Raw genomic sequence first — 71,544 nt, forward strand, 5'->3', positions numbered from 1 at the left:
GGATCTTCCTGGACCAGGGCTCGAACCCGTGTCCCCTACGTTGGCAGGCAGATTCTTAACCACTGAGCCACCAGGGAAGCCCCTACAAGATGTATTTTTGAAAAGTTTCTCAGGGACACTGGAGCACTGAATCTCCTGCCCTCTCTCCCTCCCTTTCTCCCAAAACTCTTCAGTTATAGGAGAAACTATAAAGTAGGTGGCTGCTTTTCCCTTGCTGAGTGATGCTTTACAAGAGGCATTTCTGGGAACTTGAAACCCATGGCAAGAATTGGAAGGGTCCGCCAGCTCCCCTATACACAGCCTTGTCTTGAGAGGAACTTCAGGGACCTCCCTGGTGGTGCAGCGGTTAAGACTCTGAGATCCCAATGCAGGGGTCTGGGTTCGATCCCTGGTCAGGGAACTAGATCTCACATGCATGCCGCAACTAAGAGTTTGCACGCCACAACTAAGGAGCCCACCTGCTGCAACCAAGGAGCCAGTGAGCTGCAATTAAGGGGCCCGCCTGCCGCAACTCAGACCCAGCGCAACCAAATAAATAAAATATTTTTTAAAAAAGGAACTTACTCTCCCTTGTCCTTTATTTGTGTTGTCAATGCTTGTTCACGATGCAGGTATTTACTCTTACCTTAGTACTGACTCTATGAGTATTAGGGGGTCATTTCTAAGGCTTTTGCTTCATGCTCATCCACATCAATACTGAATGTTCTAGAGTAGTTTTTTTTAAAAAACCATGATACAGAGTAAGAATATACCTAATGTATGTGTCATTTCACATAACAATTCTTACTTTTACTATGTGTAAAATATGTTGTTTGACCTCTGAAACCAGTTCATTGATTCCCTAGGTCACCTGCAGTGAGGAGGCACCTACCTTGCACACATACAAGCGAGCCTGTGTGCTGAGTGCCTCTGACCTTGGTGCTGATAATGACCAGGCAAGCCGGCTGGAGGTGCCTTCTGAGAATGCTTCACTCATCGCTAACAGGAGACCACCCTCTCTCCCACAACACACCAAGGACAGCTTGGGGCCCAGATGCTCTCCCAGCAGTGGGGGCAGTGAGGGTGTGTCTGGGATTCACACACTGCAAGTGATACACACATAATCCACCTTACCAATTCCTCTTGCCATCATGGAAATGGCAGTGAGGGAAGGCAGTGAGGGAAGGAATCTGTTTTAGTAGGAGAATCTGGGTGAAGGGTTAGTGTTATGGAGCCACACTTTTGTCCCACTTCACGTGTGGGTCCAAGATGGCTCTTGTCTTCTCACCTGCTTTTCCCAAGTTGACACACTTGACTTGCATGGATGACTGAATTGGGGAAGGCTCCTGCCCTTTGAGGGGCAGTGTCACAGATTCCAGGCCTAGAGATGCAAACCAAAAGGAAGGCTGTGCGGGCTTGCCTGGAAGCGGCTGAACTGAGAGCATGTGACACACTGAGTGTTTGCTTCCTCAGTGGTTAATTTATCAGTAAATTCAGAAATGCTGTCTCAAGGGGAAACCTCTCCAACCCATTATCGTGAATGCTCGTGTACCCTGGGAAGTGATTCCTCTGCTATTTTCTACAAGCTGAGAAATGTGCATTTTATGCAAGCAGAGAAACACAGAAAATTGCAGTATGGTTCTTGGAGAAATCCCTATTTATCTGAGCCTTGTTCGATCAAAAGCCACCTAGGTTCTGTTGATATTTGTGTTAAAAACAGTGCTATTTAGGCTCATATTTAAAGCTGTAGTGAAATTTCAATTGTATAAACACCAAGTGTGTGTGTACACTTCCTGAGAAGATGGCAAACCTTAAAGGCAGACACTGTCTCTCATTCCTACTTTCTACCTCCTGCAAAACCAAGTGCCGTGCTGTACCATTTCTTGCCGTTCAACAAATATTTGTTAAATGAATGATGCAATTTGTGGCTTAACTCCTACAAATTTTAATCTCAAACCAGCTTTTCTCAACACTCAGCCCACTCCCTGCACCCCTCCCTGACTTCCCCATCAATGTGTGCTGAGGAAATGCAAATAAGACATAATTAGGAAGGTAAATGTACTTCGAAATGCACACATACAAACAAATGTAGGCCAAAGGCAAATTTAAATAGTTTTTCAGAATTGTCTGTGGTTATTATCCCTTACCCTCTGCTGGCCCAATTTTAACAGATAATCAGGTTAGAGCTGATATTGGTTCTGTATTTCCACTTTAGAACAGAGGGGAAAGGTAGAAGGATGCTGTGAGGATGGTTCAGGAGAAAATAAAGTTAGAAAAACCCCAGAGTTGTGTTGAGTCGAAGACTCAAAAACAAAAGGGATAGTATATTTATTTTATTTTATTTTTTAAATTAATTAATTTTTTTAACATCTTTATTAGAGTATAATTGCTTTACAATGGTGTGTTAGTTTCCACTTTATAACAAAGTGAATCAACTATACATATACATATACATATATCCCCATATCTCTTCCCTCTTGTGTCTCCCTCCCACCCTCCCTATCCCACCCTTCTAGGTGGTCACAAAGCACCGAGCTGATCTAAAAGGGATAGTATTTTTCTTAGCTGAAGCCTATGTTAATTTATATTCAGTCTACCCCTCTGTAAGCTCTAATTCTATTTGTTCTCTCATCTATTGTTCATCTCATCTCTCAGGGCTGAGGCTGGGAATGGGTGGCAGGTAGGGTTTGTGAGACCAGAGCAGTTTGTTACCCAGACTAGTGTCATCTCCTCTGGGGATGATAAAACTTTGCCAGCCGCCCCAGGGAGCAGTTCTGCTTTATGCTTTTGCTACCACCCAAGCAACCCTCCCAGATATTTGGGTTGCAGGCGAAAATGCTCCTTCCCCTTCAGAGGGCAATTTGTAGAGGCTGAAGCCTGGAGGGCCAGGGATTTTTGCAAAATTTAGGTCAGGGCTCTGGCTGGAAATTGCGTACTCAGTCTGGACCATTCGGAATCCCTCTATCTTGTCCAGCATTGCAGGGTGCACGGCACATAACAGATACTGAAAATGAATGAATGAATGGGTGAGTGCACGAATGAACTTGCTGAAAACAAAGTGGTCCTGCCTTTTTGTCATTGGCCTACACATTCCAATGACCCAGTGTACTCCCATTTAGTAGAGGTGACTGGCCATGTACTTGCAGTTCGTGGACTGTGATATATGTTAGGTGGATATGTGGTGTAAATCAAGGGACAGAAGTTTTTAATCTCCTTCAAAATATTGGGTCATCTCCCAATGATCCATTCCTTCGACCTGGTCTGAAATTCCCATCATAATTATCACTTAGGGGTTCGATAACAAAGCTGAAGAATTGAATTTGTTTAGGAAGTCACTGGAAAAGTGTAACATTGATTTATTTAAGAAGTCACAGATAATATAAATACTTTACTTAGGATTGGACTTTTAACCCTCTCTCAGGTTAGCTGGTTGACCCCTTTGTTAACAAGTATATGAGAGGGACTTCCCTAGTGGTCCAGTGGTAAAGAATCCGCCTTCCAGTGCAGGGGATGTAGGTTCGATCCCTGGTCAGGGAACTAAGATCCCACATGCTGCGGGGCAACTGAGCCTGCGCACCACAATTATTGAGCTCTCGCGCTTCAACAAGAGAGCCTGTGTGCTGCAAACTGTGGAGCCCATGTGTCCCGGAGCCCAGGCGCTACAACTAGAGAAGAGAAAACCCACATGCTGCAACTAGAGAGAAAACCCAAGCGCTGCAACAAAGAGCCTGCATGCTGTAATGAAAAGATCCTGCATGCCTCAACAAAGATCCCGTGTGCCAAAAAAGTAAGGAAAATAAATAAATAAAATAAATAAATATTTAAAAAAACAAGTATATGAGTTATAAGGCAAGAGCTTTAAAAGCAGAGAATCCAGCAGTGATGAGGAAAGATCTAAGGGTGGACGACAGCTCAAGGTTTCAGCTCAAAGGTTGACTGGACTCCGACTCCGAAGGGGAGACCTTTGCCTCTGCCTCTTTAGATAGAGGGTTCTACTTTCCAATTTTATCCAGACCTTGCCCCATCCCCAGCTGGAAGTCAAGATCCTTTTTTTTTTTTTTTTGCGGTACGCGGGCCTCTCACTGTTGTGGCCTCTCCCTTTGCGGAGCACAGGCTCTGGACGCGCAGGCTCAGCGGCCATGGCTCACGGGCCCAGCCGCTCCGCGGCATGTGGGATCTTCCCGGACCGGGGCACAAACCCGTGTCCCCTGCATCGGCAGGCGGACTCTCAACCACTGCGCCACCAGGGAAGCCCTGCAGGAACCTTCTTTATGGTACACTTGGAGAGGCAAAAAGTTGCATTTGTCCCAAGGGAAGATTGGAATATGGCACGAGAGAAATGGTAACTGGTAACTCGGATCTGCTTTTTCTTCTGAGTCTGACACCTTGCTGCTGGATGAAATTTCCTAAAATGCAGCTGTTATGATGTCATAATTCTGCTCAAAGACATCCAGTGGTTGTTTTTTGTCCATCAACTCAAACTCCTACTGTTCTACTCCATGACTCCAACTTCACTTTTTTGCCTTATTTGGGACAGAGCAACAGGTAGGGAAAGAAGAGGCCTAAATGTCATGTTGGACATACTTAACAGGGTTTCAAGAAAACATGACAGTATAACCGAATCACTTTGCTGTACACCTGAAAATAGCACAATGTTGTTAATCAACTGTGCTCCAATAGAAAATTAAAAATTAAAAAAAAGAAAACATGACAACCACATTGAGTACATTTATATGACAAATTTCTTACAATGATTCACAATACATGTGATTTATTTATTAGAATTGGGAAGCTTGGAAAGAATATTTGACTGGGATTGGGAAAACTTGAATATGAATCCCAGCTCTACTATATTACTCACAATAAATCCTTAAATAATTTAGTTTCCTTCTGGTGTCCCAGTTTCCTCAAAGATACTTAGTCCGCTGGGTCGTTGTGGTGATCAGAGCAGATAGCTGCAAAAGAGTCCTTTCAAATGCTAAATTTTCAATTCAAAGTTCTTTCAAACACAAAATTTCATCAATTAACAAAAATTAGAGATTTCATTAATTTTTAAGTGAAGTGTTATTCAGGGTTTTTTTGTACTTAATAAAATGAGAAAGCTAGTAAAAAGAATTTGGTCTTCCCGAGACACCTCTGAATCCAGGAACTCTGTTTCATGGAGGCTATGGAAATTAGAGGGTGGAAGATGCATCCTGCATCAACTGCAGGCAGAGTCCACCTGAGGTGGGACCTGGGGTCTTGGCTAGAATACCACCCTGGACTGGCACCTCTTTCTCTCGAAAGGGAAGCCAAGAAGAATGATGCTCTTGGTTATATTTTAGGGCAGGAATGCTAAGGGGTCAGAGATTGGTGTGCTTATTAAAACACACAGGGACATGGGCTTCCCTGGTGGCGCAGTGGTTGAGAGTCCACCTGCCGATGCAGGGGACACGGGTTCGTGCCCCGGTCCGGGAAGATCCCATATGCCGCGGAGCGGCTGGGCCCGTGAGCCATGGCCGCTGAGCCTGTGCGTCCGGAGCCTGTGCTCCACAACGGGAGAGGCCACAGCAGTGAGAGGCCTGCGTACCACAAAAACAACAACAACAAAAAACACACAAGGGACAGAGTAACCTGATGATTTGTAGAGTGTATGTAGGGGCGCTGTTTGGGGGGTCAGGTTGGGGTGAGCGGTTACACCTGCTTCCTTCCATTTTCCAGGGCAAATGGCTTCAGCTGCTGCCCAGCAACAGCCAGCTCATCAAAGCCTTTGAGAACAGCTTTGAAAATGTGTTAGCCAATAGCTGGGCAGGATTGGCCTGGCAGCTGAGGTACCCCCCTCGCTGGAGCAGAGACTTCCGAAGGAACAGATGGAGGCCTTTCTCCCCCTGGCTGGCTCTCAGGGCTTGTAGGCACGCAGGACTCAGACGCTCAGACCAAAGCAGCTTCTTACCACGTTTTTGCCCTTGGCCCACGGCTCCGGAAGGAGCCTTATACACCACTCTGCTGTTTTCCTTTGTGAGGTGTGAGGTGCCGGATCTTATCCAGGGCAGTCACCCTGCAAAGGTTTGCTCTCCCATTAAATTTGCCTTGAGTCTTCTCATGTGTCATTAATCAAGCAGCTGAACCGAGCGGGCACTGCTGGAGCACAACATTCATTATAGTCCCCAAGGGGATTCCTTTCACTAGATTCCAGATCTTTTGGTTCTTGGAATAGAGATATCCATGCTGCCAGGAAGGCCCAAGCCTGCAGCACGTTGCAGGCCACTCCAGGGACTTTCCCTGTGTCCTTGTCGCAATCCCCAGGGTTCTGTGAATCCCCATGGATTCTCAAGGTCCCTGCAGCAAGCAAGCTGACTTTGGGAAGCAGCAGCCCAGGGAGAAGAGCCTCCAGCAGGGCTCTATATGGGAGTTTCTGAGGACACAGCCATATGGCACGTATCTAGCCTGTTTTGTAAAATATTTTCCACTTTCCCTGTGGCAAGTGCTGGGGTGATTCTGCCCTTTTCTTCTTCAGGACTGGTGCAGTTTTGAACACTGGAAAAGGAGTTTGCTCAGTTAGCAAATTCACCCTCACCTAAGTAACATTGCTGATACTTTTTCATCTTCAAAAAGGAGAAATCTTGGGGAAAGGTAGATGTGGCTTTAATCTTAGAGGGAAAATAATTATGCATCAGGGAAGTACTTAGGTTTCTCCTAGGACTTTATGGAAATGTTTTTTGGCTTTCCAGAGAGAAGGGATCATTTGTTCTTCAAGGAAATTTCAAGGAGATAATAATAATAATTAATAAATAACTTTATTGAGCATTTCTGTCTGGCAGGCATTACCGTAAGTATACTTAGTTATGATAACTTTTATGGGTATAAAAACTGAGGCACAGCAGGGTTAAGTCACCTGCCTAAAGTCACACAGCTTTTAAGTGGTAGAGCTGGGATTCAAACAAAAGCAATCTGGCTCCAGAGTCTGCCCTGTAATGGACACAGTAAAACAAATAAACAAACAAAAACCAGACAAAGAAACCATGTAATGATTAGATGGTGCCAGCTCCTTATTCAAAGGTTATCCACTCATTTGTAGATTTTCATGGCTTTGGCTTCTTGATTTTGTATTTTTCTCCATTCTGTTGTCCAGCAGCCCCTGTGCCAGAGGGAAGCAGGGGAAAGGAGAGACAGGGAACTCAAATCCATCACTTTCAATCATCATGAGCCATTCTAGTAAATGTCAAGCGAGGAAAACAATCGGTTAATTTGTGTCATCCTTTCCAGTAGTACCTCTAATTCCCTGAATTAGAGACGATGACACGTTGAAGTTTTTGGAAACCCTATCATTTCTGAGGCCTTACTTTTCTCTGACTTCATTTGTATCATTTTCATAAGCAATGAGGGGTGGTGACCCAAAACAACGTTTTCTCAGTTGTAAGATTCCATCCCTCGATTGAAAGAGGAATTATGTTTTTAATATAGCTTTATTTTTTGAGGGGCATCGATGGGAGTGGCGGGGGGATTACCAGTCTTACCACATTATATGTACCTGCTGATTGTAAGACAACTGAGCTACAGAAATGTTAAAATGTGAGAAAAAATGTATTTTAGAATTGAGAAAATATATTCTATTCCTATCATTCAACAAGGAATAAGCCTTGTTAAGGTAGCATGTTGTAAAGATTCTTCTTAAGTGATCTGCCCTCTCTGGGTATCAGAATTTTGATTACAGTTGTCAGCTGGAGTTCAGCCTTGTTCAGATATCTATTTTTAGCAATAGCTGAAGGTTTTTTTTTTCATGACAAGAGGAGGATTACTTAAGAATAAGAGAACTGACTCGTGGAAGGGGTCTGAGTTTCTTTCTTGTTAGGAAGGGGCTGGCTTCAGGGGTTGCCCCCCTAATGGGATAGGAATTGAGTGGAGATTCTTTTCTGAGGCAGAAGAGTTGGAAAAGTCGGAAAGGTGAGCCAGGTTTGAGATCAGGGAAAGCAGAGAGATTCAAACTCCAGAAATAAATTCAAGCACCAAGGCTGCAGTAGATTTGTCATAAAAATGACCCCATTCTTCTATCTTTCCCTATATTCGTGCCTTTATAATGTGACTTTGCAGCTCTTCTCATCAAGTGTGGCGTCTGTTTATCTAGCTCTTGAATCTCTGCTGGCCTTGTGACTTGGTTTGGCCAGTAAAGTATGACAGAGTAAGGTTGTGGCAGTACTAAGCCTGGGCTTCAAGAGGTCTTTGCACTTCTGGTCTTTTTTGGGGGGACCTTACCTCTGCCATAAAAAAGCTTGGCTAGCCAGATGGTTGATAAGGGACATGTGCCCTGTCACCCTAGCCAACAGACATTCAAGTGCCAGGCATGCTGGTAAGACCATCCTAGACCAGCCAGGCCCTGCTGACCCACCAGTTGACTTTGGATTCATGAGCCAGCCTAGTGGAGATCAGCCAAGCCTGGCTCAAATCAGCAGAACCAGCCACATGACTCAGAGATACATAATCAATAACAAATGGGGGTTATTTTAAGTCACTAAGATATTGAGTGGCTTGTTTCACAGCAATAACTAACTGACATAAAGACCAAATACCAGATTGAAATTAGGGCACCAGACCTAAGGGTTTAGAATAAGACAGAGACTAGGTTTGGAGCAACAGCTGTTCAAAAACAAAAGATGGGCTTAGAGGATCATTGTTGAGAATGGCCTTGGGATGTCTGTGACTTACCTTCTTGAGTAGCCGGTCGATTCTTAAATTAGATGTTTTTTTAAAAAAAATTTATTGTATTTATTTTTATTTTTGGCTGCACGCAGGCCTTCTCTAGTTGCGGCGAGCGGGGTCTACTTTTCGTTGCGGTGCGCGGGCTTCTCACTGCGGTAGCTTCTCTTGTTGCAGAGCACGGGCTCTAGGCGTGTGGGCTTCAGTAGTTGTGGCACGCAGGCTCAGTAGTTGTGGCTCGCGGGCTCTAGAGCACAGGCTCAATAGCTGTGGTGCACCGGCTTAGTTGCTCTGTGGCATGTGGAATCTTCCCAGACCAGGGCTCGAACCCGTGTCGCCTGCATTGGCAGGCGGATTCTTAACCACTGCGCCACCAGGGCAACCCTAATTAGATGGGTTTTGACACAGGGCAGAGGCAGAGTAGGGAGAATGAAAACTAGACAATAAATCAAGATTGTTTTGTTTATAGAAATATCCCAAGCATTGGTATCCTTAGCACAATGCCTGGCCCTAGGAGGTGATAAATAAATACAAGTTGATTAGATTAATAAGTAAATCTTCTCTCTCCTAGAAATTTCATTTGTTCATTCATTCATCCTTTCAACAGATTTTATACTGAGCACTATATATGGGTGTAGATGCTCATAAGTGGGCAGACATATGGGCATGATTCTGCACAGGTTTTGAAATTCCATATCTACCAGACACGGAGTGTATGTAAACAATGTACTAAACATTCATCTTAAGCATGTACATATGTACATCAAACTGCAGTGTATTCTGCTATTTACCTACAAATCTCTCATATCTAAGGACTGGGTGTGGACTAGGAAATGTCTCTTCTCTTCAGGCTAGAACTCTCTTATTCTTTCTTCGACTTCTGTAAAGTCTATTGACCACATCTGGGTCTCAGGACATTCATGTCAGATATTAGTCTGGGATGTAGGGAATGCTTTCTTAAATAGCTATTTAAGAGTGATTGTAGGTAGTTCTGCAGTTGCACAAAATTCAAATAGGATTCCTGAGCTCCAAAAGCTGCACAGTTCTGAGTGTGCTGAAATGTAGGAAAGTTTGTTTGCCTTCAAAGTGCTCCGTAAAATGTGAGTTGTAGCTAGTTATTGCACGTCTATTTTTGTGGTGCTGCAAATGTGTCTCACTTGGATCTACTGCCAGTGATGGGAGGGGTCAGGACCTGCTCCAGGAAAGGTTTCCAGAGTCAATATGAAAAAGGGCTAATCCCTTTAGCAGAAGTAATGAATGCTGAGTTATCTCCTAGGTGTTCTTATCAAACACCTTCTCTGATCATGGTCTTTTATTATCCTACCGAGTATTTGTTTCATGTGTGCAATGATGCAGGCCAGTGGTTCCCAAATCCAGTCCAACCACAGATCCCAGTCAAAGATAAAGTTATCTCTAACCACAAAAAATGAAAGAAAAAGCTAACATGATCCAGTGTGTATGTGTGCATGCGTACCTGTGCATATGCATGTGTATGTGTGTATATATTTCTTTATATCAATTTCTAAGTACCTAAATGTGGATGCAAAGTTTCCAACTGGGCTTGTACGGGAAGAATTATCCTTCATTCTCAGATTATGTCCTTCATACTCTTCTTGGTATTAAGATTATTTTATAAAATAATGGCAACAGTAGATAACCATTTTTAATGTTCTTATTTGAAAACATAAAGATTGATGATCCTGTGGTTGCTGCCTGGGAATTTTATAAATTTACCAGGGCCATGATTTACAGGCCTGGAAATCACTGAAAGGCTGCACTAGGCACTGTGAAAGACAAAGAAGGATGACTTCTTGCTCTCCAAGAGTAAGCAATTCCTGTGGGACAATTAGACATTAGGACAAAACAGCTGGCAAAAAGTTATCTTACAAAGCTGTGTTCAATAAATGGACTGTGTCATGATGGGTGAGTAAATTAACATACCTATTATATTCAAGAAAAAAATGAACCAATCTGAGGCAAAGAAGGGTTGACGAAGGTTTCAGAAGAAACAAACACAAATCAGCTTTCTCATAAAGCCTGGATTTTATTAGTTGCCAATGTCAATTTTACTCATTGATTTTAGAAATGAAGTTGGGGTGGTGGATACATTAAAAATGGCTAGTGTGCAAGGAAAGGAGCTGGAAGTACCCAGAATGGGTTTGAAATCTGGGCTGTATGGGTTTGAAATCCAGGATGTATGAGTGAGCTTTTGCTGTGTAACAAAATATCCTAAAACCGAATGGCTTAAAACAACAACCATTTATTAGGTCATAATTATGTGAGTCAGTTGGGCAGTCCTTCTGATTTGTACTGGTTTAGCTAATCTTGTTTGGCCTTGCTCATGTGTCAGTAGACAGCTGGTGGGTTGGCTGGTGGCTGGATCATCCACTATGACCTCACTCACATGTCTGGCATTAACTGGCTATTGGCTGGTTGGCTGGTACAGTAGTAGTGACTGGGTCACATGTTGCTATTCATCCAGTAAGCTGGTTCATGCTTCTTCACATGGAGAATGTAGGACTCCAAGAGCAACAAGATAGAACAAGCCCCAATTTACAAGTGCTTTCCAAGCCTCTACTTGCACCCTATTTATTTCTGTATCTCTATATTGTTTCATTCCTTAAGCCAAAGCTTCCCAACTTGTTTGCCTAGTGTATACTGCCATGTACTCAGATAGTCCTTCCCTCAGCATTTGGGCAGAGTGGCAGAGCCATGGACCTCACTTACTCCAGTGCTCCATAAAAATTTTTATTATTTTTATTTTTTAAAACAAAAACAAATATATGATTTATTTCAAATAACCTAGAGAAATTTACCAGTGTAACATAATCAAACCAGAAATAATCGCTTGCAGGTTGGAGATAGTATTGAAACTTTTCAGAAAGGAAATCCAAGAGAAAAGGGTTGTATTTTGAATGCAGATGTGATTCATTGTTCTCATAAATTGCTACTTAATCATGCAAAATCTGAGATTCAGAAGGAAAAAAGTCTTGGGAAGGTTATGAACTCTTTTAGTGATCTTTTTGTTAAATAGATCCATCTTTAAACATTTTTATTGCAGTATATCTGACATATAACATTAGTTTCAGGTGTACAAATAATGGTTCAACATTTGTATGTATTGTGAAGTGATCACAACAATAATAGTTTAAATCCATTACCACAAATAGTTACAGTTTTTTTTTCTTGTGAAGAGAGAACTTTTAAGACTTCCCCTCTTAGCAACTTTCAAATATACAATATAGTATCATTAACTATAGTCACCATGCTGTACATTACATCACGTGACTCATTTATTTTACAACTAGAAGTTTGTGCCTTTTGACCCCTTTCACCCATTTCACTCAACCCCTACCTCCCACCTCTGGTAACCACCAATCTGTTCTCTGTATCTATGAGACTTTGTTTGTTTAGATTCCACATACAAGTAAGATCATATGGTATTTATCTTTCTCTGTCTGATTTATTTCACGTAGCATAATGCCCTCAAGGTCCATCCATGTTGTTGCAAATGGCAAGGTTTCATTCTTTTTAATGGCTGAATAGTATTCCATTGTGTGTGTGTATACACATTTCCATTCTATTATGTGTATATATGTATATATATACCACATTTTCTTTGTCCATCATCCATTGATGAACATTTGTTTCCATATCTTGGCTACTGGTTTTTTTTTTAAGTTTTTATTTTTTTTAAATTTTATTGAAGTATAGTTGATTTACAATGTTGTGTTAATTTCTGCTGTACAGCAAAGTGACTCAGTTATAGATATATATTCTTTTTAATATTCTTTCTATTATGGTTTATCACAGGATATTTAATATAATTCCCTATGCTATACAGTAGGACCTTGTTGTTTATCCAACCTGTATATACTAGTTTGCATCTGCTAATCCCAAACTCCCAGTCCTTCCCTCCCCCATCCCCCATCCACCTTGGCAACCACAAGTCTGTTCTCTATGTCTGTGCACATCTTAGCTATTATAAATAGTGCTGCAATGAACATGGAGGTTCAGATATCTTTTCAAGTTATTGTTTTATTTCTTTCAGATAAATATCCAGAAGTTGAATTGCTGGATCTCATGGTAGTTCTATTTTGAATTTTTTTACGAACCTCCATAAATGTTTCCCATAGCAGCTGCACCAAGTTACATTCCTACCAACAATGCAAAGGTTCCCTTTTCTCCTCATCCTCACCAACACTTGGTATTTCTTATCTTTTTGATAATAGCCATTCTAACAAGCATGAGGTGATATCTCACTGTGGTTTTGATTTGCATTTCCCTGATGATTAGTGATGTTGAGCACTTTCATGTACCTGTTGGGCATCTGTACATCTTCTTTGGAAAAATGTCTATTCAGATCCTCTGCCCATTTTCAAATTGGACTGTTTGGTTTTCTGATACTGAGCTATATGAGTTCTTTGTATAGTTTGGATATTAACCCCTTATATGATTTGCAACTATTTTCTCCCATTTGGTAGGTTGCCTTTTCACTCTGTTGATGGTTTCCTTTGCTGTCAAAAACTGTTTTCTGTGTTTGCCATGATGTGAAAATCTGGGCAGTAATACTCTAAGCCAGTAGTTGTCAGGTGTGGTCCTAGACATGCAACATCAGCATTGCTGGGAATTTGTTAGAAATGCAAATTCTCAGGACCCACCCTAGACCTACTGAATGGGAAAATCTGGGGGTGGAGCCCGTAGTTTATTTTTTCAAACCACTTTCTCAATGGTCACCAATTCAGCCTGAAATTCAAAGTCTGCCACCATCTTCATTTCAGTTATCACTCACATTGACTTCCCCAAGGTATTTGACACCTGCTTCTCAAAAGCTCATCTTTCCTGTCTTCTATTACATTTCATTCCTCTGGTTTCCTTATCACTCACTCTGATAATACCTGATTGACTCCTCTTTCTCTCCTCCTCTTTTAAATATAGTCACTTCTCAAGGTTCTGCCCTCAGCCCCTCTCTTGAGTGATTTCATCTACTCCCATCTCTTATCTTCAAGGAGAGAACTCCCAGCTTTCCACGCTTTTGCTAAGATCCAGCACTATATTTCCATCTCCTCTTCGTCTTCTTCCCTGGAATAGTAACAGGGCTCAAACAATCCCAAACCAAACACATTAGTTTTCCTGTTACCAGCCTACATCTGCTCTTTCTCTTGGGTCCCCTAGCTTTCAAAGCCTGTTTTCAAATGTAAGATTATAGATCCCATCTCCCTCCCATCCTTCCCCATTCTGAACTCTTCCATCCCTCACTTCAAATCAAGACCTGCTGATTCAGCCTTCACAGATCTCTGTACTTTGTTCATCCTCTCTCACCCAGGGATTTACAATAACTTTGATTGGCTTCATTTTCCTCCAATCTCTCTCTACTCAGTATCTCCTTAAAACTCAGATCTGGAGATTGGTTCAAGATGATGGAGTAGAAGGACGTGCACCCATCCCTCTTGCAACAGCACTGGAATCACAGCTAACTGCTGAACAATCGTTGACAGGAAGACACTGGAACTCACCAAAAAAGATACCCCACGTCCAAAGACAAAGGAGAAGCCGCAATGAGACGGTAGGAGGGGTGCAATCACAATAAAATCAAATCCCATAGCCGCTGGGTGGGTAACTCACAAACTGTGGTAAACACTTATACCACAGAGGTCTGCCCACTGGAGTGAAGGTTCTGAGCCTCACATCAGGCTTCCCAACCTGGGAGTCCGGCAACGGGAGGAGGAATTCCCAGAGAGTCAGACTTTGAAGCCTAGTGGGATTTGATTGCAGGCCTTCGACAGGACTGGAGGAAACAGAGACTCCACTCTTGAAGGACACACACACGGTTGTGTGTGCATTGGGACCCAGGGGGAAGGAGCAGTGACCATATAGGAGAATAAGCCAGGCCTGCCTGCTGGTGTTGGAGGGTCTCCTGCAGAGGTGGGGGGCAGCTGTGGCTCACTGCAGGGACAAGGACACTGGCAGCAGAAGTTCTGGGAAGTACTCCTTGGTGTGAGCCCTCCCGGAGTCCACGATTACCCCCACCAAAGAGCCTGCAGGCTCCAGTGCTGGGTCACCTCAGGCCAAACAACCAACAGGGAGGAAACTCAGCCCCACCCATCAGCAGACAAGTGGATTAAAGTTTTACTGAGCTCTGCCCACCAGAGCAACACCCACCTTTACCCACCACCAGTCCCTCCCATCAGGAAGCTTGCACAAGCCTCTTAGATAGCCTCATCCACCAGAAGGCAGACAGTAGAAGCAAGAAGAACTAAAGTCCTGCAGCCTGTGGAATGAAAACCACATTTCACAGATAGACAAAATGAAAAGGCAGAGGACTATGTACCGGATGAAGGAACAAGATAAAACCCCAGAAAAACAACTAAATGAAGTGGAGATAGGCAACCTTCCAAAAAAAGAATTCAGAATAATGATAGTGAAGATGATCCAGAACCTCAGAAAAAGAGTAGAGACAAATATTGAGAAGATGCAAGAAATATTTAACAAAGACCTAGAAGAATTAAAGAACAAACACCTAGAAAAATTAAAGAACAAACAGAGGTGAACAATACAATAACTGAAATTAAAAATACACTAAAAGGAATCAATAGCAGAATAACTGAGGCAGAAGAATGCATAAGAGACCTGGAAGACAGAATGGTGTAATTCATTGCTGCAGAACAGAATAAAGAATAAAGAATGAAAAGAAATGAAGACAGCCTAAGAGACCTCTGGGACAACATTAAACACACCAACATTTTCATTACAGGGATCCCAGAAGGAGAAGAGAAAAAGGACCTGAGAAAATATTTGAAGAGATTATAGTTGAAAACTTCCCTAACACGGGAAAGGAAATAGCCACCCAAGTCCAGGAAGCACAGAGAGTCCCAGGCAGGATAAACCCAAGGAGAAACACACTGAGACACATAGTAATCAAATGGATAAAAATTAAAGACAAAGAAAACTTATTAAAAGCAACAAGGGAAAAATGACAAATAACATACAAGGGAACTCCCATAAAGTTAAAAGCTGATTTCTCAGCAGAAACTCTACAGGCCAGAAGGGAGGGCACGATATATTTAAAGTGATGTAAGGGAAGAACCTACAACCAAGATTACTCTACCTGGCAATGATCTCATTCAGATTTGACAGAGAAATCAAAAGTTTACAGACAAGCAAAACCTAAGAGAATTCAGCACCACCAAACCAGCTCTAAAACAAATGCTAAAGGAATTTCTCTAAGTGGGAAACACAAGAGAAGAAAAAGACCTACAAAAACAAACCCAAGACAATTAAGAAAATGGTAATAGGAACATACATATCGATAATTACCTTAAGTGTGAATGGATTAAATGCTCCAACCAAAAGACACAGGCTTGCTGAATGGATACAAAAACAAGACCCATCTATATGCTGTCTACAAGAGACCCACTTCAGACCTACAGACTGAACGTGAGGGGATGGAAAAAGATATTCCATGCAAATGGAAATCAAAAGAAAGCTGGAGTAGCAATACTCATATCAGATAAAATAGACTTTAAAATAAAGAATGTTACAAGAGACAAGGAAGGACACTACATAATGATCAAGGGATCAATCCAAGAAGAAGATATAACAATTATAAATATATATGCACACAACACAGGAGCACCTCAATAAATAAGGCAAATGCTAACAGTTATAAAAAAGGAAATCAAAAGTAACACAATAATAGTGAGGAACTTTAGTCAGACTCCCTGACTTCAGACTATACTACAAAGCTACAGGAATCAAGACAATATGGTACTGGCACAAAAACAGAAATATAGATCAATGGAACAGGATAGAAAGTCCAGAGATAAACCCATGCACCTATGGTCAACTAATTTATGACAAAGGAGGCAAGGATATACAATGGAGAAAAGACAGCCTCTTCAATAAGTGGTGCTGGGAAAACTGGACAGCTACATGTAAAAGAATGAAATTAGAACACTCCCTAACACCATACACAAAAATAAACTCAAAATGGATTAAAGACCTAAATGTAAGACCAGACGCTATAAAAATCTTAGAGGAAAACATAGGAAGAACACTTTTTGACATAAATCACAGCAAGATCTTTTTTGACCCACCTCCTAGAGAAATGGAAATAAAAACAAAAATAAACAAATGGGACCTAATGAAACTTAAAAGCTTTTTTTGCACAGCAAAGGAAACTACAAACAAGACAAAAAGACAACCCTCAGAATGGGAGAAAATATTTGCAAACGAATCAACAGACAAAGGATTAATCTCCAAAATATATAAACAGCTCATGCAGCTCAATATTAAAAAAACAAACAACCCAATCCAAAAATGGGCAGAAGACCTAAATAGACATTTCTCTAAAGAAGAAATACAGATGGCCAAGAGGAACATGAATAGCTGCTCAACATCACTAATTATTAGAGAAATGAAAATCAAAACTACAATGAGGTATCACCTCACACCGGTTAGAATGGGCATCATCAGAAAATCTACAAACTACAAATGCTGGAGCAGGTGTGGAGAAAAGGGAACCCTCTTGCACTGTTGGTGGGAATGTAAATTGATACAGCCACTGTGGAGAACAGTATAGAGGTTGCTTAAAAAACTAAAAATAAAATTACCATATGACCCAGCAATCCTACTGCTGGGCATATACCCTGAGAAAACCGTAATTCAAAAAGACACATGCACCCTAATGTTCATTGCAGCACTATTTACAATAGCCAGGTCATGGAAGCAACCTAAATGCCCATCGACAGACGAATGGATAAAGATGTGGTACATATATACAATGGAATATTACTCAGCCATAAAAGGGAACGAAATTGGGTCATTTGTAGAGATGTGGATGGACCTAGATACAGACTGTCATACAGAGTGACGTAAGTTAGAAAGAGAAAAACAAATATCGCATATTAACGCATATATGTGGACTCTAGAAAAATGGTACAGATGAACCCATTTGCAAGGCGGAAGTAGAGACACAGATGCAGAGAACAAAAGTATGGACACCAAGGGGGGAAAGCAGGGTGGGGGGGTGGGATGAACTGGGAGATTGGGATTGACATATATATACTGATATGTATAAAATAGATAACTAATAAGAGCCTGCTGTATAAAAGATAAATAAAATAAAATTCAAAAAACCCCCAAAACTCAGATCTGATAATGCAAATGATTTGACCAACACTCCTTTATTTAAAATTTTTTTTTTTTACCATCTGGCTGCAATGTACCCATTAATGTACATCCTCCACTGTGGCCTCCTATCACACTTTACTTTCTTCTCCAGCCTCCCTAGGAAGAGCACTCACTGTTCCCCAAACACCTGGGGCACCTCTAGACTCTGTGCCTTTGCCCAGGCTGTTCCTCAGCCTTGAATTCTCCTCTCACTAAACTCTGCTGGTCAAAATCCACAGGTAACCTTCACCGTGCGGGTCAGATGAGGCTTCCTGTGAGAGGACAGCTCTGCTTTCTCACGTGAACCTGGTCTCTCCTCCCCCCAGTGTTTCTGTGTCACTCTTTGTGTCCTTAGTTCACTTATCTATACACTAGCATCACTTATTTAAATCTCTCTCTCCTTGGATCACCCGAGCCATGACAAGGATGTCTCAGTCATCTTTGCAACCCCACAGCACACAGTAGGCTCCAACGATTGTTTGAATTGCCCTGATTTTGTTGAATTGGGGCAGTGTTTGATGCTACAGTGAAATGGTGATCGTGACCCTTTTCAGAGGCACTGTCCTAACTGGAGCAACCATCCCCTGAGGGTCATCCGGGGCAGCGCTCATCAGGGCATCTGAAGGCAGACCTAAAGGAAAAGAACTAGCTTGTAGCGGGGAGGACGATTCTCTGGAAGTCTGTCGCAGTTCTTGGCCCCTGCATCCCGCCCCTCCCTCCGGAGAAGGCCCTCATTTGTGAGCTGTTTCCCTTCATTAGCTGTGCTTGTTGAGTCTCCGCAGCTGCACTTCCTTTGGTCTTCTCTGGCTTCACTGTTTGCTTGTTTCCCAGTCAGCCTCTTTCTCTGGCTGTGGTTGTAAATAGAGCCGATGACTGTCAGTTCAGGGACCTGTGCAGTGAACCGGCCGCATGTGGGCGGCAGGTAGAGTAAACTGGAGAATCCAATGCGAAGGGTTATCCCTGACGCTCAGAAGCTGCTGCAGGTGCTGGCCCGAGCTGTCCAAAAGGTTTTGCTCTTCACCATCCACATGGAACTTTACAGACAGAAGCATCCCGTGACACGCTCTCCATCCCCTCCTGGGCCTCCCTCTCGCTCCTGTTTTTGCCACCTCACACCCGTCACAGGTTGGGCCATGGTAAGAGGGGACACTCAGGCTTGCCTGTGGCGTGGAGTGAAAAATAACACGAAACACTTCATGCACTGTACTCTTCTAGGCCTGATTTTTGTCTCCTCGTCGAGAAGTTTGGAATTGTGCTTGGTCTACGTTGCCCAGCCATTCTGAATTCCTAAGCCAGAGTGGCCTGGCTTGTTGGCTGTGGCAGGAGAGGGACCACCTTGAAGCCAGAGCAGGAGCAGGGCCTTTGTCTCTCGTGTCCAACCTGGTCTGTTTTTGAGCCAAAGGAGGTTCTTCTGTCTCCCTGATGCCAGTTACCCTGCTTCACCCCCTTCCTCGGTGTGCGACCCAGGGGACCTCCTCCCTCCCCAACCTCCACCCTCAGACCCCTCTGGGCTCTGCCTCTCTCTGAATTGTGCAGAGTGTTGGCCCCTCGGAGGCAGCTGCCAGTGAACAAACTGTCAGCAGGAGAGCCACATAGGCAGTGCCACCCTGCTCGAGTCTGCGGTCCTCCCCCGACTCTGCGTGGCAGTGCGCATCATCTGTCAGAGTGCCCCCTCCCCTCCCGCCTCTTCCCCACCCCCTTCCCCTGGCGCTAGCTGCATTCCGGTTCATGAGCTGCAAAGCCAGGCAGGAGAGGAGCTGAGCTAGTGGGAGCCGCGTGTTGCAGCCGCTCTGCTAGGGGCCGAGGTGAGGTGAGCTGCCCCTCGGCCACCCTCTCCCATGTACCAGGAGGTGGCCGACTCTGTCACCCAGGGCTTCACCGAGCCATGCCCAGCTGGGGCTCGCGCCAGCCACACCTTCCCAGCTGCACTGCCCACCGCCAGACAGGTAAGAGAGAGCGACTCTTCCAGCAGGGCCTGAGTGGGGCCCTGAACACGTCATCCTGAGCCACGAGTCTTGCTGGGAAGTGCAGAACAACCCAAGGCAGAGAAGGCGCTGTCCGCCAGTCATAATCCTCCTTCTTTCTCTAATAGAGCTCCTCAGAATGGGTTAAGTCAGTCACCCTTGCCAGGAACAAGGGTGCAGGAATATGCCCATTCTTCACAGTTAGTGGGCGCTAAGCTGTAAACGTCCTTTTTTTGTTCTTCCTCCTCCTCGATCCCAACTCCCCAGGTCCCCTGAAACCTGCCTTCTGATCCAAAGGGATGCAGTATCTTCCCTCAGATCCCTTCGGGAACTCTGCGAACATGGTAGGTTGCTGTCTGGACCATGACGCTGTCTCTGTTAGTCTCATTCATGTCTTTTTCTGCTGTTGTTTTAAGCGGATCACCTGCACAGCAGTCTGGCTGCCCACAGGATCTCTTCTGTTTCCAGACAGCATGCAGGTCTCCCGTGTTGCTGGTGACTAACACTGGTGACACATTCCGACGCAGGAGGACTCACAATCACAATGAGTTTGAGGGAGATCAAAATACACTGGAGGTCACCAATTTCTTTTTTTTTCAGCTTTATTGAGATGTAATAACAAATAAAATTATAATAGGTTTAAAGTGCACAATGGGATGGTTTGATGCGTGTATACACGGTGAAAGAATTCCCACCGTCGAGTTAATTAACACATCCACTGGCAGGTCACCAATTTCTAGTTTAAAAATATTATTCCACCTTTTTATTATTATACATAATGCTGAAATAACATCATAGTTAAAATTTTGTTCACATTCTGGATTGTTTTCTTAGACATATCGTTGGAATGAGACTTGCTTGGACGATGTTTTTTTAAAATTGATACAAGTGGCATATAACATTATTTTGGTTTTCAGGTATACAACATAACGATTTGATATATGTTATATTGTGAAAAGATCACCACAATTAAGTCCAGTTAACATCATCACCACACATAGCTGCAGTTTTTTTTTCTTTTTTTTGGCAGGTCACCAATTTCTAAGCAGTGAGTCGAGGACACAGTTACCACCTACAGGAGGTGATGAATCTTTGGCATCAGCTAACTGGGTCTTTCTCAGAGCTGTCTAGGGGGGCCATGGAGGAGGAAGGTGGCTTTTCTCTGTGTTAGAGTCACTCGGTATCAGTCTATTGTTTCACTCCATACTCAAAACCTGCTTTTCAGGTCCTCATAGTCATTATCTTGGAAAGCATTCAATCTAATGAAATAGGAAGGAAAGCCTACCCCATCCTGCAACTTGGGTCATTTTTTTTTTGCGGTACGCGGGCCTTTCACTGTTGTGGCCTCTCCCGTTGCAGACGGAGCATAGGCTCTGGACGCGCAGGCTCAGCGGCCATGGCTCACGGGCCCAGCCGCTCCACGGTATGCGGGATCTTCCCAGACCAGGGCACGAACCCGCGTCCCCTGCATCGGCAGGCGGACTCTCAACCACTGCGCCACCAGGGAAGCCCCACTTGGGTCATTTTTGAATTATTTGTTCCTACAGTTTTGGAATACTCCAGGGTTGTCTTGGAAGATGCAAGAGGTGCTGGAATGTGGGGGAGTGAGGTAACTGTTATCATGAGCACATCTAAGTGCTTGGGGAAAGTTCAAAGCTCTAAACATGCAATGTGGTATTATGCTGATGACGGCTATTATTTTTAGTTTGGCACAATAGCTCTATGAACACTCAATCAATCTGGCAAACTAGTTTTTATTAGCCATTTGCTCTCTGCTCAATCCTTAGAGGAGGTGTCCTAGAGGAAAGTTGATGGGAGTGGGGTGAGTGGGGATTGGAGTGTGTTGGGTGGCTCCTAGCCCACCATGGCCGGGCAGAGGTAAGCTGCTCCTGGGGACCAGGTCCTTCTGGCATTTTTTTTTTTTTTTTGCGGTACGCAGGTCTCTCACTGCCGTGGCCTCTCCCGCCGCGGAGCACAGGCTCTGGACGCGCAGGCTCAGAGGTCATGGCTCACGGGCCCAGCCGCTCCGCGGCATGTGGGATCCTCCCAGACCGGGGCACGAACCCGCGTCCCCTGCATCGGCAGGTGGACTCTCAACCACTGCGCCACCAGGGAAGCCCTGGCATTTTTTTAAAAAGTTTCACACAGTGCCTTACACACGAAGGAATCTGAAAACTTCCTCATATTCTTTGTCCTGTTGAATTAGACCTGCTAATGAAGCCAAGGTGTTTCCCCTATGGGTCAGTGAGCTCTGGCCTGGAGAGCATGGTTCTTCAGCCACAAGAGCCATTTCACAAATGCCAGAGACTCCCGGGGGATTGAACAAGAGTGTGGATGGACGGCACAAATCCATTGTATTTCCATTTAAAAAACCGCCCAAATGTGGGTCTCAGGGAGAGGTCAGCAGCAGCAGCATTGAAAATGATGTGACGTTGTATAGAGTGGAAGAAGCCCTGGCTGTCCTGGGTTCGAGTCTCCCTAGGGTCATTAATTGAATTACCCTGTGCCCTTCACTCAGGGCTCCTGAATAGTTTTCGTTTTGTAATTTGTAAAATGGGCACAAAAACAAGTGCCCAACTTACCTCGAAAGGTTTTTGTGAGGATCAACTGAAAAAAATAATGATAACTCCCAATTATCAAGACGTGCCGGGAAACTTTGCTAGGTACTTTCCTTACATGCTGCTGTTTAATCCTCCCGAATTCCCCAAACTGAGTCTCAAGGAGCTTAAGAAACCTGATCAGCTAAAGAAGTGAAAGCAGTCTGTAGGCTGTGACAGTGCCATACAAATGTAAGTTTTGTTGTGTATCATGATTTCATGGCTTAGAATACTTGTCCTGTTAATCCTATCCCAGGCTGTCTGTTTTGTGCTTTCTCATTTCCCCTTTGTCCAAATACCTACAGCTCCAGAGTCACTAGAAATGCTCCTTGTGTCTCCTCTGTGCCTGGAGGATTAGAATATTTTTTGCTGTCCAAGAAGCATCAGAACATTTATCAGTGTTCTCTGTATGGAATTTCCACAAAGCTTTTGAATCCTTCAATAAAAGGTCCTAGAAAGAAGAGGGTCTCAGAGAAGCTGAATGGCTTAAGGTAGATTCCCACCAGGGCCTTGTCTCTCAAGGAGAAGTGTCAGAATTTGCTCAGCATCTTTGTGCATCAGAACACACCCACACAACCCTGGTCCCTCCTCCCGCCCCCAGTGCAGACATTAATGTGCACCCAGCACAGGCTCGAAAGCGAGGCATCTCATTTCCCAGAGAGCTCTGTGAAGGTAGTAGCAGATCCCAGCGGGAGAACTGTCCCCAGTCTCCACACCACTATTTCCTGCCGCTGTTGCGACCAGCCCCCATCCCTAGGTCTGATGGCTCGTGGAGTTTCCTTTTTGCACGACTCTAGGTGGCTGGCTGGAATGTAGCTGGCAGGGAGGACATAAAAGCCATTGGCTGAAGTCATTAAAAATGGAGGATTAGAAAGAGCTTATTTTATATTCAGAGGAGGGGGAGAGTGCTGAAGCTGCTTTCTGCCCACAGCTGTAGACCCTGATGGCAAATGGTAAAGCATTTGTTACTGCCTATGAAGGTGAAGAGATTGATAACCAGCACCCTGGCACTGCGAGAAAGGAGGAGAGCCACATTTCAGTTGTGGCAGTGCCTCGTGCGCTGACATCTCAGCCCCAGGCCTTTGAAAGCTAGGTCCTGCTGCCCTTTCCTCCGCAGCCTCCCCTCCACCCCTACTTGGTGCTGGGCCTCTGTCTTCTATGACTCGGATGCTCTCCATGTTTCCATAAGGCTGAAGAAGTTACAATCCATGTTTGCTTATATATCTATTGAATTCTTGCAGTAACACAGGAAGTTGGCGTTGCCTTAGTATTCTGATTTCAGAGATGGGAAAGCAAGGTCTTAAGCCAAGATGACCCAGCCATGAAGGGGTGGAGTTGGAGTTTGAGCCCTTGTTACCGGACCCGGGAGCCCATGCTGTTTCTGTGACTCCATGATGCCTCTTCCAGCCAGCATCATGCTCCAAACATAGTTTCACTCACCCACCTGATGGCTGGTTCAGTTAAGTTCAACAAACATTTACTGAGCATCTTCTTGGTGCCAAGCTCTGGGCTAGGTGTTGGTGATGTAGAGATGATGTGTAGTGTACATAGGTCATGTGATGGACCTATGCTGCCTGGTACATTGTGTGACACACAGGAGACACCTAAATGTTAGTTGAATGAATGAATGAAAGAACGAATGAGAGGATATACTTTCCTATCCTTGGTGAACTTGAGAGAGTCTGTTAGGAGAAGAGAGTTGCAGGCACTTAATCGTGCCAGGTGCTGAGGTTAGGGAAGAATGTCTGGGAGCACAGAGTAGGGCACTTGCGGAACCTGGCTGTACAGGGGAAGCTGCCTGGAGGAAGTGGTCCCGAAGTGCAGCTTGAAGGGTGAGTAGGCAGAGCGAATGGTAGAAACGAGGCCTAGAAACTTGGAGCTGTGGTGTGTGCTCAAGATTGTGAACAGCGTGGAGTCACTGGAGCATGAAGCACAAGCCACGGGGCTGGTGGGTGACTCTCCAGGTAGGCAGGACCCAGCACTTGGGGAGTTTATGTGTCAGAATCTTTTCTTTTTTTCTTTTTTCTTTTGGCTGCGTTGGGTCTTCGTTGCTGTGCGCAGGCTTTCTCTAGTTGCAGCGAGTGGGGGCTACTCTTAGTGGCGGTGCGCGGGCTTCTCCTTGCAGTAGCTTCTCTTGTTGTGGAGCACAGGCTCTAGAGCGCAGGCTCAGTAGTTGTGGCACGCGGGCTTAGCTGCTCCGCGGCATGTGGGATCTTCCCGAACCAGGGCTCGAACCCATGTCGCCTGCATTGGCAGGCGGATTCTTAACCACTGCGCCACCAGGGAAGTCCTATGTGTCAGAATCTTTATTCAAGCTCAAACTTTATCCTTAGGCTAGTGGGGCTTATAGGTTGTAAGGGGAAGGGAACATAATCACATTTGCGATTTAAACAGGAGATTATGGCTGCAGAATGGAGTTGAATTTAAGGAGGAATCCTGGATCACAGATCACGAGGACAAGAACTAGGGACCACGAGCCAGGACGCGAACCAGAGCAGTGGTAGTAAGGATGGAGTGGAGGCAGGTGTAAAAACTATGAAGGAGATTTAATCAGTATGATTTGGTAACTGGTTGACTATGAGAGATGACAGAAAAGGTGTCATCTCTAATTACTTCCCTATTTTTGGCTTGAGTTACTCCGTGGATGGTGGTGCCAGAAACTGAAACCAGGGCTTCCAGAGGAAGCCAAGATTTGTATGTGTGTGGCAGGTAGGGTGGGGCATAAAATGGGTCAGGAAAAGAAAGGGATATGGTGTGCTCGATTTTTAGATACATTTGCATTTGTCGTACCTGGGGAATATCTGAGGGGTATGTTCAGCAACCCATGGGCTATAAGAATGTTTACACCTGGCAGGGGGCCCAGAATTAGAGGAAAGTATTTAGAGATGGTCAGTATAGCCGTGTAGTTAGGACTGTGGACAAGAATGAGATTGCCGAAGAAGCATGTAAGGAGAGAAGGGCAGGGAGCCAAGGTTAGAGGGCAGGAGAGTATCAACATTTATGGGGGAGGAGGAGGCAGCAAAGGAGACCAAGGGACAGGGCAGTTAGGAGAGTGTAAGGTCAGGGAGGTGAAGAGAGTAGAGATGCTAGAAGTGAACGGTCACCGTGGTGAATGCAGTGAAGAGGTCCTTAAGGACAAGGGTCATTTGACCTCACAGGATGGGAGTCGCTCTTTCAAGGTAGTGGTAGGGATGGATGCCAATTGTGAAGGATTGAGGACGGGATAGGAAGCAGGGAAACGGGAAATTCTCTCAGACAGCTTTGCTGGCAAAGAGAGGAATACCCAAGAGAGAATGTTTTTTAAATGAAAGAGTATTTTTATTTGTAAGTATAATGGGAGAGAGAGAGAGAATAAAGATAGAGGCGAGAGTTGATAAAGCAAGGTAAGTGGGGAAGGAGGGGCTCGAAGCTAAGGAGGAAGAATTTGCCCTGAATAGACACATCTGAGAGGGGTGGATGTGTGTAAATGTGGACAGACTTGTAGGGGAGGAGATGGGGAAAGAGGCTGAGGTATTTCGTTCCTGAGGCCTGGATTATCTTGATGAAACAGGAGATGAGGCTGTGGGCGTGTGAAGGATTGTGTTACATGAGCCCTCTCTCTCTGTACTGTGGCTTCCTGCCCTTCAGCTGCCTTCACAGAAGTCAGCTGGCCACTAGGAAGCTGATTTGTAAAAACTGAGTTCGCTGTTTAAGGCTGAGGTCACAATAAGGACAGAGAAGTGTTGGGGAGGTGAGCGAACAGACCATCCTTTGCATCCTCATCCGAGACTGACTTACTGCCCTCCTGGATTCTGGGTGTGTAGGTGGGCAGGTCAACAGCAGGAAGAAAGGAGGTAGCTGGATTCTGCCCCAGCAGCTCTGGGCTTGAGTCCTGGCTATGACTCTAAGAAACGTGACTTTGGGCAAAGTCTTTAAAATTTAGTTTCTGCAGGTGATATCTAAGAGTTATACCCACTCTAACCTCTATGAATTTCGGCACCTACTTCCTAGGAGTCAAATAATAGTTGTTTTTGAAAATTGATTTATTTATGGGGAAGAAAGTTTACAGTGGAAAATATACAGGGAATCAATTCCCATTCAAATTGCACTTTTCTTCCGTATTTTGATTTCCTTGCACTAATAGTTTACACATGGTATGCTCATTTTACTACAGCACATATTGTTACTGGTCACACTACTTAAAAACTTTTTTATGCATAATATCAAATATACACGAGTCAAGAAAATAGGACAATGATCCCCTCTGTACCTACCACTCAGCTTCGACCCCCTTGCAGTCCCCACCCTAGATGATTTTGAAGCAGTGCCCAGATAGCATATCATTTCAATGCTAAATATTTCCAAGTGTATTTCTAAAGAAGAAGGTTGCTTAAGGAAAAAAAGTCTCAATATCAATATCACACTAATGACAATATCTAATCAGTGCTCACATTTCCATACTTGTCTCATAATATTTTTATGGTTTTAATATGAATCAGAATGCAAATTAAATTCCATATACTACATTAGGTTGATGTGCTTCTTAAGATTTTTTTTTTTTACCACCGATGACCATTGTCTGAGAGATAGCCCTGTTATCCTACAACATCTCCTGATTTCATGTAATTTCCCCCAGTGTTGGTCTGCCATTTCATTTTAGATCCAAGGCACAATTGCAGTTTAGACACCAAAGCCTCCAAAGTTTCATTGTAAAATTCCTCTAGACACACTTAGAAGGAGAAGTATAAAAATAATCAATAAAGAAAAGAGGCTAGAAAGAAGAAAAGGTGCAGGGAGTGGTAAAAAGACACATGAAGGCTCAAGAGGAACAAAAGAAAAGGAAAAAAGTAATAGAGACTTATGTAACCCGCTATCCACCAAGGTTGAAAATCCTTACAGATGTGTCTCATACACTTTTTGCTGTCACCTAGATTAGCGGGTGGCAAACGTTAATCTTTAAATAATAACATCTATTTATTTAGTGTGTTTTCCCAAACAGCTTATCAAATAGCTGAGCAGGTATCGTCGAAGTAATCCTCTATGTAAAGTAGGGAAGCAGTAGGAATTCTAATTCCCATTTTACAGGTGATGAGACAGTTGATACGGCTAATAATAGTGGCTCACAGTCATTTGCCATTTGTCAAACATTGTGCTAAACTCGATGACATTATCTAATTTAATACTTATAACAAGCTGATGACATTGGTATAAGGATCATTATAATCCTTATAACAAGCCGATGACATTGGTATAAGGATCGTTACAATCCTTATAACAAGCCGATGACATGATGAAAATAACATTCAAGAGAGGGAGAGTAACTTGCCCACAGTTACAGATCTGGAAAATCAAGGAGTGGGGATGGAAACTCTGGGCTGTCAAACCCACTGTTCTTTCTTTCCAGGTCAGTCTACTAAGTCATCAATCTTGTTTTGCATACACTTGCTCACTGGCAAAATTCCATTTAAAGAGAAGCTCAGAACATCACTAAATATAATAACAGGGTACAGTGTGCTGGAATTTGCAGAGCATTTTCCTTCCCACAGACTGTCTCATTTCTTTCTTTTAACCACCTTGAAAAATAGGGCAGGTGTGTTCATTTGTGTTTTACAGATGAGGAAATGGAAATGCAAAGCTTTTGATTATGTTAGTAATCAGGCAGCTAGTAAGGGCAGTTAGTGTCACGGAGCTAGTTAATGGCAGAGTTAGGACCGGAGGCCCTTTCTTCTGACTCCACATCCCGTGCTTCTCGGGTCCTCTTTGCAAATCTCAGGGGCCTACACCTTTAGCTGCTACTTTTTTCCATGTCCCCTCTGATGTTCCTTGTGCGAAGCCAAGCAGGCTTATTACGAATTAAATATCTGGATGCTTGAACTGATGAACAGGAAATGAGGCTGCTAATGCTCAGAGGAATGGAATCGAGATGCATTTTTTTAGCAGAATTTTGGGCCAAGTGTCCTCTTTCTGTCCTTCCTTTCCCTGTGTCCTTCCAGTCTCCATGGAAACCCCAAATCAATGTGGCGTATGTTGATTCATGTTTCTACTGTTACTAGGAAGCTACAAACTGGAAATTGCTTTTAAAAGATTTGTGGAAAAGCTTTAGCATGCTCACCGGAATTCAAATCTAATATCAAAATGACTTTTTAAAAAAGCTTTTAATGTGGTCCTATCCTAGGCGGTATGTTGATTAAATAAGCACACAGGGGGCATTTGGCAATAAACCTCCTCTTCCACTATCGTGGCTTTTAAAAATATTATATTGCGGGCCATAATTCCCTTTATCTTCAATGTAATTACATTTCTGTGGCCTGTGTGACGATGGCAGGTGTCCTTTTGCTCTTGATTAATTCCACTCTGCCCTGACCAGGCTGTTGGGAACAATAGTTTGTAGATGCTGTAGGTACCTGTGCTGCTGCCCCTGGGTGTCATTAGCATTAGACTGACTTCCGTCTTGACCTGGAGACTGCAGAAGTCTGGTGTGTTTCTGCCATAAGGAATCCTTGGTGATTTTCCACATTTTCTCATGCACTCAAAATCAAATACAGCTGACATTTATTAAACACCTGCTCCATACAAGGCAATGAGAATTTATAGCAAGGGGAGTAAGTCAGAGAGTGTGTCTGTGCGGAGCACACAGTCATTTGGGAGCATCTGAAAACATAAATCACAAGGATAAACTACAGGCTGTGATGCAGGCTGTCAGAGAATCACACAGCACAGCCGTGGTGTTGGGATGGGGGGATTCCTCCTGATTGAGGAAGTTCTGGAAAAGCTTTGGAAAGGAGAAATTTTAGCTTGGAGGTATTGGGTTTCGAGAAGGAGCTAGGAGTTAAGAGGCAGACCCAGGGTGGGGACATTCGGGGCAGAGAGACCAGCAGAGGAATCAGGTGTGTGCTTGCGTGCATGCGTATGTCTCTGTGTGTGTGTGTGTGTGTGCACGCACACGTGTGTGTGTACAATGGAATATGAGACTGGATAGGTAAATGGGACCAAATTATTGGACTATCAGGCAGGACAGAGAGCTACAACGGAGCCCATCAAAGACTATTATACTGATGATCTGCTTTATGGTATCTGTTCAGTGGGTAACTCTCGTGGAAGTGGAGTGTACCAGGACGTTTGTGGGGAATGGGGGTGATGAAACGGGGGCAGGAAGATCAGTTAGTGAGGAGTGGGTGGAAGGGCATGCATTGTACTGGGTGCTGATAACCTCTGACATGGCAGTGTCAACGGATGGGAGAGGATGAAACTGAGAAATATATCAGAAATACAATGACAAGGTTTAAAAACCAATTCAGGGCTTCCCTGGTGGCGCAGTGGTTGAGAGTCCGCCTGCCGATGCAGGGGACGCGGGTTCGTGCCCCAGTCTGGGAAGATCCCACCTGTCGCGGAGCGGCTGGGCCCGTGAGCCATGGCCGCTGAGCCTGCGCGATCGGAGCCTGTGCTCCGCAGCGGGAGAGGCCACAACAGTGAGAGGCCCGTTGTACCGCAAAAAAAAAAAAAAAAATTCAGCAAGGGGAATGGAGGAAAAAATACCCAAAATACCTGCACTTGTTACCCTGAGGGGCTAGAACAGAGTGACGTCATGAACACTTGGAGGGGAAGGTGGTTGTTTTGGGGGCAGTCGAGTCTGTGGGGTCTGAGAGGGGTGGGGCTGTCTAGAAGACCTCTGGAAAAGCAGCGTGCAGCTCAAGAGAGGCAGGACCATAGCACTGATTCTGGAGAGAAGCCATGGCCGGTGCCTGAGAGGACTGGGTGTCCCAGAGCAAAAGCAGAGGGGGATAAGCAACAAGGTACAGGGCAGCCCGTGTTGCCAGAGCAGGGCTTATCATGACTGTTTTCCTGGGAAAAACCATGTGTCTCGAACAGCAGCAGTGTTCTGTGCCCAGTCTTCAGCCAGCAACTCAGGAGCAGTAACCAGAGAAGGATCCAGAGCTCTGCATCCCTGGACCAGAGTCCAAATAGCGAGTGCCTTTCTCATTAGCCCTCCAACCTGCTTGCCTTTTCCTGTCTCTCTCCTTCAGGAAAGAAGACCATGCCAGGATGCTTACCCCTTTGGTTCGGCTTAATACCACGCCCCTCCCCAACCCCGGGTGTTCTTTATGTACCTGCCTCTATAGGAAGGAAGATTAAGTTAGAGTCCTCCCTTGAGAGGGGCCTGTACTAGGTCTGTGCTGCTCAAACTGGGTGCTGTGTGCTTACACCTTGGTGTTTAGGAGAGTTTGGGTAAAAAAAAAAAAAGAGTTTGGAATGCTTTAAATTTTCTTTTTACTCATGCTAGAGGCATGTCCACACACTCTCAACCCTCTGCTCTTTACATTCCTGTTCTTTCTTTCTTTCTTTTTTTTTTGCGGTACGCGGGCCTCTCACTGTTGTGGCCTCTCCCGTTGCGGAGCACAGGCTCCGGACACGCAGGATCAGCAGCCATGGCTCACGGGCCCAGCCGCTCCGCGGCATGTGGGTTCTTCCCGGACCGGGGCACGAACCCGTGTCCCCTGCATTGGCAGGCGGACTCTCAACCACTGCGCCACCAGGGAAGCCCTGTTCTTTCTTTTAAAGCTTTATTCATGATGATATCTTTCCTTAAACATTTGGGTTGGCTTATCGACTTCCTGGTTAATATTGAGCAGCTTCCACTTGAGACTTGGGCCCATCTGCAGCCCTGCCCTGTCTCCTTGGTGCCTTTAAAATCCTGGATACAGGACTGGGCAGCTTAAGACTTGCAGGAGTCCCTCATCCTACCGTTTTAGTGCTGGTACAGGTCCCATGATGACGCTGCCTTTGTGTTAAGGTGAGAGGCGGAACAGAGGCTGGAGGTATGGAGTTTGGTATCGGACACCAGCTCTGCCACTTATAAACGACTTGTCTCTGTTTTCCCATCTGTAAAGTAGGGATGATAAAGATGCTGGCCTTGTAGGTTTGTTGTGCGAGTAAAATAAGATAATGTAGTGCGATGTTTAGCACAGTGTCTGGCACATACTAAGTGCTCATTAAACATTGGCCCTGGGCAGGGAATCCAGGGGGGACCCACCTTATAATATAAGCTTATCTTGGATTAGCGAAGCGGTTACCAGTGGGCTTTTATTCTCCAGTTTATCTGTGTACCTCTTACTTATGGTGCAGTACACCAGGAAAATGCCCAGAAGTGAAGGATTCTCTTTATGCTTTAATTCTAAACCCCAGCTAACCTCAGCATTCAAGACAGGAATTCTGAGGAATGGAAAACATTTCTTTCGCATCTCCTTTTATAACGCTAAGCTCCTTTTGCATAACAGAGGGGCACTGTGGACATTTTCAGAGAGCGACAATGAGTGACTGTAGAGGCAGCATCAGAATTTTTATTTCATCCTGTCTTCAGGCAATGTGTGGCTGCAGCAGAATCAGTGCACTGTGAGAGTACAGGTTATGCACCAATAGATCTGCCAGGAAAGACTGGGTCCAGGTGTGACATAGTAGAAAAAGCTCTGCTCTAAGAGTCATAAGAAAACAAATTCTGGTCCTTGAGCTGCCTCTGACGTGTTGTGTCACTTTGAAAAAGGCAGGTCACCTTTTCTACCCTCAGTTCTCTGATCTGTGACACAGGGATAATAATACTCTCTCTGACTATGGCATGGGGCTGTCCAGTGACAATACATGACAATGCTTTCTACATTGTAAAAGGTTCAAAAATGGAATCTAGTATCTTTATTAGAAAAGCATCACTTTCCATAGAGATGTCTGCTGCCTCTAGCAAATGCTGCCTTCTGGGTTTCAGAAATGATTTGCCGCAAAGTCTAGGTACATTTGGAGCTAGGTCCTGGGCGGGAGCAAGAGGCTGTGTCTTAGAGACCTACAGCGGAATGGGGAGAAGGTAGGTAAGCTTTATCGCAGGGCAGTGGTTTGTAAACTTTAGCATGCATTGGGATCACCCGGAAGGCTGGACCCATCCCCAGAGTTTCCAATTCTGTAGGTCTGGGGGTGGGGCCTGAGACTTTACATTTCTAACACATTCCCGGGTGATGCTGATGCTGCCGGTCCAGGGACCACACTTGGAGAATCACTGTACTAGGGCAAGCAGGAAGAGAGAGTCCTCCTTCTGGAACTGAACCGGGCAGTGTGAAGATCCATGTGGGTAAGGTGATTTGGAAGAAAAAAATGCAGAAGACAGAAAAATAGAGATAACATGCAGATTGGGCAGAACAAAGGGAAAAGTCTCATTCCGTAACAAATGCAGGTAGGGGGAAGTTGCTAGGTGATGGATGAGGGAGAGAGGTGAATTTCCATTGTAGGGAAACCCAGGTGAGAGGCAGGAGCATCGATGTGGAAATACATGTGTCTGGGGAGGTGGAGATTTCTCATTAAGAAGTGAGGAGTGGTGTGGTGGGTGCTGGGGAGCGGGCCGGGCTAGGAGAGGAGTGCCACTGCAGAGTAAGAGGGACAGCTGAGATGTGGCAGAGCGGGGTAATTTCAGGGCTGTGTGGTCTGGCTCGGTAGCGCAGCACAATAGACATTGGGAGAAAGGGGGTGGAATTTGTATGTGTGACCTGCCCCGTGGCTTTCTTGCTGTCTGCATTTATCACATCACGTCACACCCAACAAGACAGCCCCCTCCTCCTGGTTCATTAGGAGATTTGATTCGGCTTGGCTTCTGCTGTCAGCAGCTGTCTGAGGCAAGATCTTTATCCTCCCTGCTCCCTAAGCAGCAACCAGCCTTCGGCCAGCAGCAGAGCTTATTAGAAGAGGCCCCCTGGACCCTTGATTTTCAGCGCACTGGTGGCGGGAAAGAGTTAATACCTCTGGCTTCTTTGCCCCCTGGGCAGCCTCTGGGTGCAGAGGAGGGCAGCTCTGGGCTGTGGGGACTTCCCCCTGAGCTGCTGAGCTACGGCCAGAGGAGCAGGGGAGCACTTCGTGAGGCTGAAGACGAAAGTGCGGGAGGAGTGCCAGGCGAGCTCTGCTCAGGGGCACCTCCTGTATCCTGCCAATGAGGATGGGCGTGCAGACTGTGCCTGGGAGCTGAGCCGCCGCCCGCTGGGTGTAGGCTGCTTCAGTATTTACCGAACGTGACAAGCAGAGAGAAGAGCTTTCGGTGGGGCCGCTTGCTGCCCGGCTCAAGTGGTGGGAGGTGTGTCGTGCATGCATGCAATGTGAATATGTGTGTTTGTGTGCGTGTGTGTGTGCGTGTGCAAATGTGCCTCTGTGTTCATGCACACATGCCCTTCGCCCGCCAAGGATTTGATTGCTAAGAGAAAGATCTACTCTTTCCCCAGAGCTCCTTACCCGCAACCTTTCTGACTATCCCATTGGCAAAGACCCGCAGGCCATGAGGACTGGTCAAAGACGGTGAGTATTGCTTTGGCTTCTCTCTTTCCTCTCCGGGTGCCCGTGTGGGCTGATTGCATTATCCATATTTAATTAACCTGTCTCTCCATGCATATTGATTGCTTTCTTCCCGCTGAGGCTCTTAGTTTCTCTTCCCCTCTTTATAAATCTTTGCTCTTTGCTTTTAACCATTTTTTTCCCTTGAGTATCCTCGCTTTCCAATATGTCCTATCCTGTCTGCCCCAGAGTCACCTGTAACTTGATGCCCACTTATTAGGGCACATGTAGCATGGTGCCAGCATACCCTCTGCCTTCCTGGGCTCTGAGTAACCCCAAACTCTGTCCCCTAGAAGTCGAGGGCCAAATGGGATAAGAGCCCCCAGGTGCTGGGATGAATGAGAAAGGTGGGGTCAGAGTATCCTGCAGATTCTTACTTAATCGACCCTAAGTTAATATAAGGGGTGGTGGAAGGGCTGAGGGGCATTGATGGCCAGTGCTGGGTTTGGAAGAGAGAGAGGCAGACATCTCAGCAGCTCTGGGAAGCCAGCGTGGACTAGCAGTGGGATGGGAAAAGCGACAAGGCAGTGACAGGAGACCAGGTGATAACTGCCCCAGGTGACCTTGCCTGCTGTGAATGTGGGTGGTAGCCCCTGGTTCTGCTGAGCCCCAAGGTAATAGAGGAGGCTTCCCCCTCCTCTGGGGCTATATCCCACAGGTCAGAGAAGACGAGGCTAAGGTACCCCAAACAATGATTTCTAGAGACCCTTACAGCTGTAAAGGGCTTTGATTTCCCGACTTCTGGGCAAGCAGGTGTATGCACGGTTAGGACGAAGATTGAGGAAATGTCCTTGCTGTCAGGTAACACAGCCCCGGCTCGGTCTCCCAGAGATGAGCCTTTACACGAAGTCTAACTCAATTTTTTCCCCAGTTTTAACAAAGCAATCTTTTAATTTGATTGATTATAGTATTATTAGCGGAGGTTTTTTTCAAAAGTATTCGTGAAATGTTCTAGGTAATATCAAAATAATGTCACCTGCATAGATCATGTGGGAACCTTATCTATCTAAATTAAGTTTCTTTTAAAATAGATTCTATGTTTGGTGTCACGGTTCCCCAGGGGAACCCTTTATTGATGGGCTGCTCTCCTCATGTGTTTCTTCCTATCAGTTTCTTCTGTGGGAACAAAGGGTTTGATGCTCTGAGAATGGGACCCTCAGGAGAGGCAGATTATTAGTCTATCAGGCCTCCACCTCAAGACCCCCTTTCCCTGATGCCCTTCCTGCTTCGGGTCGGGAACAGGCCAGTCTGCAGAATGTGGAAGGTCAGGCAGCCTCCATATGGGCAGGAAAGAGTGACTTGCATATTCATTTCTTCAGCCTGTGCCTGTGATCCCCGCAAAGGAGCAAACCTGAGTGGTGACAGTGCGTGACAAGCCTCCCTTGGAGTTCTTCCAACCTTCCTCCCGCTCACGCCCTCCCCAGGCACCGGCACTCCCACCTCTGGGACACGTTCCCTTGGAGGGAGGTGAGAAGCAGCCAATCAAAGGATTCTGGAGCAAGTGCTGACCACTCCTCCCCCACCCAGGGCTGGCTGGTCACTTGGGTCCCACTCGAGTAAGACACAGAGAACTGTAATTTTTGGCTTGCCACGCCTGTGCTTTCCTCCCCGGGGACTCGTGTCCCACTTTACGCTGATGGCCAGTGGCTGGGGAAGCAGGACCTCCTGACCAACAGGCAGCAATGTGAAGCCACCCAACAACTGGTCCTCGTTCACCCCCCGGTTGGTCGCCCTTGCTCAGGACCAGCAGACATTCGTGGGGAACGGGTGTGTGTGTGTGTGGGCGGGGGAGGTATTCCGTTGGCAGAAAGTCACCTGCGAGGACTTGTAGTGCTGTCAGATAAGAGAGGGGGCCCGCTCTTACAGCAGATTCTTTGATTTTAGGTGAGAGGACGTGAAAGGGTAAATCCCTGTGTCCCGCAGTCTTATCTCCCGCCCTGACGTCCCTGCACACCAGCCAGAGGGTTAACCGTAAGCAGGTGCCTGTATGGCCGCTTTACTGATGCCACGCAGGTAACTGATGCTAACCTCTCTTCTCGTCTCTGCCACTTTCCTCTTCCTCCGCCTTCCCACCTCCCCTGCTGTCTGAGCCTGCTCCAAGCCTCCTAATGCCGTGGGTGGGCCACTGGCGTCCGTCCCCCAGGCCTCCTGTGTGGACGGCGCTGTCCTTCCCCGGGTGCTCCTTGCAAAGTTGGGGCCTTGCAAGCAGCATCTGCAAGGCCCTCCCGTACTCTGCCGGGACTCACGGGGTGGGACTGTGCATTGAGTGCGCATTGAGCCATTTAGGGGTCTCTGAGTTTCCGGGGTAGAGAAGAAAGAAGAGGGCAAGTCTAGTCTTTTTCTTAAGTGACCTTAACCTTTGACTCTTGCTTCTGCTCCTATTATTTCAGGCCTATCTAAAAGGTTAAGTCTCAGACAAGATGGAAAATAGAACTATTTTGCCCCAAAGAATATTTTGTGGAAGAATTTTGCAAACTATTTGGGAGACTTACTGCTGTCTTGGTAACAAGTAGCACACTTTACCCTGATCCCTGCTAAACCTTGTTAAATGGCTTGCATGGATGTGCTGTTTTTCGAAATCCTCTTAATTGACCTTTAGGGGCATCGACCTGACTCTTCAATGATTGATGTTTCTGAGGCACCAAGGGATGAACCGACTCATTCTAAGTCGGTTCTGGCCTGTGGTGCCGCCTGGGCAGGACCTGCACTTGAATTCATGGAATGTGATGACTCAAGGGCCCTTAATCGGTTGCTGCAATAGCCTAGTGCTGGGGCCCCCCGTGATTTGTAACAGTGAGTGGACGTGAGATGCTCACTGTCAAGGAAGGGAGAATGGCTGTAGCCAATATTTTGAAATGCCAGGAAGTCGATGGCTTCACAAAGGACCTGGCTGAGATGAGCGGTAGGGACCCAGATTGTGCAGAAGAGGAGATATTTCTGAAAACTTGAATGTTCTGGCCTTAAAAGACTCGATCTCAGAGATGGACTGTGGAGTCCAAGTGTCGTCCATCCCCGCCAAATGTAATACCATCCCCGTAGACATTTGTTGGATAAGATTTCTGTGAACAATTACCAGGGTCAGGGATGAAAACCCATTTGAAGTAAAAGAAAGAGCTTGACTTGGATCTAACATCTCTGCTCAGGTCCAGGGTTTGAGAAAATGAGGAAGGGAAAGCCAGGCTGGAAGAACTTCCTTTCAACAAAGAGAATGACATCTTCTAGGACAATTTCCATGGCAAACTGTTACCAGTGTGCATGTGGCAGTCCCCTGTTATCAGTCACTCTTAAGTCCTGATCATCCCAGACCCCTCCCTCTTAGCTTTACCCTCCATCCGAGGAGTTGCCATGGTTAAAGGCCAGGGGTCAGTAAACTTATTCTGTCAAGAGCCAGGGAGTAAATATTTTTGACTTCATGGGCCGTACAGTGTGTGTTGCAACCACCCAACTCTGCCCTTGTGTTCAAAAACAGCTTTAGACAATATATAAACAAATGGGGTGTTGCATTCCAATAAAACTTTATTTACACAAACATGTATCTTGCAGGGCTGTAGTTTGCCAATCTCGGTGAAAGGTAAAAGTGGCCTAATATTGAGAGTCAGAAAGAGACATTAGCATAATTTCTCATTGGATCTGCCACAACAAATAACTATTAAGTGTCTGGTCCTTAGGAAAATAAAAAATATGAGAAATTTAAGCATGCATGTTACAATTTTAAATATGTTGATTGAGAAAAACCAAAATATAAGTAGGTGTATGAGAGCTTAGTTAAGTGAAAGTGCTGACAAAGGGCACCCTGGTTTTTAATTGCTGATTGTACCCACAGCTTCTCCCCACCTATAGGCATCAGTCCTCACTGGTCTGTAGCCATTCCTGTATATCCTCAGGTTTGTGGGATCGGTGGGAAGGACCTGAGGTAGAACTGACCTGCCCTGAAGCCCCATACTTTGCCTGTGCTCTGAGATTCTATGACATGCATCCCTGTATCATGCAATCATCACTCTGCTCTCCATATGGGTACCACTGGGGCTCTGTAATCAGGATTTACTGCTGCTGCTACTGCTACTTTGCCCTCCTAGTGGGAGAGCAAAATGTGGATTGTTATTATGTCATCACTGTATTTCCTTTCCCCACAGAGAATCCTAATTTAGAAATTCTTCCAAGCTAACGACCTTCATTGACTTACCATCAACTTGCATGTCAGCTTTAAAAAGCATTAAGCCTCCAGGGGTAGGGGACCTATTACTATTCCGGTAGTCAAGATGGGGGAGTGAGTATTGCCCTTGATCCTCTAGGTGTTTCTCCTCTTGTTTATGAGATCTTCAGGGGCCACCTGGGGAAGGAGGGGAGGGGGCGGTGCTGGCTCCCGCCACAGCAACTCCAGGGGCGCTTTATGGGGCTGACAGTTATTATTATAACAGTTCCCCCATCCTTCTGCTCCTGTGCTTGTTGCAGGAACAAAGGGATGAGGACTCGACTGGGATGCCTGTCTCACAAGTCCGACTCGTGTAGTGATTTCACAGCTATTCTTCCCGACAAACCCAACCGTGCTCTAAAGTGAGTAATATGGCCACACAGCATTCCCAGGGTGCCGACCATGGGATGCCCACTGTGGGACTATACAGCCTCGTCTTCTCTGGTAGATGGCTGAACCGATGAGCCGAGTGACAAGAATTTCCTGCCTCTTGGCAGCTCCTTTTGTATCTCTGAACATGAATGAAAAAATGTTATATTCCTTTTCGAAGTGTATGGCTTAACGATCTCAGAATAGGGACCCTCCTTTTTCTCCTAAGAAAACCATACCATGCACCTCCCTTATAAAGATGCAATGTAGGATACTTCTTGGTTCTATTTAGTTGTCAATCTGAGTTTCTCAGCTTGGAAACAAATTACTCAAATCTACCCTAAAATTCTGCTTAGGTTCAGAGAATCTGGATTCAGTGCCTATACTGTGTTAAATGATGTCACAGATGGTACCTCATTTAACCCTCCCGGAGCTCTGTGATGGGTGCCGTTATTCCCATTACAGATGTGAGGAAACTAAGGTGACAGTAAGAGATGGAGTCAGGAGCTCAGCCTAACTTTTTCTAAGTCCAGTTTCTTTCCATTGTTACTGTGACATGTTAATTAATTCATTAATTAACTAGAAGTATAGTTGGTTTACAGTGACATCTTTATTTTTATTTTTTTAGATTTTTTTTTTTTTGGCTTGTGGGATCTTAGATCCCCGACCAGGAATTGAACCTGGGCCCTCAGCAGTGAAAGCGCAGAGTCTCAGCCACCGGACTGCCAGGGAATTCCCCATACAGTGACATCTTTAAATGAGGCACTTTCTTAGTTTTGCTTTTTAGACTGAAAGCCAACATATTAAACTTACAGAATTCCAATCCTGAGATTTTTCCATCAGCTACTTAAGAACATATACATTTATAGCGACAGAATTGTAGGAATCCAGGTATGATCTTCATTTGCCCTCCATTGTTTTGATTTATTCTCCTGAGCAAATCTCAGTGGTGGCTGAAGGAGAGGAGGTCGTTCCAGAAATATTCAAGACAGACGTTTCTTCTTTCCTAGGAGACTATCCACGGAAGAAGCTACGAGGTGGGCAGATTCCTTTGACGTGCTTCTCTCCCATAAGTGTAAGTAGAATTCAGGTTTCATCATGTCTCGGCAAATCATTCATTTTGTAAAAGATGCACCAAATACCTGCCATGATCCAGGCACTGTGCCTGGTGTCCAAGACAGCTCCAGTCTCTGACCTCACAGAGCCTCCTGGCTAGAGGGCCCATAGACAAGAAAACATAATTTAAATGCAGTGGGAAGAGGGCCCTTATTTTGTTTTCTGAGCTGAAAGGATGGTCCCAAGGAGCCTTTATATTCTCAGCAACTTTAACAAGAAAGAATTTGGCTTAGGGGGTTGCAGTGATGTGCTCAATGGGAATGACAGTCTAGATTCCATCCAAAGCTTGTTTTATAAACTGAGATGACCTCCCCCCAAGTCACTGGAGAGCCTCAGCTTACTCATCAGTCAAATGAATGTTCTGTGCATTTTGTTACTGACTTGAGTTGGCAGAGTTTTGAGTTTTCTTGTCCCTCCTTATTTGGGGGGTTTACTACCCCAGCTGTACTATACCCCTCAACTTCCGACCGGGTACGAGTTTTATTGTACACACTTCTGCTATCCCTCCTCTTCCATTTTCCCCTTTCCTCACCGTGTATGCCTTCTGTTTCCCACAAAGGCGAAAAGAGTTGTGCATTTTGCAGCGTGGGAAGGGCATTTTGATGGCGGCCAGACTTTTCAGCTCTTGCTTTTTTCTTATCATAAGCAAGTCCGAGTTCATTGGGCTTTACATCCTAGCGGCATGAAACACATGGGAGTGGGAGAGTAGGAGTAAGGAAGTGCCTTTTGAAGAGAAAAGAAGGTTTTACACAGACATTCAGTGTTCCCCATAAATTCATCTTGCTAATATTAGAAGTCCTGATTGATCTGGGAGCAGAAGGGCTTCTTTTAGTTTAGAGCATTGTTTCCACGTACTTGGGGGACATCATTTTGATACACCAAAGTGAAGGGCGTTGGCTGGTACTCACGCTTGTGTTCTCGATTTTGACCCAGCTCGGCTGCCAGATAGTTGATGACCTTGATGGAGTCCCTCAGTCTTCAGAAAATGTCTTCAGAAGTGATTTTGCTTTCATCTGGATGAGCAGTTCCCTCTTACTATGCCCCTCATCCTAGTACTAATTAACGAATGCTTTTGACTAGATTTTAAAACGAAATGCAAAATTTAAGAATAAGCACATATTGTAGCAAGTGATTTTGTGAGACAAATAGTCATTTTCGTGTTCTATGGATTACACTTAGGAAAGAAAATAAAGCAGAAGAGATACAGCACATATAACATATGGCTATACCCCCAAATAGCAAACTTCTGTGGTGAATCTGCCGAGGTAATGGGATATGTACGATAGTACTTAGGATTTGATAGTTGTTTTTTATGCGGCGATTCTGACTTATTTTCTGGAATCACATTAGGCTAAATAAGTGTCACTATCAAGTTACACCTTCTTTTCTGGCTGGATTTGATTCAAGGTCATCTTGAGGTTTGATTTCTATTTCAGCCTCATGATCGACTCAGTTTAAGTCACTGAGGCCGTTTCCTCATTCTTAAACGGGGATGGAAATACCTGTGTGCTACCTGTCACCTGGGTGTGAGAATCTTCATGAGAGGACAACTTTAGATGATTTGGGGGTTCTCTATGCAAAGGTGTTTTGTAAGAATATGGTGGAATTTTTCAAAAATGATGCTTGTATTTCTCAAATGAAAAATAATTGTGGCCTGAGAATAGAATTGCAAGTTTCGCTGCGAACGATTAACGTGAAGCCTCTATAGACAGAGTTTATGATGGTAAAATTAGTGGATGGAAGCTTACGGTATGTTTGGATTGCCGCAGTGGCAAGACCCGGTGATTTAGAGGTTTAACTGTATTTGTTTGACTCAATGACTTTTAGAGCTAAAGACACTTGGTTCTGCTTCTATCAGGGGTGCTTTGGGTTTCCAGGAATGCAATCACAATTTTCTGAGCTGGGGATTCCACTAAGGGGTGTTACAAGCCAACACCAGATTGTTTCGCTTCTTTGTAAAAAAAAAAAACAAAACAGTACAGAAATAAGCTTTTTGAACTTTGAAGTTCTGTGCTCCTTCTTGGAGTCTGATGCTCGTTTTTATTTCTGTTTAGTACGGAAATAAAAAGCCAACGGAGTGAATGTCTTTGAGAAGCAAGGGGCTTTTATTCAGGGGCCTCTGGCAGAATTGCAAGGTTCCCGTGAAGCTGTGGAGGGCCAGAGCCCAGCCTACCTCCAAGAGTGTTGACAACTTTCTGCAAGTCTAATTAATTTGGGTTAGTACTGTGACTCAGTTGGGGCTGATTAAGCTTTTCCAAAGGGATTACGTGTGTGCTGGTCTCTTACAAGGGACAGCAGTATCAGAGATGTGCAGGGCTTTCAATGAAAACAACAAAGTGTCCTAAAAGAAAGGAGAATGACCGAACGACTGGGCTATGGAAAAACGTGTTAGTCTAGAGCCCACTCGCTGGTAATTCTCCAGGCAGCTGTCCTCCCTGAGTTTTCTATTTTGGAAAATTCAGATAATTGTTCTTGTTCCCATTCTCAGTTTACAGAGCATCTCTGCCATCCTGCTCTGCTTGGATGTTTAGGGCACTTATTTACTCTAAAAAAGGTGTCCTGAGTCTTCATTACGGACAAAATCTATGCTAAGCCGCTGATGGGAGAGGGGCCCCAAGATGAACCAGACAGTCCTTCCCTGGTGGAGAATGCAGGTTTCTGAGAAAACAGACATAGATACAGATAACACAAGAAATAAGGCCACGTGCTAAGACTAGGGGGCCTCAAGATTTCAAATAGAATCCTGACATTCAGTGTTCTTCTTAAATGCCACCTTGTCGATGTTAGAAGTCCTCACCGATCCTGAGCAGAAGGGCTGCTTTTGGTTTAGAGCATTGTTCCATTTAATCAGGGAGCGTACTTCTGCAGAATTAAGAATGCTGACTGGTAGTCAGACCTCTCGATTTTGACCCAGCTCTGCTGCTAAATAGCTGGGCAGCCCTGATGGAATCCTTCAGTGTCTTGGAAAATCTGTTTCCTCATCTCTACAGTGAAGGATCTGGATCAAAGGGGGCTGGATTGAGTTCTGCCCTATTGTTCTAGGATGCTATCTGTAGCAACCACCAGGATTGGCAGTCACTAGTCACCTACGGCAGGTGGTTTGAGTCCATGCTGCCTGCAGGGTTATGTAAAACTGCTTGAGAGCTGAGATGGCTTGAGCAACCAGATGAGAGGCGAAGGTACCTGTGTTATGAAGCTTTCTCCTCTCCTTGGCAGGATCCCACTGGTCAGGGATGCACCTCGCGGGTTCAAATCTCAGGAAAAAAAGAAAGCAACTTTTACTATTTTTTAGAATAAAAAAATCTGGAACGTAAATATTTGGGGAGGAATTTTATTTCCAATTACACTTGCTTACAAGTGCAGTGCAGAGCTAAAGACGCACCCGTGGAGGTCTGGGAGATAACCACTTGCTAAGTGCTCTTTTTTTTCCCTTTTTTTTTTAACTAACAAATGAAAAATGAAATTGAAAGTGCTGATGGCTTCATTAGATAGGGAGGGATTTCTAATGTGTGTTAATTTGGCATCTTTCTCCTGTTCATCCAGTGACAGTTATAGACTTGCTGTCTGTGTGTGTGCACCTAGTCTGTCCCCAAGGGCATGTGTGCGTGCGCCCACCTCTGCAGTTCATACTCGGGAGAATGAAGGCTCCCAGCTTGTGGGAAATCTTTTCTGACAGGTTGCTGGAGAGCACAAAATTTTGCGTCTTCTGCTTTTATTCCTCATGAGGTTCAGGCCTATGCTTGTTATTTGTCCAGCTCTTAGTAGGACGTTCAGTCCTTAACTCTGAATCAATTCTCCCTCCTTCCCTCTGCCCCTCCCTCCTTTTTTTTTTTTTTTTTTTTTGACGTAAAAGTTGAAATTCATTCCAGTTTTCAGGTGAAGGTGTAGACAGGGTTTCTTCCCTCTTTCTTTCAGCCTGATCCCCCACTGGGATGACAGAGCACTTCACCCTGGGCCTCCATGTGGTCCTCAGCTTTGTTCCATTGTTTGCAGCTCATGGAGGGTCCAGGCTGACCTGTCCCCGCCAGGCCAAGGGAAGGCTAGGTTCATGGAATCGTGTAATTGAAAGCTGTTTTACATTTGTAGAGTTAGTATTCATCTCTGAGCAAAGGAGAGCAGTAAAGAAGCTTTTAGTTAAAAAAAAATTAGCCCCTTTGGGATAATGATTGAGTTATAGAAAAATAGAATGAAGTGACCTGGTCACATAGCAACCAAGCAGAAAACCCCACACAAGCAAACACTAAAATTATCAGCTCATGAAATTCCTTACTTGTTCATGCAAATGGTCTTTAGCTCTAGAATGTACCATTTAATAAACAGATTTCCACCTGTCACACAGCTCTCCTCACATCCCTCTGCAAGCCGAAAGGTTCTAGAACAGTGTTACTCAAAGTGGGATCCAAGGAAGGCAGCACCAGGAGCTGATGAGCCGATGGGAGCCTGTGAGAAATGGAAATTCTTGGGTACCATCTCGTACCTACTGAATCAGAATCTCTGGGAGTGGGGACCAGCAGTATGTTTTTACTCAAGCCCCCCAGTAATGTTGACATGCACTGAAGCTTGAGAAACACTGCTCTAAAACACAAGTATGGGAAACCATGAACCTGGAGCCTCCTGGCAGGGCAGGTTGTCTGTGCTTTCGAAGAAACACACTCAAGGCTGTACTGCCATTCGCCAAAGCTCTCAGGCAACGCATCCCTTTAACGGGACATCGTCCATATATTGCAGAGTCCACACATGTAGCAGGCGTGGTGGAGAGTGTTCACAGTAATTAAACAAATATGGCAGGTGTGCTTTCTGGATAAAGTGAGGATAAAAGTTAGAAAGAGATACTCAAATTAGAGATGGATAGAAAAGAAACTTCTCCTCCTTGCCACCCTCTCTATATTGCTATAATTTTTATTTGCACCCAGGAACATGGATGCATTTAGCCTTTATAGAAGGAGTGCCAAGAATATGTAAGGCAGCTATTAAAAGCTTGTTGAAGGGCTCCCCTGGTGGCACAGTGGTTGAGAGTCCGCCTGCCGATGCAGGGGGTGCGGGTTCCTGTCCCGGTCCGGGAAGATCCCACATGCCGCGGAGCGGCTGGGCCCGTGAGCCATGGCCGCTGAGCCTGCGCGTCCGGAGCCTGTGCTCCGCAGCGGGAGAGGCCACAACAGTGAGAGGCCCGCGTACCGCAAAAAAAAAAAAAAAAAAAGCTTGTTGAAGAAGGTTTGAATGAAAGCATTTGGACACACATTCTCTTGCTTACCAGCTGTGACCTTTGGTAAATTATGTAAACTCTATAAACCTCACATTCCTCATCTGTAAAAGGGAATGCTTAGATTTACCTTGTGGATTTGTTGTGAGGATTACATGTGACTACGGTTGTGAAATGCTAGGCATGGTGACTGGTACATGGTGTGGGGCTCCATGAAGGATAAATATTCTTATTATTTTTATTATAACCCAACATTAAATTCATTGAGAACACATGCATTTCATGACTCCTATATGCTAGAGATGGTGTCAGCTTCTTGAGCCCATAGGCAGCTTGAGGTTGAACTCTGGGGGTAGGGTGGGGTTCACGTTAGCATCACCAGTGGGCTTATTCCAATTTCATAATACCTCACCCCCTTTGCCACATGAGGTTTTGGCATCCCTTCTTCATACTGTCCCAACTTCCCCTCAATGTATGTGAGAGCATCCATCTGGGATGTAGTTTTTAAAAGCCCAGTAGGTGAATCTGGTATGTTTCCTCTTTGAGAGTCCCTGCAGTGTTGTTATATGAAACCAACCAGAAAAACATTACTAAACACTTAATTTTTGAAATCTTTTAGACTCTGCACTGGTGTACATGGGATTTGATAATACTTCTCTTGTTTTAAAGGAGTCATTTGTGAATGCTAAACTTTCACCCTATTTGGGGCACGTCTCCTTTGTCACCCCTTTAATAAAAAAACCCTTGCCAATTTCTTATAATAGTTGCAGATACAGGCTCTACCACGTTTTTTCTGTTACTTGACTCAGTTTCTGCTTGATAAAATAAGAAGGAACATTGGACTAGGAGTTGTAAGACCCAGGCGCTCCTTCCTCTTCTGTGACCACGTCCTAGGAATAACAAGCCATGCAACCCCAGGGCCTCACCATTTCCTTGTGTTCCATGTAGGCCTGGATCATAGGATGTCCCATGTGTTTTCTGACTCAAAGAGTCTAGCAACCAAGTCCTACTACTATCATAATCTATCATCTTGCTATATATACACTAACAAAGTAGAGATCATTGAAGAAAATTACGCGAATCACAAGACTGAAGTACAATTAGCATACTAATTGCTTGCCAGTAAATGTCAGTAACTGGAAATAGTTTGTTCTCTAAATAATCTTCCTACCTAAATCTTCTTAGCCCCAGTTATTTGCTTAAAAACCTTCATTTTATAGATAACATAAAAGAAAGGCTTTGATCCTGGCGCTATTCTCATCACAAATTTCAAATTAGTGAGCTTAGTTTTGAATCAAAGAGGTTTTGACTTCGTCATTAGTATATGTATCCTAGATTTTATGAATGTATTTTCCTCTCCTCTCCTTTGTCTGACCTTGGATCCATTAACCAGCTTATTTTTTCCCAATTGATCAGGGACGCAACAAGAGGACTGTGGTCTTTGGGACTACACTTTTGCAAACAGAAAGCTAAAAATATATATATATATATATATATATATATATATAATTCTTGTGATCTTTTCTTTTTTTCCAAGCCTGGGAACTGAACTAGGCTCAAGCCCACCCCCAGTGCCAGCTAAATCAGGGCTCCTGGACCTTGAACTGTTACCTAAGCCACCCTCCCTGCTGCACCAGCTGCACTGCTCATTCATAGTGACCCAGTTCCTTTTCTTATGTAAGCACCCTGCATCAAAGAACTAGAGGGAGGATGCCGGCAGCAAGCAGCGTGTGCGGCCACGGGAGTGTTCTTGCAGATGCAGTGCATGCTCGGGAGGATGCCAAAGTTCTGTCCAGTGTTCCAGGAATTCTGGACACCATCCTTTCCTTTCCTGCGACTCAACAGACACTAATCTCAAAAATGTCTGATGTCCTTAGTGTCTTGACTTAGAAGGTCACGCAGAGAAAGCCAAAGTGAAATAAAAATGAAATGAAAAAAAAAAAAAAAAAAGGCAGATCCTCCTGTTTTTCTCTCATTCTCCTGAACGGTTTCTCACCCATCATCTTTAAGTTACCAGGGTTGTGTTTTGGTTTTAGGCAGGTTATGTTCTGTCCAATGATTCCTTAAGCCAGCAAAGTACAGGAATAATTATCACAAACACATGTGGAGCAATCACTGTCTTAGCGTCAGGCTCTGCGTGCTGTTTGCGTGTATTAACTCACCTCACCCCCACGGCCCCACGGGGGAAGTACTGTTAGCACCTGCATCTCACAGAGGAGAGAACTGAGGCACAGAGAGCTTAAGCATCTTGCTCAGGGTCACACAGAGCCAGGACACAGTCCCAGGCAGAATAGTTTCAGGGGTCAGAGAGAAATCACTCTCCAGCAGCCTGGAACCTGTCGGGGTGGTGGAGGGGGGACTCTACTTCTCTGAGTATTGGGGAGGGATCTGAGTCTGGGATACCCCAGGGGGGGTGAGTGGGTAAGGGGGGCGGTGGATGGTGCCTGGCAGGTGTGGACAAAGGAAGCACAGCTAACAAAGCAGCTCACTCTGAGAGATGCCAGTAAATGCTCATGAGCCTTTCAGAGATGAACCGGCATCCTGCATTTTAACCAACTACAGTTTATGGACAAGCAGAAGGGAAGGAGAGGGTCCTGGTGGAGAGAAGGGGAAAAATGGAAGGAGGAGTGAAAAGGGACGGAGGACAGAAGACAAGGGAGAAGAGCGGGGAAAGATGCTGAGGAGTTTAGGGAGAGGACCAGACAAAAGGCTTGCTGGGAGGAGGTGGGAGGTGCTGGAAGGGGGCGGAAAAGATGTAGATGGGAAGAAGGAATCCTGCTGTAGCCTCATACAATTCCTTTGCTAGGTCACATGAGCAGGAAAGTTGGGCCAGGTTGGGGACAAGTGGTCTGTACACAGAGGCCCGCTGCGGCCATCTGCTCTGGGGCAGGGGAGGGGCTCCTGCAGCCATGGGGCGGTGGAGGGGGCTCCCACCCCATCTCACTTCCATTGTTCCGGGATGAAGTTTCTCTTTGCACAGTGACCCTCCACCCTGCGTTGCTCAGAGCCGGCCCTGGGAATATGAAAGGATGGGGGGAGGGGCTGAGAGGGGAGGGCAAGCAGAGGAGGAGGGCTGTGATCCCCACGGTCTGCGCAGGCCTCCATGAGGTTTTCAGTGCGTCTTTGCTGCGATGCTGCTTCTCGGGTCCAGACCTTCCTAGGCTTTTCTCCCCTCCTTCCTCGTCTCTCCTCAAGCTCTTCCCTTGAAATCCTGGTAAATTTCAAGTGCTACATTTTGCTTTGTTTGCCCTCCCACTCCCTCTGAAACCTGCCCTGGAAAAGCAGGCAAACACAGTTTGGATCAAGGCTGCCGGTGACCGGATGCACCTTTACAAGGTCACTCAGCTGTGCTCTGTTAGAGTGTCCCCAGGCCAGGGTGGAGGAGTATGCCTGTCTGCTCTCTGAGGTGCCCCCTGCATCCTGGGAGGGACACGTAGGGTGGGTATCAGAGCTGCGGGAAAGAAGAGAGTGTAGACAGATTCCAGGTTATGAGTGGTACCTAATGGCCTCCATTGTTGCCACAGAGGAGGTGATGGCAGGTGTCGTCCTGCTGGAGAATCTCCAGCTCTGTGAGCCAAATGGTGTGTTTGCCCTGCTGTGGCGTACTTTCAGCATACTGTCTGATTTGGGGTTATTGCCCACCCCTCCTTTAGAGGAAGCGATAACGTGGGGTCTGCCAATGGTCGCCAGAGGAGAGACAGGCGGAGTGGGCTCTGAAGTCGCGTAGATGTGTGTGTAAATCCACCTCCCGCCCCTTACTGTCTAAGGGACCACAGACGTTTCACTTAAACTCTCCAAGGTGAGAAAGCCTCGGGCTTTGAGATGTTAAGGTGTTTTCCCCAGGCCACACAGGATTCAAACGCAGGCTGTCTGACTCCAGAGCCTCTGCCTTGATAATAGGGTTGGTGTAAGGGTTACGTGAGTTGATATGTAGATTGGATACCATAGAACTTGGCCTGGGGTAAGTCCTTGATGTATAATGTGAGGAAGAGGATGGAAAACCATCGTCTGAGAGCTGTGTGTGATGCAGACACATCAAGGTTGTGATGGGGGCACAGAGCAGAGCGCTAACCCTACCTGGGAGAGTTCACGAGATCCACCACCCTCACTTTCCAGATGACGATGCTGAGACTCAGTGAGGTTGAATGTGCTAATTATGGACAGCCTGCCTGTGATCAGAACTGGTGCTTCTGGGTGAGACAGTGGTGCTCCCGTCCCAGGCGAGATGGGCAGGGTCAGTAGGCTGCCTCAATGGAGCTGCCAGACAATTGCAATCTGAGTATGAGCTCACCACACATTTTACTCCAAATCTCCATCCCCACTGAGTCAGTCTGAGCTGCTGTAATTCAGTTGGGTGCTACTGCCCATGCCCATTCTTCTCTCTATGTTGTTCTACTCTCTGATACTCCTCTGCCTCCCTCGGTGACTTTTTTCATTTCCTCCCCAACTCATCTGTCGCCCTCATTCCTGGAAATGTCGTCACTATTGTGTTGTTGCTTGAGGCCTCCTTGTCTTGTGCTGTGCAATGGCTCTCCCTCCCCGGCTCTCCAGTCATCACCGGCGCAGGCGTCCCTCGGGCCCCACCGTTGTGCAGAGCTGGAGAGTGGACCACTGTCTCACATAAGAATGCTGGCTCTAATCCCACTACTGGGCATATACCCTGAGAAAACCATAATTCAAACAGTCGTGTACCAAAATGTTCATTGCAGCTCTATTTACAATAGCCCGGAGATGGAAACAACCTAAGTGTCCGTCATCGGATGAATGGATAAAGAAGATGTGGCACATATATACAATGGAATATTACTCAGCCATAAAAAGAAATGAAATTGAGTTATTTGTAATGAGGTGGGTAAGACCTAGATTCTGTCATACAGAGTGAAGTAAGTCAGAAAGAGAAAGACAAATACCGTATGCTAACACATATATATGGAATTTAAGAAAAAAAAAATGTCCTGAAGAACCTAGGGGTAAGACAGGAATAAAGACACAGACCTACTAGAGAATGGACTTGAGGATATGGGGAGGGGGAAGGGTAAGCTGTGACAAAGCGAGAGAGAGACATGGACATATATACACTATCAAACGTAAGGTAGATAGCTAGTGGGAAGCAGCCGCATAGCACAGGGAGATCAGCTCGGTGCTTTGTGACCACCTAGAGGGGTGGGATAGGGAGGGTGGGAGGGAGGGAGACGCAAGAGGGAAGAGATATGGGAATATATGTATATGTATAACTGATTCACTTTGTTATAAAGCAGAAGCTAACACAACATTGTAAAGCAATTATACTCCAATAAAGATGTAAAAAGAAAAAAAGAATGCTGGCTCTGCAGCTTGGCATCCTTGCTACTTGCTAACAGTGTGACCATTGGCAAGCTATTTAACTTCTCTAAGTTTCATTTTTCTCTACTGCGAAATGGTGAAACTATCAGGACCTATGCTGTAGATTTGCCACGAGGTTCACAATGCATTTGGTGCTGCACCTGGCCCCAAGCTCAATACCTATTTGCAGTGGTTATTTTAAAAATGCCTTCTCTAACTTCAACTTTTCTTTACCTCCAGCTTGGCCTCTTCCTTTTTTAGTGTCCCAACTGCTGGTGCCTTCCTGCTCTCCAGGTTCCATTTGCCAGCCTGGAGCTGATGCTTCTGTCTTTTTTTTTTTTTTTTTAATTTGTTTATTTTTGGCTGTATTGGGTCTTCATTGCTGCGCATGGGCTTTCTCTAGTTGCGGTGAGCAGGGGCTACTCTTCATTGCACTGCGTGGGCTTCTCATTGCAGTGGCTTCTCTTGTTTTGGAACACAGCCTCTAGGTGCGTGGGCTTCAGTAGTTGTGGCACACGGACTCAGTAGTTGTGGCTCGCGGGCTCTAGAGTGCAGGCTCAATAGTTGTGGCACATGGGCTTAGTTGCTCTGCGGCATGTGGGATCTTCCTGGACCGGGGATTGAACCCGTGTCACCTGCATTGGCAGGCAGATTCTTAACCACTGTGCCAGCAGGGAAGTCCCTATGCTCCTGTCTTTGAATGACGGGCACACCCCAAAGCTAAAAGGTCTTGCTCCTTTCCTGGTGCATCGTAACACTCTCCAGGAACCGAAATCTAGGTCTTCATAATGGTTTGCCTATTTCCTACAAGGGTCCTATTCTTTTTTCCAGAGTAGCTGTTCCCAGACTCTTTTCACTCTCATAGGTGTCCCCACCACAGTACATACTACATTTGTAATTATTCAATTAATTATTTTAAATGATTGCTTAATGTCTGTTACACTAGACTAGCTTATAAGTTCTGTGAGGTGGTGACTTTATATGATTTGATTCTACCGTATCTCCAACATCTGGCACGTGGAGGCAGACCACCTGCAGGGCCTTCATCCCAAATTAATAAAGAAGATCAAAGCTGTTCAACCGTGATGCATCTGAAATATGTCCCTTCCTGGACCATTTCTCTCTATCTCCATCTGCCCCCCTCTCTTTCTCTACTTTTTTTTTTTTTTGCGGTATGCGGGCCTCTCACTGTTGTGGCCTCTCCTGTTGTGGAGCACAGGCTCCGGACACGCAGGCTCAGTGGCCATGGCTCACGGGCCCAGCCGCTCCGCGGCATGTGGGATCCTCCTGGATCGGGGCACGAACCCGTGTCCCCTGCATCGGCAGGCGGACTGTCAACCACTGCACCACCAGGGAAGCCCTCTTTCTCTACTTTTGACTTTCAGGAAGTCAAGTTCATCCACTTCTTCTTGAACCCTTTCCTTCTTTAAAATCTACCTTTAACAGATACTGTTCTTTTGCCCCTTTAATTGCTCTCTTCCCTTGCTCTTTCCCTTCTGCTTGCAAACACACCTGGAAAGATCTTGCTTCAGAGTCATATGGACAGTAGGGAAACTTGGCTGTTCTTGCCAGCTGTGGACTGGAAAATTTATCTGACTTTGTAAGTTTTAGTTTCTTCCTGTGGAAAATGAGAGTGGATCATTTGTGCTATCTATGGATCAGAGTTGCTGTGAAAATAAATTGAGCTGCTGTTTGTAAAATCTCCAGCAAAAATCATGGCGTATAGTAAATAAATAAAACTCCCTGCCCCAGATCCTAAACAAATAAATAAAAACGGTATCATTTCCATTTCCTACCACTTTCTCCAGCTAATATCAGATGGGAACTCCTTCAACATCCTGCACCCACACTAGAAACTTTCCTGCATCTACACGCAGCCTTTCCTCTTTTTCTCCATCACAACGCTGTTCTCAGGCCTATTTCTCCTACCTTCCTGGAGGCAACATATTATCAATGAAACTTTCTTTTCGTTAACTTCAACTCCTCCAGCTCAACAAGTCTTTTCTGGCCAGATTAACGTTTAATCATACCCAAGGCTATCTTACAAAAACCCCACGACACACACACACACACAGACACACATACACACACACCCCCCAGACCACTTTCCTGACTCCTTGTTTCCCTCCAGCTGTGCTGTCTGATCTCTCTACTCCCCTTCTTGCAAGAGGCATCTGAATTCATTGTTTCAACATCTTCCCCCCTCATTCCCCACTATACTTACCACAGTATGACTAGGGCTCTCATCACACCACGCAGACTGTTCTTGCTAGTGGTTGCGGAACCTTGTCACCGAGTGTAAAGACCACCGCTTCTCAGACCGTATCTATCTTGTGACCTCTGGGTAGCGCTGGACACAGTGGCCACTTCCTACCTGAAATGTTCCCTTCCCTGGCCTTTTGGAATGCTGTGTTATCCCTCTGTCTCTGGCTCTTTCACAGGCCTCTTGGTGTATGTCTATCCTACAGGTAGGCTCAATAATTTTAGCATTATTGTTATTATTATTAAACACTAGTCTTACTAAACTATTTCTGGTTACTCAAATAAACCTTTCTTAATTGTAGGCCTCCGTGCCTGTGGTTCCCCCTTTCTGCAAGTCTCTTCTTCCTCTTTCCCTTCCTTTTTCACTTAGCTTCCTTCTCCTCAGCTTCACATCTCAGCCTAGAAGCTTCTTCCTCCTATAAGACTTCCCTCTCCTCCTCAGCTCTGGCTCAGGCGCCCCCACCCCGGGTACTTTCACAGCCACCTACGCTTTCCCTAGCATATCACTTATCATCTATACCATAATTACCGTAATTATGTTATCTTGGCTCAAATTGCTCTTTTACTGAAAGTTCTGTGAGCACTTAGTTGTGCCTGTGCTTTGTGCCCAGGCTGCTAGCAGAATGCCTGGGTCACATAATGGGTGAATGAATGAATGAATGAATGAGTGGAGATGGCCTTACTGCTGTGTTGGATTGGTAGTTAGGCTATCTTTTGGTTTTTTTGTTTGTTTGTTTGTTTGTTTGTTTCGGTACACGGGCCTCTCACTGTTGTGGCCTCTCCCGTTGCGGAGCACAGGCTCCGGACGCGCAGGCTCAGTGGCCATGGCTCACGGGCCCAGCTGCTCCGCGGCATGTGGGATCTTCCCGCACCGGGGCACGAACCCGTGTCCCCTGCATCGGCAGGCGGACTCTCAACCACTGTGCCACCAGGGAAGCCCTATCTTACGTTTTTAAATGCTGCATATTATTACTTGTGTGAACGCAGCCAATCCACTTCTCTAAGCATGTTTTCCTCATCTGTAAAGTGGGAAGAAGTAAAGCAACGTTCCTGAGGATACTCTGCAGGTGTTATCTCCTTTAATCCACACAAAGACCCAGCAAAGCTGAGATCTGATGCAAGGAGATAATGTCTGTACCTTGGGTAGGGTGAGGCCACACAGTTTCCCTAGCAGGGCGATCCTCAGTAATAGCATCGAGGAAGGCAGAGAGGTAATTTTCTCCATCTCAGCTTGCTCACAAGCACCCATTTTTGCCTGATGGAAAGCACAACAAAATCTAACACAAACAGCAAACAAAGTTTTCAATTCAGGTTTAAAAACAACAGGCTCTTCAGAGTCACTCTTCTGAGTCACTTTACATTTGCCCCTTTAGATAAACGCATAGTGTTTTAGGGTTTCCCCAGCCCTGCGCCTTTTCCTTCCCACACCCTGACCGCAGAGGGAAGGCAGCAGGGGAGGGCCTCTGGCCCGTGTCCTCCCTGTGTCATGGATCGTGTCCCTGGCTCTTATCACCTGTGGATTGGTCATTGCTCCGAGGCCACCTTGCGGAAGTAGCCCCGCCCACGCCCCTTGGCTCTCCCGGGCACTGAGTCTCCCCAGAGGCTTCCGCAGCTGCAGGTGGTTTTCCCTCCCACCTCTGCCTGTAGCCTCTGATGGGCATGCTAGCTCTCAAACCCCTGTTCTTTTAGAGCCTGAGGAAACTTCTAGAGCTCCTCTATGAGAACTTGGAGGAGACAAGACATGGCAAAAAGAGCACCCACGAGGGATTTTATGGACAGCGATTTTATGATTTGTTCTCTGATGTATCCTAAGATTTTGAACAGTACTTTGTTCATGAGTAGTTTGTTTTTTTTTAATTGTTGAATTGAATGAATGCTTTTCAGAACATCTCTCTGCCTAATTAGTGCCACGCCACTGCTTCACACTCACTTTGATTCTTAATTTATCTTGGATTTCTGTGCCCTCCTCTCAGCGTTTTGAACCCAGTGCAGGAAGGAGGGGCAGTGGGGCACTGAGCAGACCTTTCGTATGAGTCTAAACTGTGTTACTCTCCTCCTGCCTGGCACAGGGACGGTTTTATTTCCAACCTGCCTGATGGGAAACAACCTTATATCATATTCTGCTTTCTCCTGACTCCTTGTCTTACTGTTAAGGTGACCAAGTGTCCTGGTTTTTGCCTATGGTGGTCATGGTTTATGTCTGTTGTCCCTGTGTAATTAACAGAAGTGGCCCCCTTGACTCCCAGAAATGTCCTGGCTGGGGTGATAAATTTCATGGCCACCCCTACTTTTGTTAAACACTTTAAACTCAGGCCTCCAAACTTAGATTTCTTTGTGATTTAAGGTTTAGCTTTGGGATTTTCATCAACACCCTTTTCTCTCCCAAGTTCCTGGCTCTTACAATTAAAAGTCTTGACTTTTATAACTATGGTTCTAGTGTAGGCATTACGATGTCTATTTTGAAAGATAAACAATGACTTTTTAATTAGGAGAAATAAAAATGTTTCAGAAAAGTAAAAACAAACAGTTAAATATGTCAACCACATGGCGCCATCAGTCCATGGAATGATGGTGGACAGTGCCTGGGCCTAGCACCTATGGATGGACCTTCGATGCTCAGGGGAGTCCATCACCCAGAATAAAGAACTGTTAACATATTGTCCTTCTAGTAAATTTTAGAAAAGAAATAAAACATTATAGCCAGAGTCTTTTTAAAAAATTAATTAATTTTATTTATTTATTATTTTTGGCTGTGTTGGGTCTTCGTTGCCGCGCATGGGCTTCTCATTGTCGTGGCTTCTCTTGTGGCGGAGCACGGGCTCTAGGTGCGCGGGCTTCAGTAGTTGTGGCATGTGGGCTCAGTAGTTGTGGCTCGTGGGCTCTAGAGTGCAGGCTGAGTAGTTATGGTGCACCAGCTTAGTTGCTCCACGGCATGTGGGATCTTCCTGGACCAGAGCTCGAACCCGTGTCCCCTACATTGGCAGGTGGATTTTAAACTACTGCACCACCAGGGAAGCCCCCAGCCAGAGTCATTTTTAACCAATGCAGTCACTCCTTTATTTTAGGCTGTATCTGTCCTTCCTCTGAGGACAGTTGGTAGAAAGCTAGAGCTCTTATTTGATTTGAGGAGCATGCGTTAAAGGTTAAGATAATTTATCAAACTATTTTAATATAAAAAACATCAACTGAATACATAGGCTATCAATGAATGTTGTTTCCCTTTCCAAATCTATGTGATAACACTGCTCATCTTATTCCGATTGGAAGCTCTGTTTGGCAGTATGAGTGACATTGATTAAGAAAAATGCAAGGCTATGTTAATCATTAACTCATTTACTAGAAAAATTATAATTCGTCTTAATTAAAATGTATAATTTGATAGGCAAGATCTTTTAAAATAAAGCATCCATGGAATTAATCACTAAACTATGGGGCCTCAAAAGTTTTTAAAAAGAGTCTGAGAACCCCTTCCATATAACAGAATGGTTTTACAGACTGCATTTCAGTGGGTGTTTACTTTCAGACATTTTTCTGATAATAGTGAAGGATTTGCCCTGAGGCATTCACTCCCCCCCACCCCCCCATCAGTTTGTCTTGTGACAGATTGTTTTTTCAGGTTGGTTGACTTGGATTGGTGCAGGGAATGGATTACGTATATTACTTTGGCCTCATTAGAAACACAGGCTCACCAGTAGACCCAGGGGACAGCCAACTCTGCATTAGGGGACAGGCAGTCACCACCGAGGGCTGATTAGAAGCGACCAGGCCTTCCCATAGTCATTATTCCTATGGCTTCCTAAACATTTCTCCAGAATATCACTATGATCCTTGAATGAAAAGCATGGCTTGCCTCTGACGGCACCTGTGTGTTTAAGAGAATGGAGTCTTCAAGAGGATTTGGAGGAGAGCAGTGAGGGCTGGACAATCAGGGCCACTCTTGTGTTACGACTACCTTTCTTTCTTCTACAGTTCTTGGACTTAAGCCTCTTCCTATTTCCCTTCCTTTCCACTTCCCTCCACGTCCACAGATGGGGTGGCTGCGTTCCGCGCCTTCCTGAAGACGGAGTTCAGTGAAGAGAACCTGGAGTTCTGGTTGGCCTGTGAGGAGTTCAAGAAGACCAGGTCAACTGCAAAACTGGTCTCCAAGGCCCATAGGATCTTTGAAGAGTTTGTGGATGTGCAGGCTCCGCGGGAGGTGTGTTGGCGGTGGGGTCTTGTCAGACCCCCATCCATTGCTTTCTCTCCTTGCTGGGGTTTGAGCCAGGTTTGATGGGGACTTTCTTCTGAAATGAACCTCACTGCTCTGATGGCTCTGGATACAAAAGGGATCCCTTTTAAGGTGCAGAGCCCAAGGATTCTATAAAAAGGAGCTCTATTGGGAGTATTTTAGCTATCTGTCAGTTAAACATGTCCAGCAGGAACTGTGTTTCTATAGGGATTCTGCAAGATAGACGCCAGTAAGTCCATGTTAGTTTTCCTGTTGGAAGGCAGCATGGAATGAGCATGTACTTTGGAATCTTGTTCCAATATCAGCTCCACTACTTACTCGTTGTGTGATCTTGGTCAAGTTACCTGGTCTTTCTGAATCACATTTTCCCCAATGTAAAAGGCTATAATATCACCTTTCAAGACCACTCTGAGTATTAGGAGTCAAACACCTATTCAATATTTGTCACTGCTTATTAATGAGTAATTATAGTCATTTATATTATTTTATGATCATTTATTATAATTACTTATAATAATAATATGAATTTCTATGTACTGCTATTCTGAGTTATAAAACAGAGTTTTACCTGGGAGAGTTTTAGAGGAGACAAATATTTGTTGTCTATGAGTTTAGGTGCATTCTATACCTAAAACTCTTCAATTATGCTTTGACTTGGCATGCAGGAGGTCTTTGGCCCGTGGCCAGAAAGCTGCAGGCTCCTTATACATGTGGTTGGAACAGAGATGTGCATTCTAAACATAGCCTTTCTCCCTGGGGTATTTGTTCCCTTAGCAGCTGAGAAAGGACAAAAGAGCAAGCTTACTTTAGGGAACCCACATTCATGCTTGTCTCTGGTTTGACTCTGCCTGACATTGCAAAGACCCATGGATTAAGAGTTGAGTAATTTGGGGTTTTGCCTTGGCTGTTACTAACTTTCCAGAGTAAATTAGACCAGCTGTTTAGTACCCCTTTTCTTCAGTATCTTTATCTATAAATTGGGACGAAGAATATCTGGTCTTCAGACCTCACAGGATTCATCCTGGGATCAAAAGGGATGACCTTCAGGAAAGCAGTTTATTAATAATTATTAATATAATAATTGGCCCTTGAGGGCCTGTGACTGTGCTCTCTGTTTGTGTCTCCAGGTAAACATAGACTTCCAGACCCGAGAAGCCACAAGGAAGAACATGCAGGAACCATCCCTGACTTGCTTTGACCAAGCCCAGGGAAAAGTACACAGTCTCATGGAGAAAGACTCTTACCCCCGGTTCCTGAGGTCCAAAATGTACTTAGATTTGCTGTCCCAGAGCCAGAGGCGACTCAGTTAGACCTCAGATGGGGACTCTTGGAGATCACCGGCTTTCCCCTCCCCTTGCTGCCAAGACCATATTCTAATGTGAAATGTCATAGGTGTTCAAAAGCAGTGGCATTTAGGTTGGGAGCCCGGGAGTGAGGAAGGGATGAAGGGCCATTCCAAAGTATGATCCAGCCACCAGAGCTCGGACTGTATTCCATTAACCCATGTTTGTGTTTTGGTTAGTGGTAGCACCTTGTCACTGTCACCCTTCTCTGGGTCGGCAACTTGCCCTCCATAATGCCTTGGGTCATCTCCACTGAGAAGGCAGATATGCCATGCTGGGCTAATCTGTAAATAATGCAAATGCAACTTCCACCACTTCCACACCCTCCTCAGTTAGGACTCTCGACTCTCTAACTTGTCCTATACTCTTGGGAGGAAGAGCTAGAAGACTCTGGCTTACGTTTGTGATTTGCCATCACAATGTAATAGCCGGTCCCACGTGCTGGGACCTCACGGTTTAGGAGAGAGGTCTCGGTGGAATCCCAGGTTTCTAGCACTGTCACTGATAGGTGGCCTCTGAGAGAAGGGGCACACTCCATGGAGTTGGAGATTCACAAGACTCCCATACCCTTGCAATTCCAGAAAGGGTCTTGGGAGATGTCCTTCACCACTTCTGATGTGGAACTGCTATTGAGAAAGAGACAGCTTGCAAATCTTCCTCAGTTCTACCAAGAAGTTTTCCCGAAGTTGAATGAGCAGGGAATGGAGCACCAGTAGATTTTTGTGCAGTGGGGCCACCATATAACCTCTCTGTTGCTTAATGTATTCTCTGCCCTCACCTCCCCGTGGTATCACACATCACTGATCTCTTAGAACGATGGATGGCTTGGTAAAGGGAGGTGAATTCCCTTAGCATGGACAGCTCTCACAGTGCCTAATACTTTTCCTGTCTCTCCCTCTTCCCCCCTTCATGCAGGTCATGTAATTCCGATGGGGGAGAATGGGAACTTAGGCTGTAATTCTCTTTCCAGCTTGCTTCCTGGGAGCATGCTTTTTTTAGAAAGGTTCCTCTCGTGAGGGCCATCTTGGCTGATCAACAGCTTCCTTCTTGACTTTTTGGGATTGAACGTGGAACAGGAGGTGAGGCTAAGAAGATCACTGTGAACATCTGGTTGTAGAGAACCTTCATGGTATCCCGGTGCTGCTTTTGGAAATACATCAGGAAACTTTTCCCTGGAGGATGAGCAAGACACAGGAAACTTACTCCAGCTGCCCGGGAAAAAGCTGACTTTGGCCCAAGACTGCAGTGCTGAGGAGATGAATCCTCAGTAGAGAGACCAGAATGTGGGAGAGGAGCCTGGGAGAGGCTGGTCCCTGGGTGGACTGAGTCACAGAGAACGCGCTGGGGGCACTATCGGGGTAACTCACAGCCGATGGATTTGGATTCACTGCAGATCTCCAAGACTTTCAGCTTTTTGACTAAATGAAACATCACATGATTAGATGTAAGCTCTGGAAGGCAGGTGGTTGAAAATTGGGCTGGAGCAGTCTCCTCGTGTAGCGGGGATGAGCCTTTTTAGATGTGCGGGTGTTCCAGGGCTTGCATTTCTGTCCAGTAACTTTATGAATCTCTTCCTTCCTTGGCTGCAGCTAGACAAAGCCAAGAAGGCTCTTGAGTCCCACGGGCTGTTAGGGTCCGCTGCCCCGCCGTGTATCTGTGAGTATCTGTTAGTGAGGGCTGACGTGTCTGTACGAACCATCGAGGAGAGAGAGAACACAGGCCTCCTGAAGAGACCTGTGGAATTTCAAGTTCAAGAACTCTGCAGCCTCATGTGGGTGTTCCTAGTTAGGTCAGGTAGTATTCCCCCACCCCCACTGGTGAAAAACCATCCTTAGTTTAAGCTGCTAGAATTACTTTAATGATCAAATTCCGGAACAGGGTATTTTCAATGTTGTTTACATATGAAATGTACGTCTGCTGCCAACTCTACTGTCCACTAGGAGGTGCCTATAAATGGGAACAGCACAGAGTTATGGAGACCTGAAACGTCCTAAGAGGGGCCTTTTTACCACTTCCACTGTCCCCAGGAGAAAAGTCTGAACAAGAGTGTTTTGCGGTCGCCTCCTCTGGGGCCTAGAGTTCTTGCCAACTATTGGTGGAACGAAGGATGCAGATGGTGGTGTCATGGCACCTGGTGACTTCCTCCCGCGATGGGGAGGTGTGAAGGACCCAGCTTGGGTATCGCGAGATTTGCCGCTAAGTGAGCGTCTGTGGGCGTATGTTCGTGTGTAGAGGAACGTGATAGTTATGTTTATGGTACTCCCGTGGAGTGTGCGTGTGTGTGTGTGTGTGTGTGTGTGTGTGTGTGTGAGAGACAGAAAGAATTATAAGCACTAGACTAGTACACACCACAGAGATGGTCTTCCCATGGGTGGAGCTTTCCTCACACCCTTTATGTCCTGCTTCCACCAGGAGGCACAGAGCTCTCTGCTCTGATGCTACTTTCAGGCACTTTGGTCATGCCAACCGAGATTTTGGTCTGTGACGAAACAAACAGATATGTTTACAACATCTAGAGCAATATCTAAGCATACCTCATCCCTGACCTTCCACATCGCCCTGCCCCGCCCTCTCCCTCAGCCTCTCCACAAGCCGTACTCCGCCTCGTTTGGTGGGCACCCACAGTGGCCGCTTCTCCACGTCTTCCTGGGTTCCTCACGCCGGGCTTGTGCTCTGGACTGCCTTCAGGGCACAAGGCTTGCTCTGTGCTTGGGACCTTTAAAGGCTCAAGGCAAGCCATGCAGTAGGCCGGGCAGAGCTGTGACTTTTAGGATTGCTCTCCATCCCTGAGTGGCCTTTCAGCCCCACATGAGTATTAACCCATTTGGGGGCTGGTGTGAGATTTCCTGTTGCCCTCGGCAAACCAAATAGAACACAATCAGTAAGGACCCTTCATAGCCCTGGGCACTTCTGGGGTGAGGAATGTTCCCTGAGCAGCGTTTATTATGAAAGTTGAGGATGTGCAGGGATCACCCGGAAAGCCTGTTATAAGTGCTAATTCCCAGGTTCCACACCCAGAGATGCTGATCTAATAGATCTGGGGTGGGATGCAGAAGTCTGCATTTTTAATAAGCTCCCAGGTGTGTAGTGGCCCGTGGACCAGACTTTGAAAAAAGATGGTCTAAGACAGTGGTCTAAGACAGAGGCTCTCACCCTTGGTTGTTCAATGGAATCACCTGGGGAGTTAAAGAAACCCGAATGTCTGGGTCCCGCCCCAGAACATCTTGGGGTTGGAACTCAAGGCATCAGTTTTTTAACTACTCCACAGGTGGGTCCAATGTATAGATGAGGTTGGGATGCTGGGCCTGAGGAGTGAGGAACACAGCTAAGGGTAAAACACAGCTGTGTGAGCTGAGAGGGCTGGAGCACACCCAGACACAAACAAGCACAATAACCAGGAACCTGCCAGCCCTGAATTTGACTCTTAGGGTGGTTGCCTCTATGCCCTCTCTGACTTTTGAGATAAAAATGTTTCTGCCCCAGCTGAATGCGTTGTCAGGCAGTGGGTATGCCAACAGTGGGGGCTGAAGGGGTCCTTGGGGCTTTCCTCGCCTGCCGGGTCTTGTTCACAGGGCTTCCTCCAATCTCTCCTCCTAGGCTGCTTCGCTGTTTGTTTTCATGTGCTCTCGTGCTTGGTCATTTCGTGTTAGGCCGTGCCTCTGTACCCAAGGCCACGCGACATGGTAGCTAGACTCAGGTAATGAGTGAGGGGTGTGTAGTAGTAATAACAGTGGTAGCACAACAACTTCAAATTTCTCAAGGGAGGGTGTTTTACCCTCAGAATAGCAAGCTCTTTGAGGCTTTCTTTTCCAGGGCCACCACGGGGTTTTGGTTGCTGCCCTAAGCCCTCACTATTCCCTTTGGTCTTAGGCTGGATGGGCAGCTAGAAGGTTCCTAGTTGATTTTACGCTCTGGTGCTCTCCCCAGAACTGGCTGCTCTGGATTAACCAAAGCTGTGAAATGGCTCTCTGCTCAGGCCGCAGGCCCAGCCTCTGGGTGCAGGCCCTGGGCGCCTGTCCTCAGCAGGGCCGGGTGTCCGGGCGCTCCAGGCCCTGGGCTGTGAGGGAAAGGCATGAACTCACTGTGCGGAGAGCCGGGCCGGGAATGGGGAAGACTGAAGAGAAAGGAGCAGGGGGGAAAGACACGCAGCTCACGTGGCATCTGCTTCTCCATAAACCAGAAGGGAGAGGTGATGAGTGGTGAGTTCAGAGGCAGGATCGTCTCCCATCAACAAGAGCACCCAGAGCTCTCCTGACCCTGTCAGTGCCCACTTCCAAGCAAGGCAGACGAATTACAATTTTCCATCCGAGGCTGTCCTTCAGTCTGCCAAGTGTCAGCCCTCTTCAAATCGGCATCCTCCGTTTTAGAAGCAAAGGAGGTGGCATAGTCGCCCCTGGCGTGGGGAGCCTGTGCCACTTGGCATGAGACTGTGAAGGAAGAAGCCAAGAGCAGAGATGTCTTCCTGTCCCTGTGACCTCTTGGGATTCACAAGATGCTGTGGACCAAGATGAGAGATGGCAGGATGGGGCCGCTGGCCTTCCCTGGTGTGGGGTCCTGGTCTTCTCAATAAACCGTTCTTTTCTTGATTCTTCCTCCCTTCTGCCCCTCTGCTCCCTCCCCTCTGCCAGGTACAGAGAAGGTGGCTGGGCTGATGTGCCCTCCAGGCGTGGTAGCACTCACCGAGTCACACGTGGCGGCACAGATCTGTAGCAGCTCATCTGCTGTAGAAACCGCTTGGCTGATGGAGTCCTCATTGAGTTGTTTCATTACCATGCAAAGTGGAATAATGTCACTCACCTCTACTATAAACAAGGCTGTGAGGACATAATAAACAGAACCTGAACACGCTGCCCTTTGCTCTCTGCCCACATTTCTGGCCGGCTGACTCTTTATGAGGAAACACTTCCCATAACACGTGGACTCCCCGGGAGGGGGCACGCGGCCTCTCCCTTGCAGAGAATGGCACGGGGCTGGCCATCAGGAAAAGCAGCAGTGTGGGTGGAAACGGGATAGGAATGACTTGGGATGAGTTTGGGGGTGGAGAGTGACTTTGGGATGTGAGAGTGGCTTTGAAACTGTAAAGTGCTATACAAACACGAGGTGGTATTTTTATTGGTGCCACCTACTGCGTGAAAACGCAGGGAGAGAAAAGGCTGAGGGATGGTTTATATATTTGTTCAGCTGGAGAAATCTGAAGATGGAGTGGGTTGACCTTGCTTATGCCCCTACCTCCCTTTGTACAATCAGCGTGACCCTGAAAGGACTGCGTGAGTCATCGAATCTTCCAGAGTCTCTGGTGATGGGCCCCATGGAGGGGACCACAGGAGAATGAGCTGGAGAGCCTGCTCACAAAAGCTCAGGTTTCAGTTGTGGTGATGAGACAGAGATATACAAAATATCATTCATCCAAGACAATTAAAATGTACCAGAGAAGGTCTCTCTTTAAAGGAAAGCTGATGTTTCTTCAAAGGTGAATGCTTTGGGTTAAATGAAGAAGGCTTTGCCATGCAAATGAACCCCCCTCCCCAATCCCGGTTTTGTGCACTGGTCATGGCAGTCGGCAGCAGGCTGCTGCAGACAGGAGGCCCGCCCCTGGGGAGGAGATGGCACTGGCTCCTCTCTTCCCAGCTTTGTCCTTCTACTCCTTCCTACCCCAGTTGCCACCTGGACTTTCTGACCCCGCCCCCAGGCCTGAGAAGAGCAGGGGAGGAGGTGAGGTGAGGGCGCAAGGGGCTCAGACCTGGGGCTCATGCCTCCTGGGATAGGCCTCTGGCTCTCTCTGAACCTGGGAGGACTCTGGTGGGTCGTTCCTGGGCTCATGGGAGACCCTGTCTCTGGGGGATTCCTTCCTCCCTCCAGCTCTGTCAACCAGGGTGAATGCTTTCCACCTCTGGCTGGTGGCTTGCTTCTTCCTGGGAGGTGCCCCGGCGTCTCTCTGCTGCAGTCTTGTTTGTCCCTCCAGGACGCCCTCTTGGACAGCTGCTTGGATGACCCTTTGCTAGTCTCTTTCTCTCAGAGACCTATGACTGGCCCATCCATTGGAAGCACTGGGGCCTCATTTGGCCCTAGAATTACCAGGCAGCAGCTGCTCTGCCTTTGCTCTGCAGCCAGAGCCTCCAGCCAGCCCACTGCTCATCTTTTCAGTTTTCCAGGCTGGAGTCAGATCCCCAGGCATCAGGAGGCACATGTCAGGCTCTCCAAGGGACCCACCGCCCCTGCTGTCCCTGGGGGCAAGGTGAGAGGCAGGCATTCAGCCCCACGTGCGTGGGGTGGGACTCACAGTCCTCTAACATCTCTCTCCAAAAACTTTCACAAATTCTCTAGGCCTGAGCTTTTTCCCTTGGAGACAGGCTTTGAGTGCCCGTCCCTGGTTCTCCACTCCCTGCAGTGTTTGCTTAATCTGGAACCCTTCAGATCTCCTATCCATCTCCTAGGCCTTGACGGAAGCCTCTTACACAGACTTAACACTATGAGGGGCATCTCATTAACATGCAGGAGATGTGGAAGAAAACAAGCAAAGTCCCTTCTGGTCCTATTATTTACATCAACAAAGTGAGATCCACAGCCAGAGGGAGACAAAGCAGGGGACATTGAGATAACGCCCTCTCGTGGATACACTTCTTGGTTGGGGTCTGTCTTGGTCCCCTGCCCAGGAGCTGTGGGACAAAGCCCTCCTGAAGGCAGGAGGGAAAGAGTGGGGATCCATCATGGGAGTGCTTCCCCCTGTTCAGGCCTCATTCTACAGCATAGAGAGGAGTCCAGGTCCACCAGCCCCTGGCACAGCGGCTTGTGCCCAGCCAGGGAAACAAAGTCACAAGCTTGGGAGAACTGTCTTTGATCAGGGTTTCATCACACACTCCTCCTCATATCTGGGGCTCTGATGCAGATTCTGAGTTTGAATCCCGGCTTTAACTCTTATAAGTTGCGTGAGCCTAAGAAAGTTACTTCGCTGTGCCTCAGTTTTCTCATCTGCAAAACTAAAATAACAGAGCCAACTGCTTGGGGCTGTTGTGAACATTATATAAGTTAACATAGAAGAGTGTTTATTATGATACCTGGCACATAGTAGGCGCACAGTGCGTGCTAATTGGCATCTTCTCTCACACTGGGATCACCAGGGCTCAAGCCAGCACCCCCTTCTTGACTGAAAAAGGAAACCACTCAAAGCAAATGATATGACAGGTTCAATGTCTCTTCCTTCCCTGCTAAACCATAAACTCCCTGAGGGCAGAGACTGTTTGCTTTGTTCCCTGCTCTAGTCCCTGAATATTTATTGAAAGAATATTGTACCTACAAATGTTTCTTGAGCACCTCTTATAAGTTAGGCACTGGGATTGTTTGGAAGTGAAGGCAAGAAATCCACAACCTGGGCCCTCAAAGAGCTTATTTCACTGTTACAGGAGCTTAACCCTTCCCAAGGCCTGGGAGACAGATCTCAGATACCAAAGAACTTAACAAATGAGTGGTAAAGGAAGTTAAGTGGCTGCATAGTCACAGTGGCAATACTTATAGAAAACACCTCGGAGCCTAGAACTTTGCAGAGCAATTTAGATGCCACATCTAGTTGAATCTGCACAACAGTTCTATGAGGTACTGTGTTGGTTTGCTAGGGCTGCCATAACAAGGTACTACAGGCTGGGTGGTTTATAACAACAGAAATTTATTTCTCATGATTCTGGAGGCTGGAAGTCCAAGATCAAGGTGTAGTCAGGATTAATGTCTTCCAGGGCCTCTTTCCTTGGCTGGTAGATGGGACCTTCGCACTGTGTCCTCACGTGGTCTTTCCTCGGTGCTTACACCATTGGTGTCCCTTTCTCTTCTTATAAGGACACTAGTCAGCTTGGATTAGGTCCCACCCTAACAGCCTCATTTTGAGTTAATCACCCCTCTAACCACCTATCTCAAAATATAGTCACATTCCAAGGTACTAGGGGGTAAGGCTTTAACATACGAATATTTGAGGGGGGGGTATAATTCATCCCATAACAGGTAGACACTGTTACCTGTTATTATCCCCATTTACAGATGAGGAAAGAGAGCTTAAGTGACACACCAAAGGTCACACAAACAACCTGTGGGTGGCAGAATAGGGATTTAGGGTCCTGTAAATTCAGAACCGATGCTCTTAACCTCTGCTATGCCAGCGGACCAGAAGGGAATGTGGGGTTGGGGGCATAGGGGTGGAGTGGGGACCTGAGGAGGTATGGGGGAGGGGAGGGAAGGCTGGAACTAAATGCTCATGGACTGGGAAGGATGCATAGGCACACCAATGCAGGTGAGGTAGGGGTGAGGGTATGGGTGGAAATCTGGGCTCCTGGAGAAGCTGGAGGCCTGGTGGAAAATGATGGTGTCTGAAAGACACACTGCAGAGCCTGCTGGAAATTGGATTAGTCAATTATCTGCCTGAGCTGTCCCCTGGCCGTGCGTTCAGGCGCAGTTATTCGGGTTTGTTTTGTTGCTGCCCTGACCTTTGTACTTTCTCTCCATTCATGCGATAAGTCCGCTGCTGTCTCACAGCACCACTCGGCCTTCACCCCTGAGCCCACCACTCTTCTGGGGGAGGATGAGTCACGGCCCCACTCACCGCCTGCAGAAAACCTTTGGCTCCGTCTCCTGCATCTGCCATGGGGTGAGCACATTTCTCCCAAGGAGGGAGAAATAGCCCCATCTTCTCAGGCACTGAGACCTACCTTGCAGGCACCAAAAGGGACAGGGGGCTCTTCTCCAAGCCACAGGGTGGGAAAGAATAAGAGATGTGGATGAACTAGCCCGAGAATGAATCCTGACACTGTTGCTTATTCTGTGTGTGTGACTCTGGGGAACTTAGCCTCTCCTAGCCTCTGTTTCCTTATTAGCAAAAGTGGGGGTAATAATGCCTACATTTCCAGGCAGGGTGGCTGTGAGGATTAGAGGTGATACGTGCAAAGCACCTGAGGCAGGAGCTGGTACAGATGGGGACTCAAACAATGGCAGCTCTAAGTATTAGAGATCCAGGCCCAAGGTTGCAGACATCCTGGCGCTAGGTCTCTAACTTTTTCTGGGGGCCAGAACTTGTCATGGAGCCGTTGGCAGTGGAAAGTCTATCGGGTCGAATATAAGTTGTACTTGCAGGAAAACAGGTTATCTGTCAGCTAGAAACAAAACAAGGTGGCTTTCATTCAAGAGAGCGCTCTGCCCTGGCCAAGATATTAGGACCGATCCACGGGTGCCCTGTGAGCTAAATGTAATAGGCCTCACTCGTCACACAGGCTTTTCAAAGGGCACTCAAAAGGCAACAAACTAATTGGACTTTGAACTGGCAGAGTTAAAAAAAAACAACCCTGTGTCTTTCAAAACCAATTTAACTGATCAGGTGCCTCCAGTACACCGTTTTCTAATTAACCCCGGGAACAGAATTATACTTTTGACTTGTAGCTTTTGCAGAAACTCAGGAAAGGAAACTGATGTGGATAATCTCATTCAAGGTGCAGAGTATGTAAGTGGCTCTGGAGTAGATTAAAATGGAGCCTGCCTCGACTACAGAATAGCTGTGTGGAGGTTTGCTAGGATATTAAGGGAAATCATTTCAATCATGTGTTTTAAAAGTGAAATCGTCAGGGTTTTCCAGTAAGTGCTTTATCAGGTCAGTTATAACCAATAGCAAGGATGATGTCAATCTACAAGCCGGCAAGGCCTAGATTGGCAGCAAGTCCCAGGAAATGGCAAGGAAGGGGTGAGGAGCTAGGAAGGGGGCTTCTAGAACCTAAGGCATCAGAGTCACATTCAAATCACAGAAACCCTGGGTTTTCAGTAGCACGCTGGGTCGAGGCCAACTTCCTCTCCCTGCATCACGGGGAGAAAGGGAATTGACTCCTGGGGAGATGAATAGGGGGCAATTACCCAAAAGTAATATCAGTCCTCACTGTGGCCTGGCCTTGGGGAAGACTGAACCCAGGCCAGAGGGCAAACAGGTTTCCTTTCCTGACTCGGGGCGGGCAAGGCAGTTGCTAAGATATGGGAACTTTGCAAGAGAAGAGGGGAGCTAGTGCTTGTGGGCAGCCAGGGGAGTCGTGGGACCCTGGCCCCTTTCACTGGCCAATGGCTCTTGGCAGGCAGCTCTGCGGAGGACTTGTCTCGGCCAGGAGGAAACATTCTCATGCAGAGGGGTGGCATCTGGGCCCGCTCTGCAGCCACAGAGACAGTCTTGCTCTGTGGAAGGAGCAGCTGTCGGCCACCTGCTCAGCAGCCTGAGTTAAGTCCTCTTTTGAGCAGGAGCGAAGGAGGCTGGCCTCCAGAATAAAGGGTGCGTTCAGTGCTGCCTGCCCCGGCCATTAGCTTCGGGAGGTGAGCCGTGAGTGGGGCACGTGGCCTATGGCTCCACCTAAGGTCCCACACAGGGCCCCCTCTGGATGCTGGCAGCTGTCCCGTCTGCGGGCCTTTTTGTCTCAGTGCCACGTGCCCCTGCTCCTCTGTCCCTGTCCCAGAGGAGGTGTCTGTCCCAGAGCCAGACAGGCTGGCAGCTGGCTGGGCAGAGAGATTCGGGGATGCCAGCCCTTCCACTAGAATAAGTGCAGCCCCAGAGCAGGGCCAACCAACCACCTATGGGGTGTCTGAGCTTATGTAGGGAGGAGGTTTTGGAGGGTAGAGGAGCAGGGACATGTTCTATAAAGCTGTAGAAGAAAATGCCATGTGTACATATTCACCACCAATCAAGAAAAGAAACAGACCCAGAGGTGAGGAAGTAGCACATCCTGTAATCCTAGAGTTTGAGCAGAGAACTAGATGTAAAAATCGTCTCTCTTCACGAAGCACTTACTATATGCCTTACAAACACGGTTTAATCCTCCCGGCAGCCCTAGGAAGCAGGCATCATCCTCCTGTTTTTTTTTGGGTTTTTTTTGTTTTGTTTTTTGCGGTACGCAGGCCTCTCACTGTTGTGGCCTCTCACGTTGTGGAGCACAGGCTCCGGATGCGCAGGCTCAGCGGCCATGGCTCACGGACCCAGCCGCTCCGCGGCATGCGGGATCTTCCCGGACCGGGGCACGAACCGTGTACCCTGCATCGGCAGGCGGACTCTCAACCACCGTGCCACCAGGGAAGCCCCATCCTCCTGTTTTATAGAGAGGGGCATGAGGCTCCGAAGGGCTGGCAGGAGGGCACTGCAGACTCTGGCCCTGTGCTCTTAGTCCTGGCCTTTCGCAACCTCCTGCGTCTGTGCTCTGCCTTCCGAGAGGCAAAACCTCTCTAGACACCTCTCCTAGGAGAGACCTAAGCCATTTATTTAACTTTTCATCCGTTGTTCATTGTCTCTCTTTTTATCCAGAATATAAGCTTTCCAAGGGCAAGAGCCAAATCTGATACTTCCTGGCAGGCAGCTCCTCTGCCCGGGGCACTTGGATGCTACACATTGAGTGCCCAGACGCTCTCTGATGATCCAAGATCACACGGGCTGTCCTTCCCGCGTGAGATGATCGCCCTGACCCTCTCTCTGGAGGGCTTCAGTATGAGATAGTTTTCCCAGTTGGGCCCCACACTCGTTCTCCTAATCACCTTCAGCAAATTCCATTATAAGGTGAAGGTCTGAGTGAGGACAGGTCTGCAGCCTTGGGAAAGAATGAGGCCTCGGTCCAGAGGAACAGGATCTGTGCCTGGGGGCCCTGTGAGGAGGGTTTTTTTTTTACATCTTTATTGGAGTATAATTGCTTTACAATGGTGTGTTAGTTTCTGCTTTACAACAAAGTGAATCAGTTATACATATACATATGTTCCCATATCGCTTCCCTCTTGCGTCTCCCTCCCTCCCACCCTCCCTACCCCACCCCCTCCAGGCGGTCACAAAGCACCGAGCTGATCTCCCTGTGCTATGCGGCTGCTTCCGGCTAGCTATCTATTTTACGTTTGGTAGTGTATATATGTCCATGCCACTCTCTCGCCTTGTCACAGCTTACCCTTCCCCCTCCCCATATCCTCAAGTCCATTCTCTAGAAAACCATAATTCAAAAAGAGTCATGTACCAAAATGTTCATTGCAGCTCTGTTTACAATAGCCAGGAGATGGAAGCAGCCTAAGTGCCCATCATCGGATGAATGGATAAAGAAGATGTGGCACATATACACAATGGAATATTACTCAGCCATAAAAAGAAACGAAATTGAGCTATTTGTAGTGAGGTGGATGGACCTAGAGTCTGTCATACAGAGTGAAGTAAGTCAGAAAGAGAGAGACAAATACCGTATGCTAACACATATATATGGAATTTAAGAAAAAAAATGTCATGAAGAACCTAGGGGTAAGACAGGAATAAAGACACAGACCTACTAGAGAATGAAGAGGGGTTTTATGGGCCCTGCCATTACTTAAACATACACAGATCTGTGAATCCTGTAAGCCTGGAGCCAGCGAACAGCTGGCCTGCCAAGGGCATATTTGCCTGGTAATTCTAATTTTTATTTGAATGCCCATCTGCCCAATCGCTGACATCACAGGGCAGCTGCAGGTCTTGTTTTCCCTTCCTGTTGTCTGCGCCTGTGATGTGGCCTTGATCTGGGGATGATTAAATGGCTCTGTGGGTGGCCTCACCCCATAGTGTGTGAGCATGGGGTAGGGGTGGGAGAACACTCCCCATAACTCCTTTCCCCTACTTTTTCCTCACCTTCTGCTCTTCATAACAGTCCTGGATTCAAATCCTGGACCTGGTTATTTGCTAGTTGTGTGATCTTGAACAGTTTCCTTAAGCTCGCTAAGCCTCAGATTCCTTATCTGTAAAGTGGGTCCAGCATTTCCACCCCTAGACATATAAATCTCAGAGACAGTCTTATCCGAGGACATCAGTAGACACAAGAGTGTTCTTAGCAGCACTGTTTGCAATAGCCAAAGGCTGGATACCACACACCAGGCCTTGGAAAGAAGAATGAATAAATTGTGGCACGGTCACACAGTGGAATACCATCTAGCTGTGAAAGTGAACAGACGGCAGTGATATTGTAGTAACCGTATGGATAAATTTAGCAAAACAACGTTGAGCTGAAAAAGAAGGTCCTTTTATTAAAATTTAAATATAACCAAAACAAACAGTGTATTCTGAGATTTCCATATATATGTAATAAAGCTAAAAACGAGCAAGGGAATGATAGGCGAGGTGGTTGACTTAGGTAAGGGGAGGTCGGAGAGGAACGGGAAGGAGCACATGAGTAAATGTAATGTAGCATCAGTGTCTTAATTCTCGGCTTGGATGTGAGTTCAAGGGTGCTCATCACATCACTAAAATTAGTGATTGAAAGAATTAGAAAATAAATAAGTAGGGAACAAGCATGGATCAATAAGGATAGTATGAAATGAATCCAAAAATTGTAAAGATTAATTCAATTTTGCACACTGATTCCATTAAAAAATATGATTGCAGGATTCCATTAAATGAGATAATATTCATAACAACCACTATCTGGCATCCAGTAGGTACTCAAGAAATTAAGTTAAGCCCTCAATTCTCCCAGCCACCCAGGGATCTTATCTTGTTCCCCATAAGTAAGGATTCTCAGTGCTTTGATCCTTTATGGCTGAATCCTACATCACTCACTAATTTTCTTCTACTTCCTTCCTCCCTCCCCCTACTCTCCTCTCCCTCCCCAGAGCAAATAAAGCTTATTTATCCTATGTCACAGGGTTATGGGGATACTATATAAGAGAAGGCTTTGAGAGTGTTAAGTGCCCCCAGTAAACTGTCACTTTCCTATGCGCCCTGCATTCTATCAGTGAGAGACAACAACAAGACAGAACTCTTGAGCTGGGCAGCTTCTGTAAGTGAAATGGACCCGT

At 46.2% G+C, this 71,544-nt stretch overlaps 1 protein-coding gene across 2 annotated transcripts; it reads left to right on the forward strand.

Moving 5' to 3' along the window:
* The first annotated feature begins 32,382 nt into the window (after positions 1-32,382).
* Positions 32,383-57,961, forward strand: RGS8 (regulator of G protein signaling 8). Of its 2 annotated transcripts, none has more exons than XM_029229644.1 (7): positions 32,383-32,474; positions 33,610-33,682; positions 35,603-35,731; positions 38,171-38,272; positions 39,290-39,354; positions 56,208-56,374; positions 57,535-57,766. In XM_029229644.1, the coding sequence occupies exons 3-7, from the start codon at positions 35,706-35,708 to the stop codon at positions 57,715-57,717; spliced, it is 543 nt and encodes a 180-aa protein (XP_029085477.1). In that variant the 5' UTR covers positions 32,383-32,474; positions 33,610-33,682; positions 35,603-35,705; the 3' UTR covers positions 57,718-57,766. The 2 variants fall into 2 exon arrangements, with proteins under 2 accessions (XP_029085477.1, XP_029085478.1); XM_029229645.1 differs by lacking the exon at positions 32,383-32,474 and adding an exon at positions 33,391-33,464 and having other exon boundaries at positions 57,535-57,961.
* The last annotated feature ends 13,583 nt before the right edge of the window (positions 57,962-71,544 follow it).

This window comes from Monodon monoceros, unplaced genomic scaffold (assembly GCF_005190385.1).
Source record: "Monodon monoceros isolate NGI ecotype Baffin Bay Population unplaced genomic scaffold, NGI_Narwhal_1 Super_Scaffold_18, whole genome shotgun sequence".
Lineage (NCBI taxonomy): Eukaryota > Metazoa > Chordata > Mammalia > Artiodactyla > Monodontidae > Monodon > Monodon monoceros.

Excerpts from the sequence above, each read along its gene's own strand:
- RGS8 (XM_029229644.1), top strand. The coding sequence starts at position 35,706 with ATGGCCGCTTTACTGATGCCACGCAG. Across the intron at positions 35,732-38,170 it reads GCTTTACTGATGCCACGCAG|GAACAAAGGGATGAGGACTC; the intron begins GTAACTGATGCT and ends TGCTTGTTGCAG. Across the intron at positions 39,355-56,207 it reads CGTGCTTCTCTCCCATAAGT|ATGGGGTGGCTGCGTTCCGC; the intron begins GTAAGTAGAATT and ends CCACGTCCACAG.